This window comes from Pan troglodytes, chromosome 12, assembly GCF_028858775.2.
Source record: "Pan troglodytes isolate AG18354 chromosome 12, NHGRI_mPanTro3-v2.0_pri, whole genome shotgun sequence".
Classification (NCBI taxonomy): domain Eukaryota; kingdom Metazoa; phylum Chordata; class Mammalia; order Primates; family Hominidae; genus Pan; species Pan troglodytes.
In genome coordinates this window covers 69,625,421-69,697,509 of record NC_072410.2, presented here as the reverse complement: position 1 = coordinate 69,697,509, position 72,089 = coordinate 69,625,421, and the positions used below count along the sequence as shown (strand labels likewise).

General features: G+C 36.6%; 1 long non-coding RNA gene across 1 annotated transcript; it reads right to left on the bottom strand.

Moving 5' to 3' along the window:
- Positions 1 to 22,891: 22,891 nt before the first annotated feature.
- Positions 22,892 to 65,661, bottom strand: LOC107973463 (uncharacterized). Its single transcript, XR_001715769.2, has 3 exons — positions 65,581 to 65,661; positions 62,856 to 62,990; positions 22,892 to 23,274 (listed from the first exon to the last, which is right to left on the bottom strand). It is a non-coding gene; the product is annotated as an uncharacterized LOC107973463 (long non-coding RNA).
- Positions 65,662 to 72,089: the final 6,428 nt, after the last annotated feature.

Below are 72,089 nucleotides of genomic sequence, written 5' to 3'. Positions count from 1 at the left end.
TCTCAATTAGCCTTTAAAATGGACTTGAAGGGATACTAGTATTATGTATGTTTCAGATGAGAAAATCAAGCCTGAGGGAAATTAACGTGACCTTCCTGAAGTCACACTGTCAGAAGGGAGTGAGGGAGGCCAAGCATTGTACCCAGATTGGTTTGATTCCAAAGCACGTGTTATTAACCACTTATCTACTGCATTTGGACATCTAAAAAGGATATACTATATTATATGAAGATGATGATTAGTATTGGGATTATTAATTTGAAAAAGTATTCGTGTTACCAATTGAGGTACTCTTTTAAGGCAGGAGTCAGTCTACTGTGCTCCATGGAACAAATCAGCTCCCTTGTCTGCTTATAGTACAGCCTATAAGCTAAGAATTATTTTTATACATGAACATTTATAATTGATTTGATGATGAGCAGCACTAATTTTGAACCCCAATTAAGTGAAACCCTATCTCCCAAAGAAGAAATTTCATTATTTTAATTAGTAGATGTGTATAGTAAAAATAATACTTAATTATTAATATATTTTTAATTTATCAGCCAAAAAAATGTGGACATTCCGTTCCTGTTATTTAACTGCCTTTGTAATATCCTTGATTTTGGTGTTGGCCCCCAAAGCCTAAAATATTTACTACCTAAGTGACCCTTTACAGAAAAATTTTGCTCACCCCTCCTTTTAGGCAATTCAACCGGGAATAAGCATTGCCAGGCAGACTTACGTGTCTGCAAAGTCTTTCAAAATATGAAAGCAGCACAATGAAAATATCCCCTATCATAATGAAGACTGCTGTATAATTCTAGGACCTACATGTTACGATCTGCATTCGTGGCATAGGACACACCATCCCTTTCCAGACTACTCAAATTGGACTCAATTATTTTGGAGTAATTATCATAAACCCAAAACCAAGAAGTGGCCTTTTGATTCATTTTCTCAAGCACCAGAGTCACCTTTCTCTAGGCAAACAGCATTGTTGCATAATCACTGAAACAGACACACAAAAGGCAACAGAGGTCGGCCCATTCATATTCACTAGTGAGAATTTCCTCTACATTGAGAATGTACCAACCTTTCCCTGTGACCTCGGCAGATTCCTGAAACATAACACCTTTATCCTGACATTTACTGCATCATGTTGTCCCTCAGGACGTCAAAGCACAACAACGGGGTCAGCTTCCAGTGTCAGAGTAAATAGCTGCCATAAATGGAGCTTGAAGGGTGACATCTAGCACTCTCATCCCACTCAAACTCTAGTCACCCAAACACTTCATCCAGCTGATGGAGCCCACAATCTCTCATGTAACAATCATTTCTTTGTGCTAAAGTATTTTCTCTTCTTAAGTAGCAAATGTATCTGTGAGGTAGTTGTCAACATCTTATGATTTCTTGACTGAGAGCTTTGTTCACACCATTCTCACAGGAAGTTTTATGCATACTTCAAGACTCAGCTGAAAGACAAACTTCTCCATGAAATTATCCCTAATTTCCTAAGGAAAAAAATAATTGTCCAGCTTTTATATTGTACATTTTGGATGGATAGCCACATATTATGTGTCGACTATAATTATTTATGTACATCATATTGCATATCACTAAAAAAAACCTTCTATTGGTTTGCCATAGCAACTGGGTTAAAATCTAAATTTCTTACCAGAACTCACAGGCCGCCCATGAAATGGCCCTGCACACCTCTTTGACCCCATCTGTCTAAGTCCACTTCATGTTGCTATAACAGAATATCACAGGGTGGGTAACATATAAAGATAAAAAATGTATGTCTTACAATTCTGGAGGCTGGGAAGCACAAGGTGAAGGGGCCCACATCTGAAAAAGGCAGGCTCTGAAGGCAGAGCTCCAGCACACAGTTCTACTTTAATACTTCTTGAATACCCTATGTTTGCTCCTGCTTCCTGATGGTCACATTTGCTGCTTGTCCCTATGAGAACGCACTGCCACAGATGTTTTACATATCTGGCAAAAATTCACCTCTGCTGAGATACCTTCTCTGATATGTTTTATTTTCTTTATAGTGTCTCTCATTATCTGAAATAACCTGGTTTATTTATTGATTTAGGTATTTACTGTCTGACTCCCCAAAGAGAATGGAATCTTCATGAGAGAAGGCATTCTATTCATCCTGTGCACCATCATATACCCAAGGTCTAGTTTTGTGCCTAGCCTATGGTTAATTTTTAAACAATCAACCAATATCTTATTTTCAATGTTTTTATTGATTTTAAGCTCCTTCAAAGACAGAAACTTTATATTTTCTTTCTTATTTTTTGCATTCTCCACAGAGTAAAGGAGCAAACTGTATTATACCTAGTACATAATCTATAATTATGCCTTGATTGTTGACTATTAAAGTAATTAATTAGTCATAAACACTTTAGATTGAAGTGCTTCACTAACATCTTTCTAACTTAGGTCATTCAAGAGTGAAAGCGTCATTTACTATTGGTTTGTCTAAAAACACAAGCCTGTGAGATCTTACATTATTTCCCATAGAAGCAAGGCTTTCTTCTCTGAAAAATACATAGAACTTGTTATGCTCTTTTTATCTGATCTTTGCAAAAATAAACCAGTCCTTATTAAAGATATGCAGCTAAATACTTTCAGAGTGATGAAAAAAATCATACAATTTTAGCAATACTTTGTATGTAGATAATTAGGCTCCATCTACGAAAACAAAACATTCTGAAGCAAAATCAAATTTGTGATTTAAAAAAAAATTTAAATACCCCTTCTACAAAATGCAGCATAGCATCCATTATTGAACTTATCAACACAGATCTGCAAACCAGACTAGTCCAGTTTTTCTTCTTTTGGAATACTTTCATACCCAAAGCTGATGAGGCAGTTGCCATAATTAATTTTCTCTCCAAAGCCATCCTTGGTACTCAGTGAAGCCTGCAATCCTGTCTAAACGTGCTACCAGAAGTGGTGTAGAGATTGACTCTAACCACAACTTTATTCAAGAAATTCTAACAATGAACTTGCTTGAAATTGTCGAAGTTATCTGTTCTTTACTGATAGAATTTTCTAATTGTTATACTCTGTGTATTTTTTTTTTTAGGGGAGGTCTCTTATACAGGTTTATATATTCTGTAAGAATAAAGAACGAGCGGCCGGACGCGGTGGCTCACGCCTGTAATCCCAGCACTTTGGGAGGCAGAGGTGGGCGGATCACGAGGTCAAGAAATTGAGACCATCCTGGCTAACACGGTGAAACCCCGTCTCTACTAAAAACACAAAAAACTAGCCGGGCATGGTAGCGGGCGCCTGTAGTCCCAGCTACTCCGGAGGCTGAGGCAGGAGAATGGCGCGAACCCGGGAGGCGGAGCTTGCAGTGAGCCGGAGTTGGCAGTGAGCCGAGATCGCGCCACTGCACTCCAGCCTGGGCGACAGAGCGAGACTCCGTCTCAATAAAAAATAAAATAAAATAAAAAATATAAAGAATGTGCAATATATATGTTTGCAAGCTCCACAAGGCCTAGGTGCTAATGAAAAGGAAAGAGGCAGCATGGTGGAAAGAGGTTGGTCCCGGACTTTGGACAATTCTGGATCCAAACCTGTGCTATGACCCTGACTGACACGTGATCTGAGGAAAGTTAATCAACTGCTCTTAATCTCTATTGGTCCAATTATGAAAACCAAAGTTAATTATACTATACAGTTATAGTGAAACGTTAATGCAATAATAAATGATGAGAAACATTCCTTAACATAACCCAACTGATTTAATTACATTCCCCTCCATGACAATGTTTTATAGTGAATGAAGAGTTCTAATGGCCACACTGCTGTGTACTGAGTTGCTACTGAGATCCCAGCACTGTTCTAACTATGCCAGAAGCTTCTGATACTGCAGTTACTTTATTACACCTTATGTACCCATGTATGTGCTTGTTCTCCATTAAACTTGGACTCTCAAAGGACAAAAACCTTTATAAAGGCTTATAAAGGTTTATATAATAAAGAATTATATGATATATAATAAATTATTATATAATGAGCATAAACTATTTATTTATATAATAAAAATTCATTTATTCTTCTCTGTTTCTAGCACAGTGAGTGGAGTGAATCAATCACTATAATCACTGCCCTCTAGTCTCCTCAATGAATACATTTAGATTAATAATTGAAACTGTGTCTAGATCAGTGGATGTCTACCATACTCCTTACTTGCAATAAGATTCTGTACTTTCATTTTCAGTGAGAAACAAGTTGTCATTTTTGTGGCTTCTCGGTCAACCAATTTCAAGTATTTTTAGACCATGTGTAACATTAGTAGAGAGGAGATAAATGGTAGAAAAAATGTGCTTTTCTAATGAGTCACTGGACTGGTGATCTGCTCTATGATGGTAAAAGGCACGTTAGTGATTTACATTAAGTAGATACTTGCTGTTGTCCTTGGATTTTAGGTTCAGAAATTGTTAGCAAATGATGTAAAAATGACCAGGGGAAGCCAAGAGAAGTATTAGTCATTTTACCTAAGTCAGACAAAATGTATTTGAAGAAATTATGAATCCAAAAATGCCCACTCCATTACTGAGGATCCTAAACATTCACAACCCTTAAGAAGATGGGTAGTCTGACGTCACACAGATCTTCAAAATACCGGTAATCTGAGCTGAGCAGTATTGGGCAGAAACATGGACTGAAAGTTCTGCTTCAAGTAAATTACTTCATGATGAATATGCTCTTGAAGAGGTAGGTGAAAACTGAGTATATTCCTAATAGTGAGGAAAATTATTAAAATAAGACAGGAATAATTTGATAAATGGGAGCTTATACAGTCTGAGAAAATAAAAAGAAACAAAGACCTTGGCAGAAACTGCAGAAGAGGAGGGCAGGGGCCATCTCCAGCATCAGTACAGGTCTGTTGCACCTATGAAGGCATGTTTAGGGTCCATCCTGCTTTCTTTTAAGAACACAACTATTAAAATTAATATAGGAGCAAATAAGTTTTTTTGAACTTGTCCAATATAGTGTCTGATTAAGCTAAATGAATGTTGCTTAAAAAGCATGGGGAATTTATCTTAAGAGTTTTAAAGTGAGCAAGTAGAAAAGGAAAGTACAAGAGACAAGGAGTTTCCCTGGCCCCATTGCCTATAAACTCGTCTTCTCATCGGTTTCTCTCTTTTTGATTTATACCCACTTTTTGGAATAACGATCTCTAGTCTAGGATGACGACGTTTGAGAAAGCTTTAACCCCAATTCTTTCTCAAAAAAACATTGAAGAGACATGGACTAACACACTGTTTTCTGTGTTCTTATATTTCTTCTCTTACTGCTTTTATATCTTCCCCTCTTTTTCTTCAAAAATATAATTAAACTCCAATCTGCTTTGGAATTACTCTCTATTCCCTCACAATTCAGTTATATACATAGTATTCATCTCTCTACCTTACTAATTATTGGGCCTTAATTCTTCCTTCAAGGAACATCTGAAGTATTTTCCTCCTTCATGGAATTTCTAGTTTATTGCAGCTCAGAGTTCTGCCTCTTCTATAATTTACACTATTTAATCACTTAGCAATAAGATTATATATTGTTATTTTTATAATATATACTATACATAGTATACCTTTTACATATTATATTATACAATAAATAAGATTATATATTTCACAATATGAAGTATTTGAATTTTTGTATTAAATTTTATGTTTTAATATAGTTACCATTTCATGTTTCTTATATTTATATTTTCCAGCAAACAAAGGCTGTGGATTCAATTCTTTGTGTTTCCCACAGTAGTCTGACCCATAGCTGTATTCAAAAACAGACACTAGGCCAGGCGTGGTGGCTCACACCTACAATCCCAGCACTTTGGGAGGCCGAGGCAAGCAGATCACGAGGTCAGGAGATGGAGACCATTCTGGCTAACACAGTGAAACCCCATCTCCACTAAAAATACAAAATATTAGTCGGGCGTGGTGGCGGGTGCCTGTCGGCCCAGCTACTCGGGAGGCTGAGGCAGGACAATGGCATGAACCCGGGAGGAGGAGCTTGCAGTGAGCAGAGCTTGCGCCACTGCACTGCAGCCTGGGCGACAGAGCAAGAGTCCGTCTCAAAAAAAACCACAACGACAAAAACACACACACACAAACAAACAAACAAAAAACAGGCGCTAATTTAGTGATTTTTAATTGGTTCATTTGTATTTAATCAGTTCCTATGTTCCCATGTTATTCTATATTGTATCTAAATTGTTATCCAGGAAGATAAAGACTGAGCATATTATTTATGATTCTATCACTCAGAGCTCCTAAATCTCCATAAGCAGTATTGACTTACTGGTCATAGAGAACTAATATGGAAAATAGCAGTGGGGGAAATAAAAGAAATTTAAAGCATGATACAGGAGCCCATTGAAAAAGCGTTTTATTTTGCTTAGTGGTGATAAAGCTGTTTTGAAAGTAGAACATCAGTCTGACCTCGGAAAATCATTTAAATTCTAGTATCCACTTATTGATGATGAGAAAAAATACTGCCCATGTTTAGAGGCCCTAGAAAATTAAATTATGCAGATTAAGTTTACCCCCTTTAGACAACACTGGAGACCTTTCCCCCTGAGAACTGTTCTGCTAGCTTAAATAAATGTTTCTAGAATAAAGAAGTGTTCGCTATCAATAGTCTCTTAGATCTTAGGTTTCCTCGGCCTTCAGAAGCACTTTCTAATACCTTTCTGAACATATGTTCCTCACTTAAATGAGTCTAAATACATTAATTTTGAAAAATGTGTATCTAAATATGGAACAGATGGACACTTTGATGGTGTTTTATGAGCAGGGACTTTGCAGCAGTTGCCTTTCTAGTGACCCATGCTTTATCTTCTTCATCTAATTACATGCCAGCATGTGCAAAGTGGAAAGGTTGGTCAGTTTCAGAGAAAATACCAACATATTTACATTATTCTTCCCTGTTTTTCTAGTTTCCCTACCCACCTACAGACAGGTGCTATTAGGCTAGCAGTGGTATAAGGGAACACTGTTAGCACCATGACCTTGAACAAGTAATTAAATCTTATTTCATTCAAAAAATGAGTCCCTCTTTGTGTCAGATATTGTGTTAGACTCTAAGGATGGGAAAATGAGCAAAGCATTGACCACATTTTCATTTGTATTTTTCTGTTTATGGAGGAACATAACTGAGTAACAGGCAACTAAAATTTCTAACTCTATTTCATTGCTGTTTTCAGTAAACATAAAAGGATCTCAGTAAACTGTAAAACATTATACAACCATTCATATCATTGTAGCTCATCCATAAACACACATAATTTTCCATATTCAGAATATTTTGGACACAAAGGCCTAAATTGTCAAAGAAAAGTTTCTGGTTAACAAATAAACTTTTGCCTGACATTGAAAAGATAAAGATCAAATAGAAGCTCATCTAAATTATCACACTCACTAATAAGTTCTCCATTCCCAGTGTAATTTTAGCATGAATAATGCACTTTTAGATAAGATTCTCTGCCTTGTTTACGAATGTCATAATATAAAAATCTGTGCAATGGATTGTATAATTCCAAATATTATCTGCCTCTCCTTCTGGGATAATTATACTTCCCTGCTTCATGGATATCAGGCTTGGTTCTTAACTTGTTTTGGCCAATAAAATGTGAGCAGAAGCGACGTATGCCTCTTCTAAGCAGGAATTTAAGAGTCACTGTGCGTTCTATCACCTTATTTTTCCCTCTATCAAAACACCGTATCATCCAGGTCAACAAATAAAATACAGATAAATTAGTAGAATTAGTAAGTGAATTGAAGAAAGCTGCTTTATAATCAACCAATATAAAAATTCATTACATTTCTAGATACCAGCAACACAATGTGAGAAAACTAAATTTATTTTTAAAAAGATGTCTCCAAACTCAATGAGAAAGCTTTCAATACTAAGAATATATAAGATTTTAAAAAATGTTTTACAAATGCCCTTTTTACAAGTTAAAGATGTTCTCTTCCCTTCTATTTCTAGTTTAAGAATTTTTGTTATTTTTTAATTTATCAAGTGCTTTTTCTGCATAGATTAAGATAAATTATATAATTTTCTCCTTCATTCTGTTAATGCAATAGTTACATTGATTTTAAGATGTTAAACCAATCAGCTGAAACCCATATGGAGAAGAGACTATTGTTATCCCTGTTTCATAGAGGAAGAAACTGTGACACAGAGATGACAATATCTTGTCCAAGGTCACAGAGCTGGCAAGTAGTGAAGCCAGAATTTGAACCCAAACGCCCTGGTTCTAGAGAAGCTACACTTATCCATGGAGTTTACTTCCAGTTATCACCCTGGCACCTCATCAACTGTTATTAGATTAAAAGAAGAATGATAAAACTATTATGTCTGCAATAGCTTTTATGTACATAAAGCAATCACAGAAACCTGTGGATAAACCTGAAAGAATCATCAACTGTAGCAAAGCATTCACCACATTTTCATTTGTTTATTGGGGAGCACAACTGAGTAACAGGAAAACTGATTAATATAGATCTGAGATCTATAATCCTGAGATCTATAAATTTGGAGACTTTATTTCTTATAAAAGATTACAGACAACAAGGCGGCTTTCCTGACAGGCTGAGAAGCATAACTTTTGGTAGAGCCCAGAAACAGGCACTTTGGAGGAGGATGGGTTGCTGCAGAAGCTTTACAATGAACGGGTTGGCTAAACATACATATTCAACAGGTTATTGGAAGAGCTATGAATGTTCATAAAGTAGGGTGGGGGGGTCATGCACATGCACGGTAAGCAAACATGAACGTTACGTGTGTCCCATGTTCACTTTGGGGTGGAGACTTAACATTTAAATGCATTACAATTAGGTTCTACATGTAAAAAGGCAAAGCAGGGACATGAAAACACTGCACAGCCTCTGTAAATTGGCCAGAAGCAGTCCATGGTCTCCATGGTCATGGTCAGTTGTCAGGAAAAAGTTACAGAAATCAGTCTCTTGTCCAAACAAAGCTACAGTTATGGCTTGTGGACCAGGGAAGCTCTTAGTCAGTGTTTGATGGTGGATGAGCTACAGTGCCTCAACATTACTTATCTCAAGGGCAGTGCTTGTCTAGCTGCTAGAGAAAAACAACAAAAAAACCCTGTGGCAATTAAAACATAGTTTATTCTTTAAGTGTAGGGGTGCATGACTTAACCCTTGCCTGGCATGGCATTAGGTCTTATTTATCATTTAATATCTTATTGCCAATAAAGAGTCAATTCTGTCAGTCTTATGGTCTCTATTTTAACATTAATGCTGGTTGGGAACTCAGTTTTTAAGGTTTCTCTGGGGTCCCTTTGGCCAAAACGGTGTTTGTTTAATTGTTTGAGGGGCTTAGAATTTTAATTTTAATTCTCATAACACATAGTAAGAGTGCTACATCAATTGAAAAACTGGAAGATCTCTAAACAGAAAAACTAATCATATTATAGTCTTACTTCTTGATATGATTTGGATCCGTGTCCCCACCAAATCTCATGTTGAATTGTAATCCCCCGTGTTGAAGGTGGGCCCTGGTGGGAGGTGACTGGATCATGGGGGTAGAGTTCTCATGAAAAGTTTAGCACCATCACCCTTGGTCACAATAGTGAGTGAGTTCTCATGAGATCCGTTTATTCAGAAGTGTGTGGCACCTCCTCTCTCTCTCTCTTCCTCCTTCTCCAGCCATGTAAGAATATCTGCTTCCCCTTAGCCTTCTGCTATAATTGAAAGTCTCCTGTGGTGAGGCCTTCCCAGAAGCCACTATGCTCCCTATACAGCCTGCAGAACTGTGAGCCAATTAAACCTCTTTTCTTTATAAATTATCCACTTCAGGTCTTTCTCTGTCCCAGGTATTTCTTTATAGCAATGAGAGAACAGACTAATACACCTCAATAGATATCTTAGTTGAGATGTTAAGAAGCTATTGAATTATTTGAATTTGCAATATGTTGGAATGGAAAATGCTCTAAATATAAATGACTATGAAGGGGACAACATTGATGTGTGAGTTATTTATTGCTGTGTAAAAAAAATTACTTTAAAATTGGTGTCTTAAAACAACAAGCACTTATTATCTAATGGCTTTTAATGGGTCAGGAATTTGGGAGAGGACTGGTCCAATAGTCTGGTTCAGGGTCTCTCATGAGTTTGGGGTCCGATCTCAGCTAGAATGGCAATCATCTAAAGACTTGCCTGGGGCTGAATGATTTGCTTCTAAGATGACTGGTTGATAGGAGGCCTCAGTTCCTGACTATATGAACTTCATAGGGCTGCTTGAGTAATCTCACTGCCAGGCAGTTGGCTTTCCCCAAAGTGATCCAACATAAAGAGCAATCAAGATAGAAACCACTATGCTTCTTTTCTGTCTATCACAAATTCTGCTTTGTATTTTTCTGCAGTGCAGTTTTTTCTGCACATCCATCTCTGTACTTCATAACTTTTGCTTTATTCTATTTATTAGAAGCATCATTAACTCCAGCCTATACTCAAGAGACACTCCATCTCTTGAAGGGACAATTAACAAAGAACTTGTAGACATACTTTTAAAACCCCATAGTTGGCAAATGTTTTTTAATTGGAAGGGAACTCATTTGTTTTTGCCTTCTCCAATTATTCCCATTATTATCATTGAGAAATCTGTACCTTGATCATTCATAAGAAAATACTCAGCTGTTAGAAGCTTACTATCACTTCGTTTCTTATAGTTGGTATTTTTAAAAGAATTATGGAAGAAAGGAAACTTGGACAGATTTAGGACTTAGCATAGAATGTAGCCCATTGTTTAAATCAAGAATTGGGGATATTGGTTCTCTGTTTCCTTCTTAGTCTAAACTTATCTTTTTCTCAAGGATAAATGATTTATTTATTCATTTTATTATTCATTTATTTTTATCATTTGTAAGTTTAATTATTTAAACTGGTTTTACACATTAGCTATGTGACTTTTTGTTTGTTTTTAAGACAGGTTTTCACTCTGTCACCCAGGCTGGAGTGCAGTGGCACAATCACGGCTCACCGCAGCCTCAAACTCCTGGGGTCATGCAATCCTCCCACCTCAGCCTCAAGAGTAATTGAGACCACAGGTGCACACTACCACACCCAGCTATTTTTAAAAAAACATTTTTTTTTGTAGAGACAGGGTCTTGGCCTGTTGCCTAGGCTGGTCTCAAACTCCTGGGCTCAAGCAGTCCTCCCACCTCAACCTCCCAAAGTGCTGAGATTACTGGAGTGAGCCACCACACCTGGCCATTTTTTTAAAAATTTATTTTAAAAAAGAAAGACCCACTTTTTATTAACCACTGCAAATGTACACTTTTCCCAAATTCAACCTCATCTTGAGGTAAGTTGCTTGTATCAGTTGGGAAGTCTTATTCTTACTGCAGAAAAATATCCATTTTTCAAACTAAAACCTATTTTTCAGAGAGATATTATATTGGAAAAAAAGGAGAATGACAATTTTCCACCTGTGAAAATGACCTGTCAGTGGCATGAAGAGATATGATATTTGAGCAGAAAACATTTATTTCAACATTTTCCCCAGGTTGAGAAAATTTTCTTCTATCTTATCCTTTAAACACTTAATCCGCAACAAGGACTTTAGGCAGCTAGGATAAAATCTCTAGTCTATATGTCCTTGACTTGTTTTCAGATATTCAGACTACTTCTCATTGTTGAAATTAGTTTTCTTACTGTTTACAGTGCCTTTTCTCACTACAGATGTGAAGTTGAAATTCTCAAAGAAAAGTTAAAACACACAGCCATGCACAATGTAAAAGAATGTTTCTTGACACATCCTAAATTGAAAATTTTGAGACTTGATAAATTAAATATTTTAATATTAAATAAATCTAGTCATAAGAAAATGTGAATGGTATATCATGATCAAAAAATATGACAAGGATGAATACCCAGCTTGCTTATTTTCAGAATTTTAATTCAGATTGAACCTACTTGGTGGTCAATGTTTAGGACAGAATTTAAAAAGACCCAAAATCTAAGTAATTGAAGAAAAATACCTGTCATTCTCTCCCTTTGCATTGTGGCTTAAGGAAAAAAAAAAAAAAAAAGCCTAATTTCATTGTGGTAAGCATAGGGTAAAGAAAAGATCATTGGTATGAATTTTTGAAGTGTCACAAAAGCAACTTAGACAGAAAGACAAACATTTTTCTATTCTAGAGAATCTTTATTGGTCACTGCATTCTAATCTCGAAAGTAATGGAATGAAATCAGCATCACATTTCTTCCATCATTCACCTTTGCCTCTGAGCAACTAACCTCTATGAGATGCTACTTTAAATACAGAAAGCTTTAGAGAAGATGCTCCTTGGCTAAGCACATAATAACATAACTGGACTTCTAGCTAACCACCCTATCAGATGCCCAAAAGATAAAAACACAAGATTCACATATAGATAACATTAGTCTTAGATGAGACCTTTAGGCAGTCTAAACAGTGCATTGCAACGGCCTCAACAATGGCCCTGCTGCCCCCTTGAGTGCACTTGCTGAATTCCTTGGAGAATGCTTTTCTTCACAAAGTTTTTAGGGTGAGATGGGATTCTAAAGGCATTTAATTGGCAAGAGCTAGAGAAACTTACCTTTCTGAAATTCACCATAAAATCTCATACAAGGAAGAACAGTAAATCACCCCATATGGTTTTTGAATGCCCGAAACAGTCATAAGTGAAAAACCTGCTTATAATTATCAAAGTCCAGGATCTAACGCTATCTTGCATAGGCATAAAACATCTTTTGCAAAGTTTCAATACACACTGCATTTTACAGGACTGTAACTCATAGTAAATCAAGAGAAAAATTCTACCTTGCTATCTTCAGGAATGTATCAAGAGTTTCTCCTTTGGAAAAACTGTGTCTTTGAGTGTGATGTGGCTCATGGTATTCTAGTTGTCTGTACAAGGAATCTGTCAGCATGCATGTGCCGCTGTGGCATTCAGTGATTCTAAGGTTAATTACAGGTACAAGCAGCTGGCTGTTTCAAGATATCTTCTAATGTGATCCACCTGAATATTTAAATATCAAAGAAATAAATAATGTGCTGGTTATTATTTTTAGTTTAAGTTACTTTCCTTTCATTTTTAATTTTATTACATTTAGGGATATGTTTTTATTTTTGTTGAAATTTGTTATATTATGAAGAGAATTTATTTCAGAATAGCATAGAGGCTGTTTCAAAATAGTTGTTATTAAAAAATAAAGTCCAATCAGGGAATGAAAACCACTGGTGAAGAAATTAGAATTTCAGACTGTACTGCTGTTTATTCTGATGTATTGGCATATTTATTAACTGTAATTTGATCTCAACATAATCAGTTTCTCTCTCTCACTGTGTCACTTCTCTCTCTCTCTCTCCTAAAACTCCTAAGGCAATTCCCTCTTTTACTTTTATCTTTGCTAACTTAAAATCATCTATGTTTTAAAAACTGTATTTCTATAATATGGAGATATATAGAGATATTTATATATTTATATATATCTATATATATTTATATACCTATATATTTATATATTATATATATTTATATATCTCTATATATATTTTATATATATCTATATATAGATATATATAAAACAATGACAATTCATATATATATATATATATCTTTTTTTTTGAGATGGAATCAAACTGTGTCGCCCAGGCTGGAGTGCAATGGCATGATCTCGGCTCACTGCAGCCTCTGCCACCAGAGTTCAAGTGATTCTCAACCTCCTGAGTAGCTGGGATTACAAGCACCTGCCACCACGCCTGGCTACTTTTTGTATTTTTAAGAGAGACAGGGTTTCGCCATGTTGGCCAGGCTGATCTTGAACTTCCGACCTCAGGTGATCCACCCATGTCGGCCTCCCAAAGTGCTTGGATTACAGGCGTGAGCCACCATGCCCAGCCTATTTCTATAATATGTGTTTTTACAATATAGAAATATAGGGATGTAGGAATACATACATACATACATATATACATATCTGTGTATATGTGTGTGTCTACATATGTGTGTGTGTGTGTGTATACATATTTCTACAAATACTCTTACCCAGCAAGGGCTAATGGTCAATATTTTATTCCAAAATCCTTCCACTCAAGGTACTTTAAAGAACAAATATAAAAAACGTCTTCAGTTTGTGGCCAGGTTGTTGCTGGAGCCCATTTTTCCCAGTCATCAGTTAAATAATAAACTCTGTCTGGTACTCAGGAAACCAACAATGAGAAGCTAAATTTGTGCCTCCTAACAGATGTTTTCAGCCGGGAAAGCACTGATGCACTTCATGCAATCTTTTTCAGAACAAATCACATACTTTTTTCAAACTCTGATCCATAATCACAGGCTCAGTTACTAAAATGTGAAGGAAAACAAAGGCAAAAAGAAAGCTCATTCTACAGGTAATGCTTCATGACACAGGCTATAAGCAGTGAGGAAAACAGAATATCAGCTGTCTGTTTTCCATTCATCAGTGAGTTGTGATTTGTTTTTAATCCAGGCAGATTTGTTGAGTACATACTATAAAAGAAATAGACATAGTCTATAGAAATGGCTCAGGACAGCATTGTCACTATTAAAACTCTTTAAGAATTCAAAGCAGAGTCAATAGCATATGCAGCACTTTAAGTCTCAAAAATGAAGAAAGACAAAAAGATAAGATTTTATGAGTATTGCTAGAGTCCAGACTCTTTTTTTAAGTGAGGAGAAGTTGGCCATGTTGTCTGGTAACATCTAACAGGTCCAGTGGTGCAGATCCCCAAAGTCTAATTCCAGCAATGAAATCATTTCTTTCATAGTCTGTATTTCCCCATGGAGTTCAACCAAAGTGTTCTATCAATAAAATGGCATGCAAGAAACACTATTCCACCTCTCAAGCACTGAACTAGAACAAATATTTATGTGGCAATATGCCCTGCAAATTTCAGCTGGTAAAATAAATGACAGAAAAATACCTACAATGAGTTTATTGCAAGCATCTGGGGATTTAAAAGCATTTTTTAGAAACTACTTCATCAATCTTCAAAAAATCCTTAAAGAATGCCCATTTTGTAGAAAGGTAAAGTAAAACATACAGAAACAGAAGCTGGACTGCAACGGGTATAGAAAAAGTTTGCATAATTTTCTCAGTTTTGAATCATGAATCTTTACAATCCTTGAGAATCTGACTAGAGGGACTTGGGTCTGTCTTCATCGGTCATATTTTCTGGTACATCTGATATGACTACATTTATATTAGCAACTCATGGAGACTTAAAAGAGGATTCTAATAAAGTCTCTTAAGATATGATTTAATGCTACCTGTCAAGTAAAAATCGTTTTACATCACATCTTTCTAAATAGGTCATGAAGGTCTGTGCCTCTTGAGCAGTTTGGGGTATCCATTTTATGTGTCCTGTTGGAATGTGGTAGAATATGAAAACAAAGGGGGTAACCATATATTAATTTACGCAAACTACCAATGTGTCAATTGTATCTTTTCTTTCCAAGTACTTTGTGCCCATTATGTAGATACAGAGAAAAGGTCAAGAGAGGTAACGGTGCAAAGCAGTAGGAAGGTGGACTTTGAAAGCACATTTGGTTACAAGATACATTTTCAGTGTCATCTCATGGCCCTGAGAAGTACCAAGGAAAGTTTCTGTGCTAATTTACCAAGATCTCCAGCCCTACAATGAGAGTCAATTTGAGCCATGTTTACACCAGTCACTGACAAAATAGGTGGGAAAAGTGTTTTTGTTGAAAATTGCAAACAAAGAAGAAAATGAAAACACTTCCCCATTTCCCCATCCATCCTCACACCCATGGTCTTGGCCAGGTTGGATGTCCTCCCAACCCACTCAGAGGATGAGTTCACTATGTGGCTCCTCCCTCTACTATCGTAAGACAGACAGCGTAATAGGGTTGTGTGGCAGGGTCTCAAATATCAAGAGCGGGGTTAACTTATTTCTCGTGTAGTTTCTCCAAAGTTGCTATATCCTACAGTTATATCTCCTTGGCTTATTTTCTCTAAGGTTTAATCAGAAGATTGAGAGTGGAGTGAAAGACTAATCACTTTTGGCTTACCTTCTTAATTTTATCTAGTGAGACCATATTTGGCAAAGTTTGACATCAAAAAAATTCTTGTTAGATCTAGCTAGCTAAAGTTATCTCTACTTTATTACATATTTCAAATCAAAATACACACCTAACTACAAATAGATCAGCATTCTTTAATTTTTTTCCAAAAGAAATAATCATAATATTCTGTGGAAAATTCTTCCTGTATTGACTGACATTATTTTCCTCTTTCCTTATGGGCTGTCTGTTCCCAAGGAGAAGGATAAACACAAATACATCTTTAAGATATGTACTATACTCTATTGCAAGTAATCTCTGAGTTTCGGTTTCTTCACTTGTGAAATGGGGAGAATGATACTTCACAGGGTTGCTGTGAGGACTGAGTCAATGAATGTAAAGTGCTAAGTACAGGGATGGACAAGACAGAGAACACTCAGTGTTTTTACCATCACCATGAGCTCTCATCAGATCACTCTGCTGAACACATTCATTTTCACATCCAGATGTATTTCCGCCTTTCTATATCCTGCCTTTGCCCTTGGAGGTTCACCTTGTCTCCTGGCTTCAGGTTTGGGTCCACTAACAAAGACCTCCATAAAGGGGCTGGGGGAAGGCTACCCTGTATCCTCCTCACACCATTGAAAATAAACCCTTCTGAATAATTCTAATTTGAGTGTACCACCTGTTTTCTAATGAAATCCTAAGTTATAAATTCATTTTTATAAGCATTATCTTCATCAAAAAGTTTAACATTATAAAATAAAAATTGTATACATAATTACCTAAGTTTATAAGGTTATATCCACACAGGTCATTTGAAGGAAGACTCAAACTGGATAAAATTTGCTTCTATTCCGTCTCAATTATCACGTAAGTCTAAATTACAGTTTCAGCCAAGCAAGAAATAAACGTACTTTAGCTGACGTTCAAGAAGGGTATGGTTTTCATAAATGTTGAAGATGAGATTTAATATAAGCCTTTACTCTGATAAGCATTCTTTCTTAATGGCTTCCTTTAAAATGACTAATTTGGCTATTTCCATTGTTCATTTTTGATGTTTAAAACAATGACAATTCATTCCTTTTGCATCCCATTCAAAATATTGATACCACACAACTTCTAAACGTTCCAGGGTTTTCTGTTCTTTTAGTTTCAGAATATTTTATTTGGTATACTACTTTTCTAACATTTATCTATTGATACTATTATCTGTCTCTTGTCTGACAAGAATAATATTCCTGGATGAGAAATCAAAAGACTTAATTTCCGGCTCCGACTCTTCCAGTTTGTTATCTGTTGTTACATAGATGTGGTTCCTAATGTGGCTTTCCTACCACCCTGTGCCTAAATGTCCTCATTTGCTAAAGAAGAATATTTTATGACATGCTGACCTCCTTGGATTGTTTTAAAAATCAATACAAGAGAATACAGGTAAAAGTACTTTGTAATACTTAAAATTATATACAAATGTGAGGACCTTTAACATATATACCATCAAATAAAGATACTCTACTATATTTGTGTGAGAAAAATAACTGAAATATCCTGTGTTTCAAAGCACATTGATACAATTTCAGGTATCTGAATTAACAGAAAAAATAATTCAAGCACATGTAACTGACAGAATTTTTGTGGGAATTGCTCGGTTCATCTCTACAAAGAGTTTTGTTGGGAGTTATCTATTACTCTGAGTAAATTTTCTCAGTGCCTCTTTCCATGTTCTCATTGCTTCCAAGACAAAACACAAGACGGTATAGACAGGTTGGTCTGAAAGATTAGAAAAGATTGTTAAAACATGGTAGTTCAATGGACAAGAGCTAAGAATATTTTACTGTACCATTTTTCTACCTGAATCTATAACCGGGTGTATAGTGTATTCCAATAGAGAATCAGAGAAAAGTGAGTAAAATACTGTCTAATCTGTTTGAAAGGAATACCTAAGGTTGAATAATTTATAAAGAAAAGAGGCTCACAGTTCTGCAGATTATAGAAGCACGGTATCAGCATCTGCTTCTGGTGAGGGCTTCAGGAAGCTTCCCCTCACAGCAGAAGGGGAAGAGGAATTGATATTACATGGCAAGAAAGGAAGAAAGAGAGAGAGAAGGGAGGTACCAGACTCTTTAACAATCAGCTGTCACTGCATGAAGGGTCTGCCCACATGACCCAAACTCCTCCCAGTAGGTCCCACCCCCAATATTGGGATCAAATTTTAACATGAGATTTGGAAGGGACAAATATCCAAACTACATCAAATACCAAGAGAAGAATGCCCCCAATTTTGTCCTTGAATGGAACATAAGACCCTGTTCGTATATAAAATGAATATTTACAAGTTCAGAAATGCATGAACATATATATTTAGCTTGATATCATCAGAAATATATATGCTATTAACTTCTTTAAGCCTCCATTTCCTCATTCATTCAAAATAAAAGCATTCACCGCAGACCTACCTACTAGCTCTGCCCTAAGAGCTACAAATTCTGTGATAAATTTTTATTTTATAAAGTCCTTAGACATGTGAAGATTGCATTCTAGTAGTGGAAAACAGAAAATAAACTAATGAATGGAAAAGGTAATTTTAGATAATGCTTAGGCTTATGAAGAAACATTGAGGTGATGTGATCAACAGTGCCTGGCTAAAGGGATTAATTAAAATTGGATGGCAGTCTAGGAAAACCTCTCTAAGGAAGTAACATTTGACTTGAGATGTGCATGAAAGATAGAGCAAACCAAGGAAGGATCTAGAGGCAGAAGATTCCAGGATGAGGAAAAAACAAACAAAAAGGGCAAGAAGCCTGGAGGTAGGGCTATCCGCATGCCTGCGGATAGAAGGCTACTATGAATAAAGGAGAACGTGCTACAGGAGATAAGAAAAGCAGTCATGGGAAAGTCCATGGAAGGCCCTGTGAGCCATGGTAAGGGCTTTGCATATTAAGTAAAAAGATAAGCCAGTAAAATATTTTCAGGAAATAAGTGACACCCATTCCATCATGCAATATTCATTTAGAACCATCAGTATACCAGGAATTCATCTAAGCTGAAGATTTTGCAACTATAGGCAAAAATTCCTGTCCTGATCTATGGGGATGTCCTTCTAGCTGCTGTGGAAAGGATTTACATGGGAACACTATTGGAAGCTGTCGAAGCTCACAGTAGTAATTCAGGCAAGAGACGGTGATGGTTCGTCTAGGATAGCAACAGGGTAACAATTTTATTTAATCATAGGTTTACTGGGAGCATGACATCCTTTAACATTATGCTGCCATATAGTAAATGTCCCCAAAATTAAAACTTTTATTATTACAGAACAGCAAAGAGGATAACTCCAAATTTCACTGATTGTAGGGGTAAAAAACTACCACCATTCATTGGTTCCAGAAGAGAGGAATAGAAGCTGCAAATAACTGGCTATTTATTAGCAGTAACTGGCACAGCTAAGATAAGGGTAGGAACTGACAACAGGAAGTCTTCACATTTGAACAGTGATGTCTCAGCACCATTTATCTTTCTCTGGATGAGAGAAAAACATAGAGTGGAGGAATGGAAAAGGATACACAGGTTGGAGTGGTGTCATTAATAATAGCAACCCAAAGGCTGATTCGTTCATTTATTGAGGACATTGAGGAAATTACATAATAAATTCCAAATTGTTGTTTAAGAAAATACAATACTAGTTAGGATTTTTTTATCTCTTCAATGGAAAGATACAGATATAGACACAAATATGAGTACATACACACACATGAAAATATGTGTGTTTATTATTTTGCCGAAACATTCCAAGTAAACAGCAGATAACACCACTGCCCCCAAATGCTTCAGCATAGATATCCTAAGACTAGAGACACGTGCCAACAATATTATTATCAAACAAAATTGACTAACATAATTAATGCATAGTCCATATTAAATTTCACCATTATTCCAAAAGGGATTTTAAGGAGTTTTTTTAAATCCAAGATCCAATTAAAATTCCACATGATATTTACTGGTTAAATTTCTTTTAGCTTAAGCTGACAATTCTCTTTGAATAAATTATGACATTGAAGGTTGCAAAATGCTGATTTTTAAGTATGTCATTTCTTCTATACTTATTTGCTGGTTTTTAAATGACGTTTTGTTACAAAAACATTGCAAATACATTTTAAATATCAAGAAAATCAAAAGAAATTCATATGACTAATTTTTCTATTAAACAGGGAAGATTCCTGTGCTGATTATTTGTTAGTTTTGCCGGCCCAATATGTTCTCTCTCTCTCTCTCTCCTGCTTTCTGTGTGTGTGTGTGTATTGTTTTTGTGTATGTGTATGTGTGTGTGTGTATGTGTGTTTTGTTTTTGTTTTTGTTTGCACCATTTCAGATAGAAAAACCTTAATTTTCTTTTCTTTTATGGGATCCTTACCATCCTACTCATCTGTTCATGTGGTTTGGAGAGGAGGGGAATTTCCCTCCTTTCTTTTTCCTTTTTTGAGACAGGGTCACGTTCTATTGCCCCAGCTGGAGTGCAGTGGCACAATCTTCGCTCACTTCAACCTTCGCCTCCCATGTTCATGTGATTCTCCTGCCTCAGCCTCCCAAGTAGCTGGGATTACAGATGTACACCACCACATCTGGCTAATTTTTGTATTTTAGTAGAGATGGGGTTTTGCCACCTTGGCCAGGGTGGTCTCTAACTCCTGATCTCAAATGATCTGCCCGCTTCAGCCTCCCAAAGTGCTGGGATTATAGGCTTCAGTTACTGCACCAGCCCCTCCTTTCAACTTTTAAGGATAGAGACATAACCCATGACTGACGACCAATTAGAGAATTCTGCATCCATGTCCACAGAACAGGGATAGGCACATGACCCAAGTGAGGTAAAGGGTTTTGCTGGAATTATTAGAAAGGAGATGTTATCTTTCTCTAGCACTGTTAAATGCAGAATAAGTAAGTCTGGAATTATAAATAAATAATTCATAATTACTGAATGAGACCAGCTGATCTGAAAAAGAAGAAAAGGAAAGCATTATCAAGGCAAGAGATGGACAAAGTTGAGGATTGAGGTCATCAGTCAAACCCTTGGACCCAACCACTCCTGGAGCTGGTCTACCTCCAGATCTTCAGCCAAGTTAAGCAGTAAATTCCCTTTACAGAAAACACACACACACACACACACACACACACACACATTGAGTTGGGTTTCTGTCTTTTGCACCTAAATTACCCAGCTAATAATACACGTATTAATCTTTATAAAGTTTAGACTGAGTAAGGCCTTTGATCCAGTCTCCCCGATTCATAGGTTAAAAACTTCAGCTTCAGAGAAATTCTGAAAATACGGAGACTACACAGCTAGTTAGTTGCAGAACCACAAGCAAAAATCAAGTTTTTAGACTCTCTGTTTAGTGTTCTCTTCTACCCTTTGTTATTTGGCTTCAAGTTATATTTTGCGTGTGAATCATAAGAGTTATGCACTGATGAATTAGATTTTGCCAACATTTGTGTAGGCAAATCAAATAAACCAGAAAAAAAATTTTCTTCTGAAAATAGTAGACCTAGCATTTTCTTTGAGCTTAATAACTCCTATCATTATTGAAGTCTTTAATATCTTAGCAACAGCCAAGTTCAAAATCCTCCAACCAAGGAAAACATAAACTTTGCTACAATGTAATTCTTGCCATTAAATTTCTATAGAAAGGAAATCACCTTATAATACATTGACTATTATACTTTCTATTATTGCTGTCTGCAAATATATTCTATTCTACAGGGAATTGTAATGTAATGAAATGTCATGTTATTAGCTATTAACAATATAACTGATTCAGATATTTGCTATTTTAAAAAGAAGAAAATTGAGAACATTTGAAAGTTCTATGTGATACTACTTTTTAAAAATCTGTGATTATTAACAACTTTAATTTCCCCAATATATTGTATATCTCCTTTTTTAACCTAAGTCACTTATTTGAAACATTGATTTTGTACATGTTATAGTAATTTTCCTTTAATTTCCCTAAAATCATTGGAATAAAAACATAATATCTGAAATAATCACACATACTCCAGCAATCGGGAAATCCAGTATTTATGTCAGACTCAAGAAATAACACCATTCCTTTCTGCCTGTACTAGGGAGCAATATGAAAATGGCCATTTATTTTGTTTTGTCATTTTCCTGAGCAGGGTACCCACAGGGTACTTAAATAGTTGCTTTCCTTTTTTGCCATCTCTCCAGGTTAACAACAAAAATATATTCAGCTACCAAGAAACTAAACAGGTTATTTATGTTTCACTTGTCAAATCTATATTTCCAAATATCCCCTGAGCCAGATTTGTGGAGGAGTAAAGGTAGGGTGGAAGATATTTTATACATATTTAATTTGTTATTCTAAAGAGGTACAGTTCTTTTCTGTTAGTTTTCTTGGGCCTCTACGGTGTCAGCAATAATGGCATAATCATGCTTTGAATGCTTTCTATGGAATTCCACAGGTTCAAATGTCCGAGTTGAGTGCCTTTAATTTTCCAGTAGGAGATTGTGGCATACTGGTTCATCTATACAATAAAAATTCTCTACAGTTCTTCCCACGGCTCCCCATCCCAAATCACGCTACACATGTAACATCTACACAGATGACAGATTGCTAGAACAAGACCTGACCAACTCTCCTTTATTTTAGGGTTTTTTTAATTTTAATCTTTGATTAAAGCTGACCACTGGGAACATTTTTATCTAGCAGAAAAGTAGTATTAGAATATCTGAAGGATAATAACTTCGCTTAATTAGATACTTTTTTCTTACATAAATACTCAATCATCAATAGCTCCATGTCAGTTTTATTTCTTGCCCACTTTCAGTATAAGGTAACTTCTGTACCTGTTGTAATGCTGCTTCTCTTGCTTATTTCTAGTCTCAGTTTGGTATTTCTTTTTTCTTTTTCTTTTTTTTTTTTTTCTTTTTGAGATGGAGTCTCGTTCTGTCACCCAGGCTAGAGAGCAGTGGCGCAATTTCAGCTCACTGCAACCTCCGCCTCCTGGGTTCAATCAACTCTCTTGTCTCAGCCTCCCGAGTAGCTGGGACTACAGGTGCATGCCACCATGCCCGGGTAATTTTTGTATTTGTTTAGTAGAGACGAGGTTTCACCATATTCATCAGGCTGGTCTTGAACTCCTGAGCTCAGATGATCCATCCACCTCGGCCTCCCAAATCAGTTTGATATTTCAATAGTCAGCAACTACATGGAAGGGAAAGGAGGTAGCTGTTATATTCTTTCTGATGAATAACATCTTAATCATATGTTAATGCATGAAAGAAAATGGGAACTCTGACAATGCCAACTTTATCAAACCAAAAAAATTCCATCAGCTACCTACAATTTAAAAGGTATGTTCCACTAATGGATATACTTATGGCTAGACATTCTGACAATGTTCACCCTGAGAACTTCAAATGTCTTACATAAAATATCTTTTTTTTTCTATTTTTTATTTTATTATTATTATACTTAAAGTTTTAGGGTACATGTGCACAAGGTGCAGGTTCATTACACACGTATACATGTGCCATGCTGGTGCGCTGCACCCATTAACTTGTCATTTAGCATTAGGTATATCTCCTAATGCTATCCCACCCCCGTCACCCCACCCCACAACAGTCCCCAGAGTGTGAAGTTCCCCTTCCTGTGTCCATGTGTTCTCATTGTTCAATTCCCACCTATGAGTGAGAACATGTGGTGTTTGGTTTTTTGTCCTTGCGATAGTTTACTGAGAATGATGATTTCCAATTTCATCCATGTCCCTACAAAGGCCATGAACTCATCATTTTTATGGCTGCATAGTATTCCATGGTGTATATGTGCCACATTTTCTTAATCCAGTCTATCATTGTTGGACATTTGGGTTGGTTCCAAGTCTTTGCTATTGTGAATAGTGCCACAATAAACATACGTGTGCATGTGTCTTTATAGCAGCATGATTTATAGTCCTTTGGGTATATACCCAGTAATGGGACGGCTGGGTCAAATGGTATTTCTAGTTCTAGATCCCTGAGGAATCGCCACACTGACTTCCACAAGGGTTGAACTAGTTTCCAGTCCCACCAACAGTGTAAAAGTGTTCCTATTTCTCCACATCCTCTCCAGCACCTGTTGTTTCCTGACTTTTTAATGATCGCCATTCTAACTGGTGTGAGATGGTATCTCATTGTGGTTTCGATTTGCATTTCTCTGATGGCCAGTGATGGTGAGCATTTCTTCATGTGTTTTTTGGCTACATAAATGTCTTCTTTTGAGAAGTGTCTGTTCATGTCCTTTGCCCACTTTTTGATGGGGTTGTTTGTTTTTTTCTTGTAAATTTGTTTGAGTTCATTGTAGATTCTGGATATTAGCCCTTTGTCAGATGAGTAGGTTGTGAAAATTTTCTCCCATTTTGTAGGTTGCCTGTTCACTCTGATGGTAGTCTGTTTTGCTGTGCAGAAGCTCTTTAGTTTAATTAGATCCCATTTGTCAATTTTGGCTTTTGTTGCCATTGCTTTTGGTGTTTTAGACATGAAGTCCTTGCCCATGCCTATGTCCCGAATGGTAATGCCTAGGTTTTCTTCTAGGGTTTTTATGGTTTTAGGTCTAACGTTTAAGTCTTTAATCCATCTTGAATTGATTTTTGTATAAGGTGTAAGGAAGGGATCCAGTTTCAGCTTTCTACATATGGCTAGCCAGTTTTCCCAGCACCATTTATTAAATAGGGAATCCTTTCCCCATTGCTTGTCTTTCTCAGGTTTGTCAAAGATCAGATAGTTGTAGATATGCGGCATTATTTCTGAGGGCTCTGTTCAGTTCCATTGCTCTATATCTCTGTTTTGGTACCAGTACCATGCTGTTTTGGTTACTGTAGCCTTGTAGTATAGTTTGAAGTCAGGTAGTGTGATGCCTCCAGCTTTGTTCTTTTGGCTTAGGATTGACTTGGCGATGCGGGCTTTTTTTTGGTTCCATATGAACTTTAAAGTAGTTTTTTCCAATTCTGTGAAGAAAGTCATTGGTAGCTTGATGGGGATGGCATCGAATCTGTAAATTACCTTGGGCAGTATGGCCATTTTCACGATATTGATTCTTCCTACCCATGAGCATGGAATGTTCTTCCATTTCTTTGTATCCTCTTTTGTTTCATTGAGCAGTGGTTTGTAGTTCTCCTTGAAGAGGTCCTTCACATCCCTTGTAAGTTGGATTCCTAGGTATTTTATTGTCTTTGAAGCAATTGTGAATGGGAGTTCACTCATGATTTGGCTCTCTGTTTGTCTGTTATTGGTGTATAAGAATGCTTGTGATTTTTGTACAATGATTTTGTATCCTGAGACTTTGCTGAAGTTGCTTATCAGCTTAAGGAGATTTTGGGCTGAGACAATGGGGTTTTCTAGATATACAATCATGTCATCTGCAAACAGGGACAATTTGACTTGACTAAGCATTCTTTAAAGTACATTTATTGCTCAACATGGATAAAAAGACTGTCTGAGGCCAAAATCTTAGTGAAAACAGAATCCAAATAAGTAAACACAGCACTGACGCTTACTTCTGCCTTAGAGCCTTTAGCCAATTTTTGTTGATTTTGAGCTTTTATTTTCAATGGATGGGGTTGGAAAGATGGTAGCGGAAAAGGAGACATATCTTAGGAATTTGCCAAAATAGTCTAAACAGAAGATCCCCACATTCAATTGGTATCCCAAATACTCCTTAGTGTAAAGATGATCAGAAATAAACCTGCATCCCCCTTTCAAGGGGGAAGCATGGAAAATTGCCTGTATAAAATCTTAGCACTGGGTTACAAAATATATTTCCCCTGAAAATGCATGTCTACAGCTAACTCTCATTACAGCAGGTAGCAAAAACCTTCAATTCCATAATTTAGCTCAAACTAATCCTAGGTGCTTAATACCCTCAGGTGCTTGTTGAAAGCAGTAGAAAATACATTCTAGAGGACCAACTTTTGACCCACATATCAAAGGATTTCAAATGATAAATTTTCCAGTAATATAAACACAGTGAATATTCACAAAAGTCAAAAGTAAATAAGACACCATGAGGAAAAAAAAGCCAGCATAAACAAATAAAACTATAAAGACTCAGATATTAGATATTTTACAAAATAATTAGTATGTTTAATATGTTCCAAGAAATAAAATAGGGACCAGAAAATAAGAGTGAGCAGTAAGAGTACGTAAGATTGCCAAAAGGTTTGAAAAGAAGCAAAAAGAATATCTCAAAATAAAAGTTGTAATTGAAAATATATGTCAATGAACATAGAGACATAAGAATGAAGAAAAATTCAGAGAATGTTAAAAAACTGGAAGACTTATTTAAAGAAATTATCCAGTATTCAGAAAAGAAAAACAAGAAGATGAAAAATATGGGAGATTAAAAGACATGGAGGATGGAGTAAAAAGATATAACAAACATCTAATCAAAGTTTTTGAATGAGATGAGATGATATTTCTAAAACTTGTTTGTTTAAAAAACAAAATTTAAACTTGTGTGATAGGAGGAATAAATTTTAAAACTACTCACAGATAGATACAATGTAATGAGGTTTCAAAGCAACAACTCCCCCACCAAAAAAAAAAAATCAAGAATACATCTAATCAATAAATGAACTTAAGAAGAAATTATAATAGAAATTTAAAAATTTTTAATGGAATGAAACATGAAAATATTGCATAGAATATAGTTGAAGTAGGTTTTAGGACAGTTTTCACAATTATAGACTAAAATATTTATATAATAGAACACTAAAAAGTTGAAAGTTAATAGCTAAGCATCCATCTAAAGAACTAAGAAAACAGTAAACGTAAAAACTGAAGAAATCAGTTCATTTTTAAAATTTCTAATCTAAGTGAGATTGTGTGGTATTTGTCTTTCACTATCTAGCCTGTTTCACTCAGCATGCCCTCTAGGTTCATTCATGTTGTTCTGAAGGAGAATTTTATCAATTTTTAAGATGGAATATTATTCCATTGAGGAATGGAAGAATAAAGAGCAAAAATTAATGAAATAGAAAAGTCTACAATAGAGAGGAACAACGAAATGAAAGACTAATGAAACTGGTAACTATCTGGCAAGATTAATTATGAAAAAGTATAAAAGAAAGCATAATAGCAACACTACAATGAAAAAGAGAATACAACTTCAGTGAATAAAAAGGCTATTATCAATAACTTTATGTCAACAAATATAAACAGTTGAAGTAGAAACATTGCAAGAAAAAAATGTTAACAATATTAACTAAAAAAGTAGAAATTTTAAATGATCAATGATTTAAAAATATATAACATATCATGACCAAAAGCCCAAAGCAAAAGAATGGCTCTGAAAGAGAAAGCTGTCCTTTTTGTTTCTTAATTCTTCTTTTCTTCCACAAATATTCCATAATTTGGAGATGAGTCCACTGTGTTTTTTGTAATCTGACTCAGTCCCATCTTTTTGCACCCAGTACACCCAGAATTAGAGTTAGACTGTGCTCTAGTTGAGTTGAAGTACTTACTGTCTGCAAATCCCAAGGTATCCTTTGATCCTGGTCTTTGCCTGAGGTATTGTTTCTGCCTGACTCCCCCTTTCTATCTTCATTACCTTCCTTCGTCCTTCAGAGACTTCTGTTTATGGTTCATGGTTCATGATGTAACTCAGATGTTGCCTACTGTAGGAGCCCTCATAATTTCCCCCATTTAACCCCCATCTTGAATGAAATCTCTCCAAAGTATATCCAAAATTGAACAATTTCATGCCTCATTGAGAGCATTTATCAAATGTATCATAGCTGTCTGTTTTCTGTCCACATTTCCCAGTTGACTGTAAGCTTCTGAGACAGTGACTTTGACTTTTGACCTTTTGATTCCATGCTGCTCTTCAAGATGTAGCAAAGCATTTAACACATGTTAGTTCACACCAAGGTGTACAATAATTGTTAATGAATGAATGCTATATTATCTTAATACTATTAAGATGTTACATTTATTAGTCATGTAATTAATTCAGTGACAACTTTCATCAACAAGAAACTTTTATTTTCCTATAACTTTTTGATGAGAAAAATGTATGTCCACATCAGAAGACAATGCATAGTTTAATTAGTAAACTTAAAATTTGGCATTTGGATTGTTACACTGATGTCTTATCAGTTTATGAAGAGTAAATTAGTTTTCTTAATCAAATTCCTAAAAGCCAGAAACAGGACCATGGTAGACTGGTTGAGATAATGTCACTGGTTAAGAGCGTGGGCAGATAGCCAGATGATCTTTCTTTACATAAATCTCTGCAACTGGAATTCCCTTCCTTCTAGAAAGATTATCAGAGCATTTTTCAAACTAAAGAAAAGGGAACATAAGAAATATTATTTTTCATTATATTGCAGTTTCTTAGGGCTTCATACAGATTTTTTAAATTGTGGGATCACACGAATGTTCATTACAGAATAAAAGAATATTACACTAACTATGGGAAATCACCAACCATCCATATGTAGTGGGGGTTTGAGTGAAATACATTAAATACCTGTGACCTATCAATAAAAGGATTCTTTAGACCTCTTTCACATACTTTTCCAATTGCTTCTCCCAGGATGAATCTATCTCAGGAAGCTCTTTGGTCCCACATGCCCTGAATACTCAGACATACCTTAGTCTTGAGATGACTGTAGTTTAGGCAACCAGGAAAATACCCTCAACTAGGCAGAAATACTAAGAGATTTAGAGATACTCTTGCCTCTCAATGTCAGAGGCAATATCTTGCAGCAATATTGGAACCTATGTTTCAGGACATCTTTAAAGCTAAAATGGAAACTGTTCCTACTCTTTGTTGAGATGTTTTAATTCTTGCAACAACTGCTCAGGTTTGTGGTCACAATCCATTTTCTTTACATTTTTCACTGGCTGTGAGCTGCAACAAGTATCTCTTTCCATTAAAAAAAGAAAGAAAGAAAGAAAGAAAGAAAGAAAGAAAAATTCCACAAGGAATGTCCACTGAGGCTGGTATAATTAAGCACTCTGCCAGGAACTCTGGAACATATAAAAGAATATGAAACGTAGTCCCTTCCCTCAGAGACTTTGGAGTCTAGATAGAGAGACAGAATATAGATATACATAGTGGGTACAACTTTCAACTTATAAAGTCAAACATGCAAGAAATGTAACACTTCTTTATTTTATAACAAGTTACTTCTGTTTTAAGTTTCTGTTCTACAGGGCAGAAGAAACTAAATCTGAGTTAATTGAGGAAAATCTCACTTTTTAACTGGGCTGTTTTTCTCTTGTAAATTTGTTTAAGTTCCTTATAGATACTGGACATTAGACCTTTGTTAGTTTCATAGTTTGGAAATATTTTCTCCCATTCTGTAGGTTGTCTGTTTACTCTGTTGATAGTTTCTCTTGCTGTTTAGAAGCTGTTTAGTTTATAGTTTCTCTTGCTGTTGAGAAGCTCTTTATTTTAATTAGATCCTACTTGTCAATTTTTGCTTTTGTTGCAATTGCTGTTGGTGTTTTGTCATGAAATCTTTGCCCTTTCCAGGATGGTATTGCCTAGGTTGTCTTCCAGGGTTTTCATAGTTTTGGGTTTTACATTTAAGTTTTTAATCCATCTTGAGTTGATTTTTGTGTATGGTGTAAGGAAGGGGTCCAATTTCAGTCTTCTGTATATCACTAGCCAGTTATCCAGCACAAGTTTTTGAATAGGGAGTCTTTTCCCCATTGCTTCTTTTTGTCAGCTTTGTCAAAGATCAGATGATCATAGATGTGCATCCTTATTTCTGGGTTCTCTATTCTGTTCCATTTGTCTATGTGCCTCTTTTTGTACCAGTACCACGCTGTTTTGGTTACTGTAGCTTTGCAGTATAGTTTGAAAAGTGAGCAAGGACATGAACACACACTTCTCAAAAGACATACATGCAGTCCGTACGCATATTAAAAAAAGCTCAATATCACTGACCATTAGCTAAATGCAAATAACAATCAGATACTATCTCACATTAGAATGGCCATTATTAAAAAGTCAAAAAATAACAGGTGCTGGTGAGGTTACAGAGAAAAGGAAACATGTATACACTGCTAATGGGAGTGTAAATTAGTTCAACCATGGTGAAAAGCAGTATGGAGATTCTTCAAAGAGCTAAAGGTAGAACGACCATTTGATCTAGCAATCTCATTACTGCGTATATACCCAGAGGAATATAAATCATTCTACCATAAAGACACATGCATTGATATGTTCATTGTAGCACTATTTACAATAGCAAAGACATGGAATCAACCTAAATGTCCATCAATGACAGGTTAAATAAAGAAAACATGATACATATACACCATGGAATACTATGCAGCCATAAAAAAGAATGAGATCCTATCTTTTGCAGGAACATGGGTGGAAGTGGAGGCTATTATCCTTAGCAAACTAATACAGAAAAAGAAAACCAAATACCACATGTTCTTACTTATAAGTGAGAGCTAAGTGATAAGAACTTAGGAACACAAAGAAGAGAACAACGACGCTGGGGTCTACTTGAGGGGGAAGGCTAGGAGAAGGGAAAGGAGCAGAAAAGATAACTATCGGATACTGGGTTTAATACCTGATTGATGAAATAATATGTACAGCAAACCCTCATGACACCTTTACCCCTTCACGTGTACCCCCAAACCTAAAAGTTAAAAAAATTCAGAGAAATCCCATTCACTTTATCTAGAATCAGATGTCAATATCAAGATCTATATAATTCTTCCATTTCCCCAGGAAGGGAGCTCTTACGGGGCCTGGCACCACTGAGTTGGCCAGCAATCAACTCAGGTCACTTCTGCATCATCTCTTACCCCCAACTGCAGGCCTCTCCAGGTTTGACACTGTTTGCTGCTTTCATGCTAATATCTTTACCCATTGCTATATTAATTGATGTAATTTTCATTTGTAGTAACTTTTTTTACTTGTGAAACTCATTGAAGCTAGACCTTGAGATATCTGTTGCCTCATGGAAGATGTGCTTGGGAAGGAGACGCTAGAGGTAGCACAGGTCAGTCTGGACACCTAGAATGTGGGCAGCTGCTGCAGGCATTAGGAAAGGAAGACATCACTCCTGGCTGAGCAGGGAAAGAAGCTTTTAGGGATGTGATGGGAGTGGTGATAAATAATGAAGAGTGGAAATATGGTGAGGGGTGATCAAAAGCGCTGAGGACCGAGATGCTTTGAGAACTTTGTATTATTCCTTGGAAGCCAAATGTTTATATTCTGCTTGATTTAAAGCAGCCCACATTTGCATACGAAGGCAGGTTTCAGTGTCAGGTAGACCTGAGCTGATTTTGGCTCTGACACTTGTTAACTGCATTTCCTTGAGAAAGTTTCATAGCCTTTTGAGCATGTTTTTCATTTCCAAAATGGACAAAAATCTCTACTTAGCCGGAGAATTCCATGTAAATATTTGGCACATTGCCTTGTATAGCCTCTTACTTGGCTCATTCTCCTTCCCTGCTGAGGCACAGCATGCTACAGTCTCCTACAATAATTGAAGTACATGTCTTTCTTCCTTGATACACTAAAAGCTTCTTGGGGCAAGCAGTTCATCACATTAATTTCACATGGTATGCTACTTTGCACATAAAGACTAAATAAATTTCAGTGAATTTGGCTAATTCCCATATTTACAGCTTCTTTTCTAAGAAGGCATGTCTAGGAAGCTGCTTTTTGACAACTTGGAGTCGGTTTCTAACTAACGCAACGTCTAAGAAGCACTTGCTGGTTCAGAGCTGTGCTTCAGAATTAAGTTCACCTCACAGCTTCCACACAATTGGTGTTGCTTCTTGGCCTTCTGGCCATACATCCAGATCCCAATCCATGAGTTCTACATATACTCACGTAGTGCAAAACTTCAAACTTCTCTTGCCTTCCTGGATAACTACTGGTTAGCCTCATCTTCTTCTCCACCCTTCCCTCTACTCATCTCTACTTTATTTTCTTCTCATAAAGGAAGTTTTCAATATTATTTAAACAAAATATTTTCTTCCATGACTTGCTTTTGGGTATGCTGTTTCCTCAAGCAGGAAAGCCATTTCTCCACTTTTTTACTATTATCCTTTTGGGGCCTGGATAATCTACCTCCCTCTTAAAGCCCCAGCTAAAATGTTCCCTTTTCCATGGAGCACTTTCTGATTCTTCTTAAATTTCTCACATTTCCCTCTGTGCCCCATGGTACTCTATACTTCCTCATTGGTTAGGATCCTATTTGAATGTAATTTTCAGTTTCTACATGTATAACTTCATAACCTTGCAGATAATGCCATGACCTATTCTTCTCAGCAGCCTCTAGATCTAACACAACACTTGACACATAGCACTTGTTCAACCAACATGGAAAAAATAATAATAGCTCTGCCAGGTATGAAGGCCGCCACTGAAGGACCTTTGCATCTGCACAGCTCAAGGCCTTCCCAGATGCAAAATTCTTATTCCACTTTGTTTCTATATGTGTGCAGAGCCAATGTCTCCTCTTTTACGCTAATCATCTCCCCACAGCTCCTGTTCTGCACTTCATCAGTATTTGTCTACCATATCCCTATCCCTGTATTCTATACTTTAGGATAGGATTGTCCCTAGCCACCTAGAGTCCCATCACACATTCAGGTATGCCATTTTACTTTGTTGTACAGCAAAACTTCATGATCTTTAGCCTTATGGAAGAAGAAGTAGTAGAAGGAAGAGAAGGAAGGGAGGAGAAGGAAGAGAGGAAGAAAAGCAATTTGTAATCAGAGCAGATAAAACCTCCAAAGTTCATTACTCTGAGTATGTACAAAATAATTTTCTGGGTGCTAGAAGCCTCACATGCTAAGTGTTTTAGGGCACAGTCTTTCTTAAACACTAAGTGTCTTGCCAAGCTCCTGCTTATCCACGTCTAAAAAACAAAAGGCTCTGTGTGAGAGGAGCTCTTTAAGCTTTTGTCCCAGGCTGAGCATTTAATTGTACCAAGGGCTGCAGTACAGCTTCTCACACAGAGGGGCTTTCCACATTGGGACAAGAAGAACATAAAAACAAAAAAGTAATTTAGCCTGCTTATAATTTACTGTATTCCTCCAGTGATTGCTAATCATCAGAATTCGTGTGTGTGTGTGTGTGTGTGTGTATGTATGTGTGTGTGTGGACAAACCGTCTCTAGCAGCCTCACTTTCTCCTGTTTCTCCATCCTGAAGTCAATGCATAGCACATTTCAACTGTGGCACAAGTTCAGGTCAGAGCAAATTCAAGGATTCAAGTTCCATGCCAGGTTTCTCTTGCCCACGAAAGCAGGAAGCTGTGGCAGGGAAAATTCACGTTCAAATCCAATGCTGTTGATGCATAATGGATAGGAAAAGGACAAAAAATTGTGGAAACTAGGACTGAAAATGGTTTCAAGCTGGAAGGCTGTTTGTTTACACGTACCTTACTTGGTTTTTTCTTTCAATTCATGATTTTCCATACTGATTATTAAGAGAAGCCACTTTCTTTTCTCCAGGGAAAAAGACCTGGGATGTATAGTTTTTCTTAGGGAGGGGTTTGTTTTAAAGAAAGTGGCATGAAAGGAAGAGAATGGTAAATTTTAGGAGCACTAGAAAAGCCTTCTAGCTACTAGAATGACTTTATCTTCTTCATTTAATGTTTCATTGTGGAAAACGTTTTATTCCACAATGGAAAATTTTCCAACCTGAAGATTTCTGAAAGAAACAAAGCGATGTTATAAATTTATACTCTCAAATGTAAATAGTTCCTGACAGAGCTATCCTTCAGCATAGATGTTAAAGAGAATAGAAGTTATTAGTCACAAGGATAAGAGGATCAAGGAAAAGAATACATTTCTCTGACTGAGGGTCCTCCAAAAGTAAACCAAATCACTTTGCTGAGTCAGTGGACCACCAAGAGCCTGATTTAGGACACCATTTTTCTTGTGCCACAAATCACAGGATCTAAAAAAAAAAAAAAAAAAAAAAAAAGCTGACTTTTTAAAATATAATTTTTCCCTTGAAAAACTAAATGTAAAAAAGAACAGTTTTTCTCTTTTTCCTGTGACTACAACTACTCTACCACAATGCCAGTGGCTAGAGCAAGAAAAAATAATTTTCAGTTGTAGTAAGCACGCCAAAACGATCTACAAAGAAAGATTGCAAAACATAATCACTGTACATTCTGACGGATAAGTGAAAAAAGTTCTGGAATTTTCTTCAATAGAAAATGTTAAGAGGACAATATATTGTCAATTGGTAAGGTTCTTTTTGGGGAAAACTGAATACAGGCAGCGACATAAATCCAATGATTAAAGATTTCTATCTCAACACATTTTGAAAATCTCCACCTCTATGCTTTTATCATTTTAAAAATTAAAATTCTTCTATTTTTCAAAATGTATCTTTTTCGTAAGTTTATTCTTATTCTATTCTTTTTATAAAGATTTAATTGCTTACTATAGAGCAGTAGTACTCAGATTTTAGTGTGTAAAAGAAAGAAGTGAGGGGCTTATTTAAGAGAGACATTCTGAGGCCTGATGCCTAGAGAGTTTAATTTTAAACTTTCTGGAATGGTCCAGAAATCTATATTTTATTAGTTATCCAAGTGATTCTGAAGGAAGCAGTAAGATCTACTTTGAAAGGTCCACTTTGAAAGCATAACTGATTCCTCTGAACTCCTTAAAAGAATGGAGAGGAATATCTTAGAGGCATAACCTACTTAAGACTAAAACTTTTAAGAAGGCAAATGCTCAAGACCCACTTGCCCGATTTTCCAAGTAACAATTTCCAAAAGGTAGCGGATACAGGTCAATGTGACTCGGCTATCTGTATTTATTGATCGATAATTACCAAAGTTAGGCCCCTATCCTCACACAGACTGGGAAAGAGGGGCTCTGTCTGTCTTGATGATGGCCTGTTAAGGGGATGGCTCCCAGACTTTTTTCTTTTTCTTTTTCTTTTTTTTTTTTTTTTTTTTTTTTGAGATGGAGTCTCGCTCTGTAACCCAGGCTGGAGTGCAGTGGCATAATCTTGGCTCATGGGACCTCTGCCTCTGGGGTTCGAGTGATTCTCTCATCTTAGCCTCCTGAGTAGCTGGGATCCACCACGCCTGGCTAATTTTTTGTATTTTTAGTAGAGACGGGGTTTCATCATGTTGGCCAGGCTGGTCTCAAACTCCTAACCTCAAGTTATCTGCCTGCATCAGCCTATGAAAATGCTGGGATTACAGGCATGAGCCACCATGTCCGGCTGGCTCGAGGCTTTCGAGAAAGACATTCCTGAGTTGTAGAAAATGTACAAAAGGGTAGAATTTACAGTTGTAAATTTTCTCAGGTAAATGTTCTAAGAAAAGGGAGATCAGGTATTTAAAGTGAGGAAGAACCCTGTCTAGAGTTTAGTCAAGCTGAGAGGCCGTAAGACTGCCTTTGTCACCTCTGCCTTCCTTATGGCCTGTGCCCTTTGCCTCCCTACTCTGACAAGAAACCAACTCTGCCTACGTGACTGTGGTGCTTAGGTTCCTCTCCATTTCTAAAAATTTAATTTTTAAAATTTATTGATGCACAATAATTGTACATATTTATGGATGCAATCCAATGTTTCAAGACATGTATATATATATTATAATGTCAGATGGTAGAACATGAGAGTAGAATAATGATTACCAGAGGATAAAGAGGGCAACAGGAAATGGGTTACTGGGAGAGGTTAGTCAATGGGTACAAAGTTACCACGAGAAAGGAAGAATAAGTTTTGGTATTCCATTGTGCAGTAGGGTGACTACAGCCAATAACAATGCAGTGTGTAATCTTTCTCCATTTTTAGGAAGCCTTAGAGTTGTGGCCCAGAGCTTCCTACCCTGCTTCCTCAGCTCCCATTAATTCTTCTTAGCAGAGAAAATCTCCAAAAGTGGAATTTGCCTACTCAAGAGTGACAATGAATAATCGCTGTTAATGATGAGTGCTTTACCAGCAGATCTTTAACCTCCATACAGTTGAGTAAATTAAACTTGGAGAGTTTCTAATGAAGAAAATTTGAAAGCTAATGTACTATATGCTGCCTAAAACTGCTGATTCTGTGACAACAGCAGATGATCATTCTCTGCTGGTGCTATTCAGTGTCTGCAGTAAGATATAGACCACACTCTTCATATAATCACCATAATGTCTAGAATAAATGGAGGATATTTTAATGATGACAGACGTAACTTTTCTTGCAGCTCCTTCAAAGAAGATAAAAAGGTTTTGGATTATTACAAAATAATATTTAAACAATATTATTTTTTTATATATAATATGAACAGTTATATAACAGTCTTGGTAGAATGGCAGGTTGAAGGCAGCAGGAACAAAAAACAAAAAACAAATTATTATAAACCACTAGGAAACCACGACTGTCAAAGGCAACCTCAGTCAGCTGAGAAAAGTCCAATTTCTAGAAATGTCTTTGTGCTTCTTCTCCTTTTACTGGAGGTTTCTTTCTTGCAGAAAATAATAAAATGATTATGATTTGAGATTGAGATGAATTATCAATTCATCAGGGTGTATGTTTAATGTGATATACTTGCACTAATGGTATGTGCTTTTAATTAGAGAGCTAGTCTCAAGGCAAGAGAAAATTCATTTTCCCAATAAAAACATTTTATACCCAGGATATGGCACCTTAAAAACCTTAATGAACTCTGAGGCTGACATTACAGCAATTAAAATATGAGTGAAAAAATAAGTCTGTCTTGTTGGAAAATCTGGATGATCAGAGCTATCTTCCTTATCACATGGAACATAAGTCACATTTTACATTGTTTGCAAGAATCTGCAATTTACCACAAGGAAAAACAAAGCTAATTTTCTCTTTTTTTCTGAGACGGAGTCTAGCTCTGTCACCCAGGATGGAGTGCAGTGGCATGATCTTGGCTCACTGCGAGCTTCACCTCCCGGGTTCATGCCATTCTCCTGCCTCAGCCTCCCGAGTAGCTGGGACTACAGGCACCCACCACCATGCGCAGCTAATTTTTTGTATTTTTAGTAGAGATGGGTTTTCACTGTGTTAGCCAGCATGGTCTCAATCTCCTGACCTCGTGATGCGCCCGCCTCGGCCTCCCAAAGTGCTGGGATTACAGGCATGAGCCACAACACCCGGCCTGAAAGCTAATTTTCATAAAGTGACAATGGGCCTCTCCAGCTCTGGCTGATACACAAATATTGTTTTCACTTAGGAACTGAGTATTTCTTGAAGCGGGTTAATAAGGGTTTTACAGAAGGCTGGTGAATTATCTGGAGGCAATTTTACAATTTAGAGAACAAGTGATTATGTCTATTTAGTGATGAATGGGGCAGAATTGACATTCTCAAAAGACAGGGCAATAGGATTCTAGTCAGTAAGCTTTGCTCAGTGGATGCTTTTACCTGGAGTTTTAGAGAAACTAGCTAAGTACAGTGACTTTTCTACATGTCAATATGATAAATATTTGTTAAATGTTACTGTGTAAACAGCACCCAATTAGTCACTGGTACACAATTTGCTTCTCTGGTTCACCCGTCTGTGTCTCAGTAAATATCACATTCATTCACCTGGCCACTCAACCCGAAGCTTCAAAGTTGTCCTGTGTTTTTCTTTTTTAAATTTGTAAAAAATACGTGTGGGTGCATAGTAGGTGTATACATTTATATGGGCTATATGAGATATTTTGATACAGTCATGCCATGTGTAATTATCACGTTGGGGTAAAAATGGAATATCCGTCTCCTCAAGCATTTAACTTTTGTGTTTCAAACAATTAATTATACTCTTTTAGTTATTTTTAAATGTACTAAATTATTTTTTACTAGAGTCACCTGTTATGCTAGTGAATACCAGTTCTTATTCATTCTAATTAATTTTTTGTACCTATTAACCATCTCCGCTTACCTCCCAACCGCCCCCACCACACCCCACTACCCTTCCCAGCCTTTCCATAACCACCCTTCTACTCTCTGTCTCCATGAGTTCAAATGTTTTAATTTTTAGTTCCCACAGAGAAGTCGAATGTGTGATGTTTGTTGTTCTGTACCTGGTTATTTCACTTAGCATAATGACCTGCAGAGTTGCCCTTAACCATAGTTGTCCTTAATCCTCCCTCCCTTCACACTTCCATATCCAGTATATCAGTGAGCCCTATTGACAGTGCCCTCAAAATGTAACCTGAATCTGTCCAGTTCTCCCTAGTGTCACTGCCACCAGCCCAATCCAAGCTACCAGTATTTCTAATCCAGGCCACACTAATAATTTGCTTACAGATCTCCCTGTTCCCATTCTTGTCCTTTCTTTATAATCCATTCTCTACAGTCAGTGGAATTGTTTTAATGTCATAAATCAGATCATGCCACTACTCTGCTTAATACCTTCTAAAATTTCCTTTTTGCCTTTAGGATAAAATCTAATCTTTGTATCAGGTCTGCATTATCCCACATGATCTGACCCTTGTTCACTTCTTCAATTTTATCTTGTGCCATTTTTTCATTTCTCCTTTGCCTCATTCATGCTGACCTTTCAATTCCTAAAACACGCTAAGTAAGTTCCTCTCTCAGAACTTTTGCTAGATAATGTCCTAGCCTAATTCATGATGGGGTGCCCCTTTCCCATCATTCAAGTCGTAGAGCAAATATTTCCCTCATAGGTAGTTATTCCCTAATCACCTTACCTTCTTATATATATACTTAAAGACACCTTCCATCACTGGGTTTTTTCCCTTCAGAACATGAATAACTACCTATAATAATGTTATTTGTTTGTTTGCTTTGTCTTTTTTAGTGAAAGACTTTTGTCTTTCACTAAATTTTAGGAGCCGAGTTCTAATCTGTTTAATTCACAGATATTTCAAGTGCCTCAAATGCTGCATGGCACATATGAAGTCTTCAATAAATTTTACTGACTCAATTAATGAAGTTGGCCTATAATAAATAGAAAGCCTAAAAGAATTATTCAGAAGGCAAGCATCATGTTAAGGTCAATCTGACAGCCTAACTCCCTAAATACCTGGTGTTGAGAGGCAATAGAGAGGTTAAGAAACTCAGGCTTGTTTGTTTTCATTTCAGTGAAAACGGGACAAATAAATAGGATAAATGGCATGCATCATGTATTAAATGTCCCTCTATATAGCTCTTTAGTTCCTTGTGCTAATGTATCTATACATACAATTACTGTGTCAAAATGCACATGAATAGTAAATTTGTCACAGATATGATCAAATTGTCCTCAAAAGAAAAGGCATTCTCACAAATGTATGGACTATTTCTGGATGGATACACAAAATGTACTAAGATTACTAGTCTGTGAGCTGTCAAACTAGGGATCTGGTAGGGGAAAGATGTTGATTCTTTCATTGTATGTTTTCATATTATTTCATATTCAAACCCAATATATTATATACTTTTTAAAACTTTTAAAACTGCCTGACTCTTTTGAGACCACTCCCTATAACCATATGGAATATTCTTTTGTGCATCTTTGGAAGCCCACCCTCAGCAAGCCTAGCATACAGGACTCTATAGAGGAACCGCACTGGTACTACAAAGTTCTTGCCTTGGGCTAGTCACCAGCTTCGTGTTATGAAATTAATATGTTGAGGACCTAAACCCTGATGTGATGGTATTTGGATATGGGGCCTTTGGTGGAGCCCCCATGAGGGGATTAATGCCTTTATAAAAAGAGGAAGAGTGAGATCACTCTCTCTACTGTGTAAGGACACAGTAAGAATGTGCCATCTGCGAGCTGAGGGCCCTCACCAGAGCCCGATTATGCTGGCACTCTGATCTTGGACTTCCAGCCTCCAGAATGGTAGAGCTGCCACGAAATAAATTTATTTTGCTCAAAAGAAAAATCAACTCCTCCAGGCTTTGGATCCAGAAAAGCTGAAGTCCTAGTTCTGACACATGCTAATCACTGCCCTTGGGACAAGTTGTGAAACTTTCCAGAGACTCAATTTTCTCATTTGCAATATAGAGATGATAATATCTGCTTCATTGGATTACTGATAATTGAAAGAACTGATAGTATATAAAGTGTATAGCACAAAGTTTTACATTAAGAGCTCTGAAATTATTATTATGTGACTATTATTCCATTTTTCTAATGTTTCCAACATTCTTTTCTACCCTAACCATCATTAAGTGATGTTAACTAATCCACAAGACTTTCCTGTGTACACATTGTTGTGATGATGGTGAAGATGGAATGAAGAGAAGAAAAGTAAAAGGAAGCTTTTAGAAAAGCTAGAACCAAGATTCTGCTTCAGAAACCACTGCCAGCTCTGTGGAGCCTGTCAAGGGCAGTGGATCTAATCTTTATTGAAAAGAACTTCAGGCAAACCTCCTGAAAGCGACTGTGTGTCCCCTCAGTCTCATCCCTACATTGAGAAAATTGTGCCATCAGTTCTTTCTCAGATGCTGACAGCTTATTGTATGGGGCTATTAAGAGAGTAACCAAGGCAGAGACAGACAGGAAAATGACAGGACACTCTTTATGATACAACCAGAACTAACTGCTTCCCAACACAGAGGCCCATGTGGAAAGGCAATGAATTAAGAATAACCTTTGCAAGATCTATTTTTAAAGAGCAGGAAAACTAAAACCAAAAGCTTCAGGGGTTTTTTTTTGTTTTGTTCTGTTTTTTCTTGAGATGGAGTCTCACTCTGTCACCCAGGCTGCAGTGCAGTGGTGGTGCAATCTCGGCTCACTGCAAGCTCTGCCTCCCGGGTTCACGCCATTCTCCTGCCTCAGGCTCCCGAGTATCTGGGACCACAGGCCCCCGCCACCACACCTGGCTAATTTTTTGTATTTTTAGTAGAGACAGGGTTTCACCCTGTTAGCCAAGATGGTCTCGATCTCCCGACATCATGATCTGCCTGCCTCGGCCTCCCAAAGTGCTGGGATTACAGGTGTGAGCCACCGCACCTGGCCTTTTTGAGATGGAGTCTAGCTCTGTCATCCAGGCTGGAGTGCAGTGGTGCAATCTTGGCTCGCTGCAACCTCTGCCTACCAGGTTCAAGCAATTCTCCTGGCTCAGCCTCCCTAGTATCTGGGATTACAGGTGTCCACCACCAAGCCCAGCTAATTTTTGTATTTTTAGTAGAGACACGGTTTCACTGTGTTGGCCAAGCTGGTCTCGAACTCCTGACCTCATGATCTGCCCGCCTCGGCCTCCCAAAGTGCTGGGATTACAAACGTGAGCCACCGCACCCAGCAAGCTTCAGGTTTTTTATCGGAAATAATTACAATTTGTAACCTTGTAGGAGATTACCTTAACAGTCATAACCATTAGTTCATTACACAAAATACAGGTTTGTTGGTGGGAAATGGTTCAGTTGGTGCTTTCCTGTTACTAAGTTGCCGACACCATCCCTCCAAATACGGAATCTATAACTTGACAGTGATGGAGGACAAGGGCACTCAAAGCTCAGCTCCCTCCACACTGGTTGCCATGACTACAACCTCACGGACCCTTCATTTCACAACTAGGCAACGTCCACAGCTTTTGAATCAAAACTAGCTTATTCCATTTTCATTTGAGTCAGATCTAACTGAATTCTTACATGCCTTGTCAAAAACAATAGTTTTGCTCTTAGTATAACATCATGTTTTGTTTAAAAAAACAAGCCCCTTTTTGTCCCCAAGAGTCTATTATAGTTCTGCCTCCCAGAGACTGAGAAAATACATCATTGTATGACCTGCAAAGTCTGAATTGCTTAAAATGAGCTACATTTTTCAGGCCATCTTAGACATAGGTTACCATACAAACTTTGTACAGATACTCAGAAAGTACAGATTTTGCATTTCTATTTATATTTAAAAACCACAACCATGACGCAAAGATTCTTTTAAAATCTCATCAAACAATACTTTTTAATACCAATCCCTTTTGTCTCTATCTGGACATGCAAGGCACTAACCAGAATAGAAAAATACGTTTCAATTCCATGAAAGTACAAATAAGTGAAATAAATCTAGTATAGCCAGTTCTTGGCCCTCACCAGTACCTGTGCCACCACACCAGCTATGAAGTGCCATAACTTTGTTAATCCCGTAGGCAAATAAAATAAATACACCACCAAGATACCTCCAAACTATTGCTCCTAGTACAGCAGAAAGAGGAGAGGTACTGAATTATTTTAAAACCAAAAATTTATACATCTCTTTACTCATTCATATACTTAACAATTGCTTGTTGATTATCTACTATGTGCCAGGCACTGAACTGAGTCTGGGGCATGGTTCTTTATCGAAAGAGGCATACAGTCTATTCTAAAATTTGACCAGTAAGCAAACTTAAAACTGCCCATGATAATAGCTAAAATGAGGCTTGAGGAAGAAAAATACTGTGATAGCCCAAACATACAACCACAAGAAAAACCAGGAATTTGCACAATGGGTGTTTGGGCTGATTTCTGAATAGAAAATTGGGGTTTGGCCAGTGGAAAAGGAGTGAAGGGCTACTTCAGATGAGAAGCATATGCACGGCCAAGAGGTGTGAAGCAGCAGAGTGTACTCACTTCCAGGGGCACTGAGTGATACAGGTGAAGATTCAGCAGGATAAGTAGAGATGCCAGGTCACAGAGGTCCTGTGTGCACACAAATACAAGTGCTGAGGACCAGACAGTGGAGAAACTTGGGAAGTAATGGGATCTGATTTGTGTTTTAGAATCACGATCCTTTGTGTAGAGGGTAAGACATTATAAGGATACACTGGAGTGGAGGAAGGCTCGAGCCAAGGAGTTATTACAATAGTCCATGTGAGAGGTGATAGGGGCCAGTTCAGATGGGGATGAAGAGGAGGTGACACATGCAAGAAATATTCAAGAAATACAACTAATAAGAATTAAATAAATAAGCTAGAGGGAGCAAAGGAAAAGGAAGCAATGATGACACCTTGGCTGTTGAGTTTCAGTGTTCCTGTGAATGATGGTACAATTAGTTGTAATTAAAGGTGCAATTATGACTCATCTAGCACAAGTTGAACTTCGAGATGTTGAGGATTAAAGATAAAATACTGGATCTCAGTAGAAAACTTTGATCTAGGGACACAGATGTAGGTGTTATCAAATGTAACTGATACTGAACTTCAAAATGAAGAGAAGGAAAAAATAAGGACTAAAGTCTGCAATATTAGGTTCACTGTTATTAAGGAAGTCAAAAGAGAGAGAAGATGCAGCAAAGGTTACACAAGGCAGTTAAGAGAAAAAAATAAGATTAAATAGTGAGAAAGAAAAGCAGTTAGTACTCACATTCAGGATATCTCAAACCTGCTATGCCACTGTCATTAATTGTGATGCATATCCTGTGTTACCACACTTAATGCAATCCAAAGAAGTATATGTATTTGCCATCCTAAGAGGCAAACAAGTTTGTGTCTCAGTTTCACACCATGGATCTGAAATCTTTCAACAAAAATAGCAACTCTGAGGTTTACAACTGCTGAGCCAGGGTACTTTATTAGGTCCAGCAGTAGGATATTACTGTGGGCACCTGCATTCTAGTCCTATTTATGATACAAAATGCTTTATACTAACACATAGCTTCTCTGTCACCTGCATTCTCTGTGGCCATCATTCCATTCTTTAGACGCCCCTGGAAAATGCACAGCTCGTATGTCAAAAAAAGTTATTAGGATTCTACTGGTAAAACTCTAGTTTAGGGGTCTTACAAGTTTTATGATTGATATAATTGGAACAGAAATAGAATGGGACCACTGATAATTTAGCATGCTCTGCTCCATCCCATTTCTTTTCCCATATAAATAATTTCTATTTTATTAAATAATTTATATTTATTTAAATAATTTAGATAATGATAATTAGTAAAGATAATAAATTTGTATTAGGAAAGTACAGAAATAATCTCTTAATGTTTAAGAGAGGGGCACATAAAATATCAATTTACCGTGAATTATTTTTATAGCATACTTGACAAGTATATTTTAAAGGAAAAACCAGAATACAATTGAGCAAAATGACACATACTAATGTGACTGAGAGAACTGGAGAAATAGATATGACCGGGAGTAGAAAGTGAGTTTATATCAGGAAAGAGAAATTATACTTGAGTCCAGGAATATTTAGATTATGGAAATGTGATAATTAGAACATGATAGGATAAAGCAAGCCTCTAGCAGTAACTACTGGAATGTTTGAGCAAGTGTACTGTGTAAATCCAAGTTAATATCCTGAGACGGGAGGCCAGTTCAGGTCCATTCCTGAAATAGAAGACATATCTTAACAACTTTATTACCATCACTTTTAATGGATTACATTTAAGAAATAGATGAATATGGCCAGGCACGGGGGCTCATGCCTGTAATCCCAGCACTTTAGGAGCTGAGGCAGGTGGATTACTTGAGCTCAGGCGTTCGAGACCAGCCTGGCCAACATGGAAAAACCCTGTCTGTACTAAAAATACAAACATTGGCCAGGTGTGGTGGCATATGCCTACAGTTCCAGCTACTTGGTAGACTGTGGGAGAATCACTTGAACCCAGAAAGTGGAGGTTTCAGTAAGCAAAGATCCTGCTACCACATTCCAGCCTGGGCTACAGAGTGGGACCCTGTCAGAAAAAAAAAAAAAAAAAAAAAAGTAGATGATATGAATAACATCCATCTCATTGCACTTCTTCTTGATAAGAATTAAATAAATAAGCTAGAGGGAGCATAATTTAGCCAGAATAAGCTTTCTGCTAAATCATTTGTACAATTGCTTATTGCAGGCTCACAATTACTTATCACAGAGCTTTCCAACACAGGTCCCTTCAATGAGTTACAGGTATGCCAAGGCATGGATCCTCTCTGCTCAGCAACAGTCTGGCCGGCCCAGTTAGGTAATGTCTCAGTATGAACAGCCTCCTCTATTTACCCGTAACTGCTGTATAAGTATTATCTTTATGTATACCATGATGTGAATGAATGGATGAAAAAATAAATAAGTAGAAAGACCAATACATCAGATCAGAAATAGTGAACTCCAAAATGTTTGTTTTTCTTGTTGTTATTGACTTGGAATCAATATAAATCTTGAGAATAAAAGGGGAAGAAGGGTGGAGAAACCAAGAGAGTTTATAACACTTAAAAATTATATAACTAACATAAAACCAGAAAGCAGTAGTTTCCAAGCTGAAATACTGTCATTCAAGTCAAGTCCTCAACCCAATACAAACTTGTAATTGAGGCATTTGACAACTCTCTATTACCTATTTCCTCTTCACTGCATTTATTTCTCATCCCTTACTGCCTAAATCTTCCCACTCACAACCAGCTAATCTGTTAACATTTCTCTCCTACTAAACCTTCTCTTTCTTGTACACATTCTTTGACAGGTTATATTTTCTGTTTACAATCTTTGCTCTACCTGGTTGATCAATTCACCAACAAGAAGTCAGAAACATAAAGTAGGCCAGATGTATCAGTCAGGACATACTAGGGTATAACAAAGTAACAAATCGTACCATTGTTTCAGTGACTTATAACAACAAAGGTATTTGTCTCATCCAGGTTACCTTTGCAACACAGTTTGACTGTGGGTCTGCTGCATGAACTTTTCACTCTGGATCCAGGTGAACTAAACAGTCTCCATTTGTTATAGTCTCCATCATGGTAGCCAAAATAAAAAAAAAAAAATCTGACAAAGAATAAAGTAGTTTGTAAAACTTCTTTGGCCAAAGAAAATCACATGGCCAAACTGATTCCATTGCGGAGGAAAGTATTAATATATTTTACCCAGGAAGATGAAGTGTTTATAATAAAAAGAAATACAACTTATCACACATCTTATATTTGACATTTTCCTTGTTCTTTTCTGTTTTTATTTTCCCTTGTCTGACCTATCCTAAGTGCTCTTTCAAGTGGCCTAATCTTTACCTCTAACATCTTCTTCCATAACTTCTGAGGTTAAAAATCTTGCCATCTGCCTCTTTGTCCATCATATTTGTTATTTCACAAATTACCAGGATACATGCTTTGTCCATTTTCAAATTAGCATATACACATTTTCCCATATTTTTATACTGGGTTCATATATTAATTATATTTACACCTTGTCTATTATAAGCTTTTATGAGTTGTCGATTTCATTTTAAATTCATAAATACAATTTTATGGTATTTGGTTTTAGATTCACACAATTTAAAAGAGCCCAAATAAGTCATTTTCTTGATGCTTCTCTGTTATTATATTAGAAAATACTCAAACTCAAGATGATACGGATATCTACTTATATTTTTTTCTAGTAATGTGCTGGTTTTATTTTTACATTCAAATCTCTAACCTGTTTAGAATTTTTTCTTTTCAAATTTTATTTTAGATAATGGGGTACATGTGCAGATCTGTTACATGGGAATATTGCAGGATGCTGAGATTTGGGGTATAGATCCCATTACCCAAATAGTAAACATAGTATCTGATAGGTGTTTTTTTAACCCAGCCTCACCCCCTTCCACCCTCTTGTAGTCCACAGTGTCTACTGTTTCCATATTTATGTCAATGTGTGCTCAATGCTTAGCTCCCACTTTTAACTGATAACATGCAGTATTTGGTTTTCTGTTCCTGAATTAATTTGCTTAAGATTATGACTTTCAACTCAATCTATGGTGCTGCAAAGGACATGATTTCACTCTTTATTATGGCTGCATAGTGTTCCACGGTATACATGTACCACATTTTCTTTATCCAATCTATCATTGGTGGGCACCTGAGTTGATTCTATGTCTTTGCTATTTGAATAGCACAGCAATAAACATACAAGTGCACGTGTCTTTTTGGCAGAATGATTTATTTTCATTTGGGTAAAGGGATTGCTGGGTCAAATAGTAGCTCTGTTTTAAGTTCTTTGAGAAATCTCCAGACTGCTTTCCACAGTGGCTGGACTAATTTACATTCCCATCAAGAGTATAAAAGTATTGCTTTTTCTCCACAACCTCATCAGCATCTGCTGGTTTTTTACTTTTCAGTAGCCATTTTGACTGGTGTGAGATGGTATCTCATTGTGGTTTTGATTTGCGTTTCCTTGATAATTAGTGATAATGAACTTTTTTTATGTGTTTGCTGGCCACTTGTATGTCTTCTTTTGAGAACTGTCTGTTCACATCCTTCACCCATGTTTTTAATGGGGTTATTTGGATTTTTTTTGCTAGTCAATTTCTTTAAGTTCCCTATAGGTTCTTGATATTAGGCCTTTGTCAGATGCGTAGTTTACAAATATATTCTCCCAGTCTGTAGGTTGTCTGTTTGCTCTGTTGATAGTTTATTTTGCTGTACAGAAGCTCTTTAGTTTAATTAGATCCCACTCGTTTATTTTTGTTTTTGTTGCAATTGTTTTTGGAGACTTAGCCAAAAAGTTATTTGCCATGGCCTGTGTCAAGTAGTGTATTTCCTGGGTTGCCTTCCATGACTTTTATAGACTTTTATAGGTCTTATTTTAAATCTTTAATTCATTTTGGTTAATTTTTGTATATGGTGAAACATAGGAGTCTAGCTTCAATATTCTGCATATGGCTAGGCAGTTATCCCAGCACCACTCACTGAATAGAGAATCCTTTCCCCATTACTTGTTTTTATCGTCTTTGTCGAAGATCAGATGGTTGTAGGTGTGTGGCTTTGTTTCTCAGTTTTCTATTTTATTCCATTGGTCCATGTGTCTGTTTTTGTACCCGTATCAAGCTGTTTGGGTACTGTGGTTTTATAGCATGGTTTGAAATTGGGTAGTGTGATTCCTTCAGCTTTGTTCTTTTTGCTTAGGATTGCTTTGGCTGTTCAGGCTCTTTTTTGGCTCCATATAAATTTTAAAATAGTTTTTTCTAATTCTGTGAAGAATGATGTTGGTGACTTGATAAGAATAGCATTGAATCTGTATCCAAAGATGCCAAGAAATTTAGTAAAAATGATTCAAGAGCTGAAATTTATTTTAACATATGTTATGAAGTAGAGATCTAATTTTATTTTTTAAAAATTGCCACTTTTTTATTCAATACTATCATCTGTTATTTTCCCACCAATTTGGTCCATATTCATCATAAAATAAATCCCAATATACACTTAAATATGGCCATGATTTTTACTTTATTTCACTAATATATCTATTCCTTCTGGTGCTGGCATTATTATGACTTTATAATACTTATCAATATTTGATAGAACAAGTATTCTTAGCATTTAAAAAAATGTATTGTTCATATTGCGCTCTCATTCATTCAAAATAAGCTTTAGGATCATTTTATCTAGTCACCAAATTGATCTACTTGATTTTTTATTATGAATTAATTCAATCTAGATTTGCTGATCATGGACAAATTTAAAATATTAAACCTCATATTCCAAAGTATATCTAATTATTAATTTTTCCTTCAAGTCCTTTATAGTTTGTCCTCTCATTGACTCTTTACATTCCTTATTAGCTTGCTTCTTACCCCAGGTGTTTTAGGTGTTTGTTGTATTTTGATCAAGCATTTTTGTAATTGTCTTTGTTGCTGCTGATGATGTTTATTATTAAATATTCTAACAGGTTATTTCTTGCTTCTGATGTTGTTTACCATTGTATATTCTAACAGGTTATTTCTTGTATATAGGAAAGCTATTATATTTACACACTTACATTAACTCACTTAATAAGTTTTGTGATTTTTTTGGTGGATTCTGGGCTAGGTTTTCCAAATGGACAATCTTACAATCTGTAAATTATAATAATGCTTTTGAATATACTTTCTCAGTATTCACTCTTTTATTCTTATTTCATTGGCTGTGATGTTTAAGAGGCATGTTAGCATGTTACACTCAATTCCCCATCCATTCAATGAGTTGCTAAATCTTGCCAACTGTGGCTCTACAATATCTCTCTCCTATTTTGTATGTCTGCTCTAATTCTGTCACTCATCAAAACTAACTGATCTTTATGATTCATAAAGATTTCCCTGTCTGGGGAGAATTCATTGACAGCAGGCCACACTCCAGGAAATGTTAAAGGAAATTCTTTGGGCAGAAAAGAAAAAAATGACACCTGAAGGAAATTTTTGTATCTTCCCAGAGAAACAAAGATTACTCAAAATGGTAAATGTGTAGGATACTGTAAAATAATATTTAAAGATAAAACATTCTACATATATAGAAATAAAATGTATAATAATAATAATGGCACAAAAAATGGAGGGAAAAAATGAAAGTGTACTGTTTCAAGGCTCTTATAGTATACGCAATGAGGAATAATGTTATTTGCAGGTAGACTGAGTGGTAATCCTAAAGGTGCCCATGATAAAACTTACAGCAGTGGTATTCCAGTAGAAAGCCTTTAGTCTAAAATTGAGGATTCTAAAGAGCTTGTTTACATGGGTTCTATCTGTTAGTATTTATCATATTATAAACTAATTTTTAAATACGTTTTTAAAAGTGTTAATATATTCTTAGTTTGTTTGGGATACCATAACAAAATACTGTAAACTGAGTAGCTTATAAGCAATATAAATTTATTTTTCACAGCTCTGGAAGCTGGGAAGTCTAAAACCAAGGCATTGGTAGTTTCAGTGTCTGATGAGGAACTGCTTTCTTGTTCATAGACAGCGCCTTCTAGCTGTGTCCTTAGAAGGCAGAAAGGGTGAGGGGTTTCCTTTGGGACTCTTTTAAAAGGGCACTAAGCCTATTCATGAGGGCTCTGCTCTCATGACCTATCACCCCCCAAGGGCCCCAACTCCTAATACCATCAGTTTTAGAATTGGGATTTCAACATATAAATTTTGGAGGAACACAAACATTCAGACTATAGCAAAATTCAATATATGACGACACACAAATATCATATAATGAGAAATTACTATATGTAGCAGAAATGGTTTAAACTGTCATTATTTTATATCTTGCAAATTTCCTTAATGTTGGCCTAAGAAAAGACAGCTAAATTCCCATATCTGCATTCATCTGTAATCTGTTTTAACATAACATGACATAATGGCGTGTTGAAACCCTCATTGTACGTTTGTGACAACAAGAGATGTAAAACTGCAAATAACTCGTAGTACTACTGTGAAAATAGCTTTGACCTCACAGATTCCTTAACATGGGTCAAAGAACCACAAGATTCTCTGCCCAAGAGCCAAAGCAAAAGAAATAAAACAAAGAGGTATAGCAATAAGAAACAAGTGAGAATAAAATGTAATACTAAAAATCACTTACTGCAAAGAAAAGGAAAACAGCAAAAAAGGAATGAATAAAGTACAGATTCAACAAATAGGAAACAAGTAGCCACATGGTAGACTTACACTATAATGGTACTTACATTAAACATAAATGGATAAAACATTAATGGGATACAGTTATCACACTTTATCAAAAATTAAGACCCAACTGTATGCTATCTAAAAGCAACTTCTTACAAACATACAGACAGATAAATTACGTGTGAAAAGATGGAAAAAGATGAACCATGCAAACATGTTAATCATAAGTAAAGTGGCTATTTTAATACCAGTAAAATGGACTTCAGAACAAAAAATATAACTTACCAGGAATAAGGAAGTATCGTTGATCCTCACTATTTGTGAATTCTATATTTTTAAATTCGCCTACTCATAAAATTTATTTGTAATCCCAATATCAATATTTCTAATACTTTATTTTTTTGAGACAGAGTTTCACTCTTGTTGCCCAGGCTGGAGTGCAGTGGTGCGATCTCAGCTCACCGCAACCTCCGCCTCCCGAGTTCCAGCAATTCTCCTGCCCCAGCCTCCTGAGTAGCTGGAATTACAGACGCCTACCACCATGCCTGGCTAATTTTTTGTGTTTTTAGTACAGATAGGGTTTCTCCACGTTGGGCAGGCTGGTCTCAAACTCCTGATCTCAGGTGATCTGCCGGCCTCGGCTTCCCAAAGTGCTGGGATTACAGGCGTGAGCCACCGCACCCGGCCCCCAAACTTTCAGACTTATCCATGGACCTGCACACGGCAGCAAAAAATTTTAGTCTTCCAACATTCATGTTCCTAACTGAAGTTGAGCAAGGCAATACTCTGCCTTCTTGCTTTAGCTCTCCTACAGAGATGACCAGAAGATGGAGACTGCGTGAGGCAGTGCAGTGTAGTGTTAAGAAGCTTTGGCTCTGAGGACAGTTCATATGTAAATCCCCACTCTGGTAACCTGTTAGTGGGACAGCCTCAGGCAAGCTACTTACTTAACACTTCTGAATCTAATTTTCTCTTTTGTAAATCAAATAAAATAGAATCTATGAAGATGCATTGTAGTAGAATTTAAGATAATAATCTATATAAGTATGTACATATTTTCCCTAGGATCGGTATTCACTAATTCAATGTTCTCAGTGACATTTTAGAACATAACTACCATGAAAAATGATAATAGCTATTATCATTAACTATTTAAAAGAGCCAACTCTTCAAGAAGAAATAAAAATACGTAAATGTTTATGTACCTAAAATTAGAGCTTTAAAATACAAGAAACAAAAACTAACAGACATATAGAGATATAACAAATCCAACAATTAGAGCTAGAAATTTCAAGACTCCGTCCTCAGTAATTCATAGAATGAGTTGGAACAAAATAAGTATGAATCTAATTAACATTTTAGTATACTCAACTCAGTTGGAGAATACACATTATTTTTCTAAGTGCACATCAAACACTCTCCAAGATAGGCCTGTGCTGGTGCATAAAACAATTCTCAATAAATTTAAAAGAATTATAACTTTAAAATAATAAAGACCTAAAATTGATCATCTGAAATTCCACCTTAAAAGCAAGAAAAAAGCAAAAAGTAAGTAGGAGGAATGAACAGAGCAAAAATCAGTGAAATAGAGAAGAGAAAAACAATGGAGAACAACAATAAAACCAAAAACTCATACATAACCTCAAGCTAGACTATTCAAGGAAAAAGAAAGGCAAAAACTACCTATGTTAAGAATTGAAGAGAGAAAATCACAAACAATCCTATATGCATTAAAATTATAATATTATGAAATTTTTATGGCAATAAAGTCAAAACTTAATGAAGTAGTCAACTTTTGAAAGGCACAAAAAATGACCAAAACTAACTGAAGAAGTAACAGTAGTACAATAGCTAAAGAAATCAAATTCATAATTAACTTCCCCAGACACCACCACCACCACCAAACCTTCAGGGACAGATGCTGCATTGGTGAATTCTATCATACACATAGCAACAAATAATTCCAATTCTATGCAATCTCTTTCAGCATACAAAGGAAAAACAAACCTTTTTTTCTTGTAATACAAAAATATACACATGCATAACTAACAAGCAATAGGGGAAAATGTAAACTATTTTAAATAATCTATACAATAAGAAACCATAGAAAAAGGAACACAGAACATGTTCTGTGTTCTGTGTTTATGTTTATGGAGAAACATAAATCAACTTGGAAGGTAGTAGATTTAAGTCCAGATACATAAGTAGCTTTATTAAATGTAAATGAATTAAATACTCTTATTAAATGACAAAACTTGTCAGACTGGATAAAAAAACGACAACAGTAGACACAACAGATACACCTTAAACATAAGGATGAAAATAGATTGAAAGTACAAGGAAGGGAAAAGTTTACGATGCGAATCCTAAATAAAAGGAAATTATTGTAAACATACAAATACAGTGTTTGAGGCAAGACACATCACTGAAGATGAAGGAACATATCAATTCACCAGGAATATAAGTCTAAATTTATCTGAAATGAATGATGTGTTCAAATTATATAAAGCAAAACTTGACAGAACTAAAAGAGATATAGAAAAATCTTCCGTAATAGTGATAGGTGTTTTTCAGTAACTGAAAGGTAAAACATAAAGCTTTTAGAAAATAACATAGGGGAATATCTCTAATGATCTTGGGTAGATAAATTTTTCAGAAACAGAATGCATAATGCACTAGCTATTAAAATGTTTAATTTCATTTCTACAAAATTAAGAACTTTGCATTGCTAAAAAAAAAAAAAAAAAAAAAAAAAAAAAAAAAAAAAAAAAAAACCTTTAAGAGAAAAAACCCAAAGTAATAAATAGAGAAAATATTTGCACTGGATATACCCCTCAAAGAACTTATATCCACAATACAAAAAGAACTCTTATAAATCATTAAAAATAGAAAGTTTAATTTTTTTCAATGCACAAAACAATTGCACAGAAGAAAATATCCAAAGGGCCAAAACTCATTTGAAAATAATCTAAAGCTAATGGGTCATCACACAAACCCTAAAATGGCCAAAATTTAATTCTCACAATACCTTCTTTTGTCAAGAATGTAGAAATAGAACTCCCATACACTGCTTTTGGGACTCTACACTTGTACCACCACTCAGGAAAACTATTTGGCAATTTCTACTAAAGCTGAACGTATGAACAGGCTGTGATGCCACAATTTCACTCATAGGTATACTCCTAACACAGTGCAACATTTGCACACCAGAAGTCATGTGATGCACCGTTAAAGAAAGATTACTGGTGGGAGCCTCAAATTAAAACCAATATCGCTCAGCAGTAGAATAAAGCACATAATGGTGAACTGAAACAACAAAATGCCCATACTAATGCTGTCTGCCACGTGCAAAAGCATAGATGGATCTTTTATAGAGCTAAGTGAAAGAAGTCAGACAAAAAAAGAATACTTACCCTAATGCAGTTGGATTTACTATGACGATAACAAAGTTCCCTTAACTTGCTCAGATTTCATCTAAAGCTCTGTACCTAATTTTGTATTTATAATTTTGTTTTTATTTATTTAAAGAGAGTTGCCAAAATTGCTTAAGTTTTCAGACCCCAATGAATCTTTTCTTTTCTCTTGCTGTATGATTCCAAAATAGAAAAATTAAACTGCAGTATTAGAAATCAAGTTAGTGGCTAACTTGAAGATGGAGTGATTAGTAATTGGAAATAGGCACAGGCTTGGCTTCAGGGAAGCTGGTGATGTTCTCTTTATTAATCTGCAGAGATAAATCTATGATAATAAATGTTTAGCAACTTGCTTCCTGGAAGCAAAGGACCCGATATTTGAATATTCCTGCCATGCTCAATTTCAAGCAGTTGAACAACCAGAATATTTAACAATAACTCTCAAAAATTAATGCAAGCCATCTCCAGCACACCACTCTAGGGTGTGGTTACATGGTCATGTTCATTTTGAGATATTTCACTGACATATAAACTTCTGATGTAGTTTATCTTCTGTTGTTGTTTTAATTTCAGTAAAAATAATACTTAAGGAATTCTAGAGGTTATACTCTTCCTTTTAGGAAGTATTAAAAAATAAAATCAAAAGCAAAACAAAATAAACAAATACTGAAGACCATTCAAACAAATTCAAGTTATTATGGAAATGGATACAGTGAATAAATTAAAAAGTAAATGTATTCTGAAATTTTACAAATTAGAAAGAAAAGGTATATACAAATACATCTGAGATTTAAAAACACTATGTACAAATCTCTGCTAATGCTATTTCACATTACACTGTAATTATGTATTTACTTTTATGCAATTCCTTAGAAGGCTATACTCCTTAAAGGCAGTCACTGGGTTTTGTTTAACTCTGTAATGTTAGGCACGTAATAAATGCCTGACATACAATGTGCATTAAATAAACATATTGAATAAATTACACATTATACAACAGGGCAATATTTAAGAGTTTTAAGACGATAGCAGACACATGATAATGATGCGGGAGGTCACAGTCAGAGTACGAAGAAGCCACTCCTAGCTGCTGTGATCAGAGAATATATATTCCTATGTACTTTGGGCCATATGGTTCTACTTGCAATAAAATGCTCCCCCTAGACTCCACAAGAGGTCAGAGTCTTCTTTCTTGATCTAATGAGGCTAGGGGATCTTATTTAACAAACCAGGCATATAACAGCTGAAAGAAAAGAGCTCATTTTTTCTTTGATAGTATTGCTGAGTGCAGAAATTATGCAAAGCAAGCAGAAAAAAATCCTGTGTGTATTTCAAAGTATTACACAGATGCTTAAAATAACTTTTTATTTTACATTTAGCTATCTTGAGTATAGCCAGGGGTGTCAATAGCTTTCTATAGGTTATAGTCCCTGAAAATATTTAACAAGAGTAAAATGAAAGTTCAGCAAAACAACAACCTGTTATAGCTACCTCACTTAAACGTTCAGATCTCATACTTGCCAGTGATCCCTCAATCAGATTCTCAGGGAATGTGAGCTCAAAGAGCATATTATGTCCAATGGCATAGTGGCAAATGATTATACGGATGTTGCTTGCTCTCCTGTGTTTTCCTTTTTTTTTTTTAATGATCCAAATATAACTCAAAATCAAGGTGCCAGTTGGTGGGTGGTGGTGGTGGTGGTGATGGTGATGGTGGTGGGGCGGGGTGGGGGGTGGCGGCACGTGTGTGTGTGTGTGTGTGTGTGTGTGTGTGTGTGTGTGTGTGTGTGTTTTCCTTTCTGGGCTAATCCAGAAAAAACTGTTATCCCAGAGATGAGCAGAGCTTCTCATCTAGGCATGTGATGGAGGGGAGACGTAGACAGAAAAAGAAGCTTAAACTTTCACAAATTTATGTTTGCTGGAATAACTTAATCTTTTTCTAAGGGTTGTCCAAAATGTATGTTTCCATATTGCTCAGAGTCTGATAATAAATGCATTTCAGGATCAAGAATAACACTGGACTCTACGTTCCCATTAACAAGTACTAAAAGGAGTGTAGGGGAGAAGGTAACCGAGTAGCAAGCTGACCACCAATGGCAAGGCCACCATTAGATTCCATAACAACACTGGTCATCTGGCTCAGAGCAAGGTGTCAAGCTGAAAGGAAATGCTGGCCATGGACAAGAAAAGTAGAGCCGTTTTCAACATGTCCTGAGACCCTCAAACAGGTTGAGCAATGGAGAGAGAATAATCATCTCCTAAAGTAAATAAACTGGAAATAAGATACAATTCAGTCCCATGTTATGTGATTGTGACTCATGAAAATTTTAGATAAAGTGATATAGAAATAATGGTAAAGTCTCAACATAGATAATTGAAATAGTGAAAAATACTCACAATTGTTTTTAATGTGTAGACAACCATATGTTTTTTGTTGTTGTTGTTGTTTTTTTTGAGACAGAGTCTCACTCTGTTGCCATGGTTGGAGTGCCATGGCACTGTGTCGGCTCACTGCAACCTCTATCTCCCAGGTTCAAGAAATTCTCCTGCCTCAGCTTCCCGAGTAGCTGGGATTACAGGCACCCACCACCATGCCCGGCTAGTTTTTATATTTTTAGTAGAGATGGGGTTTCACCATGTTGGCCAGGCTGGTCTTGAACTCCTGACCTCAGGTGATCCACCCGCGTCAGCCTCCCAAAGTGCTGGGATTATAGGTGTGAGAAACCACACCCGGCCGAGAACAATATGTTTTAAAGTTTCTGGAGCCAAGTGAATTCCGCAGCACGCTATCTCTGGTTGACAAACATTCTTTGTCGGAATCATCCTTTGTCGGAATCAGCCTTTATTGTAAATTTCTGTGCACACAGCTTCTTATTCAGCAAGTCTGGGAAGTACTCAAGAATATCTATTTTTGTATAAGTTTCTCGGCTAACTCTAATGCACCCAATCCATGGCCTACAATTTTAGAATTCTTTCCAGAGACTGTAAAACTCCCTAGGGTAGATATAACTGAGTAGGGGAAAAGTATAATGTACTGATTGAAAGTAGGAATTCTAGCATCTTATTTAGAATTCTGGCTTTACTACTCATTAGCTCTATGTTTTTAGTAAAGTAATTAACCTCTCCTCCCCGAGCCTCAGTTCCCTCATTTGTAAAACGAAGCTAATTGTAGAACTCAACTCATAATCTATTTGTGAGGCTAAACTACATCCAGACTAAGGATTGTTCAAAAAATGTTTGCTATTGTTATTATTATTAAACTTGTGTTCTAAACTCTCAGTAAAGTGCACCTGGTGCTCAAATAATAGTTTATGAATTGCCTTGAAGAGAATGTAAGTACAATGAACTTTACAGTGGATTCTAAATGTTCAATAGGAATATTTTATAGCTAAGCTCTAGTTTAACATGTATTCTTAGAAAGAAGATGTATGAGATGTGAAACTGCCATTAGCCTAGTGGTAGTAGTAATAGGATAGGCCAGGTGATGCAGACTCAGCAAATTAACCCTGAAACATAAGAAAAGTGTGTGTTTTTCATCACAGTATATGACTAATGCTAGTCAGGGAGGCACTTAAAGGGGAACTGTACTCTATGCAGGCTGACAATGTCTCTACCATCTGGAATGTTCCATTTTTGCCGGTCAGAGGAAAAGACAGCTGGAAAGTCACACGCTAGAGCTTTACAATTTTGTTCCAGAAGGAATTTACATCACTTTCCCTCACAGCCCATTGTCCAAAATGAGTCACGTGGACCCAGCTCCCTGCAAGGGGTATAAAAATGTCAGCAAGCTGATGGAATGGTAGGTGAGTACCACTGTCTCTAGTCTATTAGCATTTATAATGACAGTTACAGCCACCAAAAATTCAATCTTACTATGATCTATGTAGTTATATGTATGTATAGTTTCTAATGTTATTCTCACAACAGCCTTGTGTCTTACATATTATTATCTATTGTCAAAGGAGAAAACAGGGATAGAAGAGCTAGTTAACCAATTTGTCTCACAATGTCACCATTTCACTCATCTCTTTGTCATCATTTCTCACCGAGGTGGACCTATGGCTATTCTTTTCTGAAGCTGACCCCTCCACCTATGCTGTCTTTATCAGAACTTTGCACTTGACCATTTTCTTCTTCCTCATCCTCAGGAACTCCACCACTGGTACTTCTCCTTATGCCACTATCATCACCACTGGTACTTCTCCTTATGCCACTATCATCACCACTGGTACTTCTCCTTATGACACTGGCATCACCACTGGTACTTCTCCTTATGACACTGGCATCACCACTGGTACTTCTTATGACACTGTCATCACCACTGGTACTTCTCCTTATGACACTGGCATCACCACTGGTACTTCTCCTTATGACACTGGCATCACCACTGGTACTTCTCCTTATGACACTGGCATCGCCACTGGTACTTCTCCTTATGACACTGTCATCGCCACTGGTACTTCTCCTTATGACACTGTCATCGCCACTGGTACTTCTCCTTATGACACTGTCATCGCCACTGGTACTTCTCCTTATGACACTGTCATCGCCACTGGTACTTCTCCTTATGACACTGTCATCACCACTGGTACTTCTCCTTATGACACTGTCATCAACACTGGTACTTCTTATGACACTATCATCACAAGGTGGGAAGCCATAAAAAGTGCCACATCTCTACTGTGTTCCCAAGTTCGCTTTTCTTTTACTTTTAAGCTTCCCAAAACATGGTCTATAATGTGTAATTTATACTTTACCCCTCACCTAAGACCTTGAAATCAGCCCTGTACTCTCATTATAACTGTAGTTATCCACTGTAACTGTAGATATGCGAATATTGGAAATCTTGATGAAACCAAATGAGTACCAGAAATAAAGTTTTGGAACCTGACTCTGAATTCTTGTGCCATAATAACTGTGTAACCTCCAGCAAACCATTTAATTTCTGTGGCTCCAATTCCTCATTTCTGAAGAGTGGCTCAACGATATTTGGACGGCTGAACTTACACCTTGGTTTGGTGGATTTAACATCATCATGTAAACAAAAGTGAGAAACCAACAAGCAATTTGGAATAACCCTTTATGGTTTTAATTTTCAAATCAAATAACCTCTTCTCAGTCTTTAACCAACTGTTTCTGCCAAAATACACCCCCAAAAATTCCACTCAAATCCTTTTATAAATTCCCCCCATTATTTTTTTCTCTTCAGTTAACAAACATGCTCAATTTTCTCCCCTCTATTAAACCATTCCCCAGTTCTTTGCCTCCATGTCCAGTTGCCAGTGGTTTCTCTCCATGCCTCTCCTTCTCATGGATATATTCTGAATGGTATAGTCTATTTATCCATTGTCCATGTCCTACCATTTGCACATTGACCTAGGTATTTGTCTTCTCCACAGATTATCCACATACTTCTATGTAAAGTCTCTAGTCACTTCCTAATTATTAAATCCAATGAATACTTAACCAGCCTTATTTTATTTTAATTCTGGGACTGACATGTTGACTACTCTCTGCTCAAAATTCTCTTCTCATTTGTACTCTATGACACCATTGCCTTCCACCTCTGCAGCCATTCCTTTCAGGCTTTTCCTCAGGGTTCTCTTCCATTTCCTATACCTAAAGCATAGATGATCATCATTGTTTTATCATTAGTCCTCTTTCCTACACATTTTAAAAATATTTTCCTGAATAAGCTCATCTCTTCTCATGAGTTAGTTGAGAAAAGCTAGCTCTTTAATGCTGACAACTTCTAAAGCTACATCTACAAACATAAAAATAAACCAGAAATCCACCCCAATGGGCCCATGCATAAACCACATTTGATGATTTTCTCAAAACTCTACAACATGAACTCAACTCCAGGAAGACCCAACTGCCCATTACTCACTGAACATACCTGACTCATCTCCACCTTCATGCCATTTCTCTTGTTCTATCTATAACTATCGCTTGTCTCCATCTTCTTTCATCTATCCAGATGTTATGCATTGTTCATGCTCCACCAGTTTCCCACGGCTTTCCAACAACTTATCTTGGTTCACAACTTTTTTCTTCTTCTGAATGTCTTTACTAGTTTCTCCAATAAACACTGTTTCAAATATCCTGCTAGGATTGAGGGTTTGTTTTTTTTTATAACTTCCCCCTTCCTCTAGATATTTATAGCAGCACTTATTTTGTATATGTGGCTGTGCCACCCAGCCACAGATAACTGAATCAGATAGTAAAAATTTGTCCCGTGATGAACCAGTCAGGATCTCTGTCCTAATAACTGGAATCGGGACTCAGAGATAGCTAATCACTCTGGCTTGATTACTTAAATTTAAAATGTATAAAGTGGAGAATCATAGAAATGCCATTTTTAGATAAGTGCACGATGAAGCAATAAAATCCTGACCTATAGAAAAAGAAAAGAAGAAAGCAGGTGTGCAGAAGAGAGCAGACATGAGATTTCAAGGCAGCTGCTGACTAGTTTTCTAATAGTTTTTCAGTCTCTTACGATGTTTAGTGGCATATCCTGCCTTGGGCAAGGATACACTGATGTCCTTCTAATTCCCTTTTTGCTTCATAGTTTGAAGGGATTTTTAAAATACTTTTAGCAAAATGAAATGTAACCAAACTCACTCATTTTTACACCTATCACATATTATCCTATGCTGTTACTTAGCTATTTCAAATGTATACAGTGTGTTTCGCTACTTAGATGGCAACCTTCTGTAATGAGAGAATTTTGTCTGATGGTTTTACTTTTTTCCTGAATCCTCCCAGTAGTTCCCATATGTACCATGGGAACTCAATGAAATTCACTGATGCAAGCACTCCAGTAAACCTAACTCTGTTTCCCCTCTTTAGAGTCTACCACAATGCTGTGAACACATTGATACTCTCATATTTAGTTTAAATAAATTTATCACTACTAAAGAAAACATTAGGGAAACTCTCCAGGAAATTAGTTTGGGCAAAAATTTCTTCAGTAATACTCAAGCACAGGCAACCAAAGCAAAAAAGGGCAAATAGGATCACATCAAATTAAAAATTTCTACTCAGCTAAGGAAAGAGTCAACTAAGTAAGCCGACAACTGCAGAACTGTAGAACATATGTACAAACTAACTATCTGACAGGGGATTAATAACCAAAATATGTAAAAAATTCAAACAACTCTATAGGAAAAATCTAATAATTGAGTCAAAAAATGGGCAAATATTTGAATACACATTTCTCAAAAGGAAACATACAAATGGCAAACAGGCATTTTTATGAAAAAGTATTCAACATATTGATCATCAGAGAAATGCAAGTGACAACTACAATGAGATATCATCTCACCACAGGAAAATGGCTTTTATCCAAAAGACAGGCAATAGCAAATGCTGATGAGGATGTGACAAAAAGGGAATCCTCATGCACTATTGATGAGAATGCAAATTAGTACAACCACTATGGAGAACAGTTTGGAAGCTTCTTAAAAACTAAAAATACAGCTACCAGCGGGGTGCAGTGGCTCACGCCTGTAATCCCAGCACTTCGGGAGGCCGAAGCGGGCGGATCACTTGAGGTCAGGAGTTCAAGATCAGCCTCGCCAACATGGTGAAACCCCATTTCTACTAAAAATACAAAAATTAGCCAGGCGTGGTGGCAGGCATCTGTAATCCTAGCTACTTGGGAGGCTGAGGCAGAATGGTTTGGGCCTGGGAGGCAGAGGTTGCAGTGAGCCGAGATCGTACCACTGCACTCCAGCCTGGGCAATTGAGCAAGACTCTGTCTCAACCAAAAAAAAAAAAAAAAAAAAATTGAGCTACCATATGATACAGCACTCCCACTGCTGGGTATATACCAAAAAGAAGGGAAATCAGTATAACAAAGAGATATCTGCATTCCCATGTTTATTGCAGCACTGTTCACAATAGCCAAGATTCAGAAGCAACCTAAGTGCTTATCAACAGATAAATGGATAAGGAAAATATGGTACTTATACACAATGGAGTACCATTCAGCCATAAAAAATAAATACATCCTGTGATCTGCAACAATGTGGATGGAACTGGAGGTCATTAAGTTAAGTGAAATAAGCCAGTCACAGAAAGACAGACATCGCATATTCTCACTTATCTGTGGGATGTAAAACTCAACACAATTGAACACATGGAGGTAGAGAGTAGAAGGATGGTTATCGGAGGCTTGGAAAGATAGTGGAGGGTTTGGGGGAGATGGGTACGGTTAATGGGTATATAAAATAGTTAGAAAGAATGAATAGTACCTAGTACTTGATAGCATAAGAGGGTGACTGTAGTCAAAATAACTTAATTGCACATTTTAAGCTAACTAAAACAATATAATTGAATTGTTTATAACACAAAGGATAAATGCTTGAGGGGATGGACACCCCATTTTTCACGATATGATAATTACACATAGCATGTTGTATCAAAATATGTCATGTAATCCATAAATATATACACCTACTATGTACCCACAAAAATAAAAAATAAATAAATAAAATGTTTCTGAGATTTCCATGTCTATTATTTTCAATCTTCTCTCTTCACTTCTTAAAGCAAAGAAATAAATAGGAGTGGTGACAGGGAACTCGTGTGTAGGCAGAAAAAAAGAGAAAAATCAAGAAAAGATGCTGATAATAAAACTCTTCAATCAAATCTTTTCTTATTATATTATTTTCTTCACCTTTACTAATATTTGCTCACTCTTCAGAAAGGTGATTGGGAGTGATGCTTAAATAATCAAACTGCAGACATTATGGACTGATTCTTTGTTTTTATTCTTTGCAGAACTTAATGAATATATCCAAATATGCTTTGACCACCACTAAGTAAAAATAGGCTTGGATTAGAAAATAGAACTGGAGTCTTATCCTTGCCCTGTTGTTAATTATTTGACCTTTGGTAAGCTACTTGATATTCCTGCACCTCAGTTTCCTCAGGTGCCAAATGACAGTCATATATTCTACTATTAATCTCCAAGAAAATGTAAAAATGAAAAGAAGTAGTAAGTTAGAAAAGCTTTTAGAAGCCCACATTAAATATGGTCATAGGAAGATTAATAATCAAATACTACTTTGCATTTTTAACAGAATTTGTCTGAGTGTGAAAAGAAACCTCTAGATATTTAAAATATCTCTAAACTTATAATGAGATTCTTTATTCTCCACATCCCTTTCTTAGCCTGTGTTCGACCTACCTGCTGTTTATCCTCTCCAATCTTTTTCTGTTTCCTCTTGAGCCCAGACTGCCAGCTGTGTTAAACTGTGTGATAATTCTGTGCTGTGAACAATTCCCCGAGGAAGCAGAGCCAAATGCCATCTCTGTGACTTGTCTTGGGAAGAGAAAAGTTCCAAATTGAAAACTCATAATGTCAATCCCTTGTGGTTGCTCTTACCACTCTACTGTTCATAAAGACCTTGAAGCAAGAAGTAATGGCCCTATGATAAAGACCAAATCACCATTATCAGTTGGAGAGCTCTCTGCTGTGGCTCAGAGTTCAGTGTTAGACAGACTGGCGTTTGGTCTTCATCAACTAAGGATGACTCTAAAATAAGAGGTATCACTCAAGCCTTGGGAAATAACTTTCACAAGCCTTCATAAGGACACATTTTCATTTCAGACAACATTGAGCAAAGGGCCATGTAGGTTATTCTTAATGGGTTTTTCAGTGGGTTTTTGTTTTTTCTGTTTTTTGTTACTGTTGCTTTTCTTAAAAAAAAAAATCTGCACAGAATTATAATGTTGCTTTAGTGATAGAAAGTACATGTACCTGGAGATCTGTGGGGAAAAAGTGTTAGAAAACTACTTGTCAAATCTGAAAAGTAAGCATCATACATGCACAAACATGGCTGCTTTTTTCTTTCATTTTTATTTGTTTTAAATATGGCATTTCTAAGTCATAAAACAAAAGGTTGAAATCTCTCTTTTAAATTTGTTGGGTAAATGAAGAGATGGCTTGTCTGTGAAAATGCTTTCCAACGAATTTCAATACCTTAATGAATAATAGATAAATTTCATTTCCTCCCGATCCTTTCTCTATGTGGCAGCCAAAGTGATCTTTTGAAAACCCAAATCTAATCATGTCATTTCTTGATTAAAACTCTTCAGCAGGTCCCTAATGTCCTCAAGATAATGTCCAAATTATTATATTTTAAAAGAGCTTTATGACTGGTCCCTAATTATTTCTCAACTTTGGGTCTCTAAGCCATACCCTGTAATGTACCCCTTCATTGCACTGCTCCTCCTCCGCCACTTCCTGACACATACAACTAATTACTCTGGATTCTAGTTATATTGACTGTTTCACGAACCACTTAAAACCACCCTAAAACCATGTTCTGTCCCTCTGTCTCAGGTTTTACTGGCTCCTAATCTTGAGGTGTGCCCTTTTCCACATGCCTTTCAAGCACTCTGTACTCACCCCTCATGATTTTTATCACAGATATGAGTTCATTCCTCAAGGTCAGTGTCACCTTGTATCCCCATGACTTAAAGTCCAGCATCAAAGCATTGCTCAATAAATATTTGAAGTAGGTCTATGAGAGATGGCTGGAAGAGAGGGAGAAAGGAAAAAAGGGAAGGAGAGAGATAGCAGGGAGATCAAGACTCCTAATCAGGTTCATTTCTGCTGATATCCAGTTTAGGAATTTGGCCTCTGGAATCCTCAAATGCTCCAGGATTTCCTCATCTCTGCTCCTTCCCTTTTTCTGAGCTGGCTATGCCCCAAATTAGTATTTGCCCTTTGCTGCCACATTCCTCCCAGATCCTCCCAGAAATGTTTCTCACCAAAACAAATGTATTTGGCCTCAAAGCCCTTAGGCATTAAAAAGTATCCTTTTTTAAACTCAAGACTGGGGACCTCTGTTATTCAAGATAACAAAGGAGAAGCAGCCCAGAAAACCCAAAAAGGGCTGTGTAGCCAAAGATGAAACCAGAATTTAATTTTGGCCAAGTACCACATAATCTGAGAGCACTGGTCTCTTTAACTCAATCTGTCTTTTATCCCTTTATATCCATTTAATTAGACATATTCAATGTGATTAAATGGCAGTATTAAATGTAGCAGAGTACCCTATGAAGATAAAACTTGTTTTGTTATTGTGAGATGGAGCCTGTGGAGGGTAATTAAGTTCAGATGAGGTCATGAGGATGGAGTTACCCATGATGGGATTAACGCCCTTGTAAGAACATAAAGAGATGAGAGCTCTTTCTCTCCACCATGTGAAGATACATCAAGAAGGTGGCTGTCTATAAACCAGGAAGACGGCGCTCAACAGACTGAGTCTGCTGATGCATTGATCTTGGGCTTCCTAGTCTCCAAAACTGTGAGAAATAAATGTCTGTTGTTTAAGCCACCCATTCTATGGTAATTTGTCATTGAAACCCTAGTTAAGAAAGACAACTTGTTAGTGAGAGAAATTACTACTCATATCACCCTATAGGCAGAAACAGGAATTGACCACAGAATCATTAAAGATGGTATTTCTTGCAAGAATAAATGCTGACAGAAGAGACTTTAAATGGAAAGAGAAATTACCCTCTTAAAAAAAAATGAGGAAAATAGGTACGGACTTTCTGAAAGTGTAATGTACCATGTACTGATGGACACCAGAAGCATTCTTGCCCTTCTATTGTGTGCCTGTCTATAGCGATCCGGAAAAGTGAGCTAAATATGCCTGGCTAGATTCGCAGGCCCTGAGATTAAATAGAACCTGGCAAGTTTCTGATTATGCTACTGTCTTCTAAACCCAAAGCCGTTGGACATATTCTTAAAAGTGCTACAAATCTACTCTCTTAACTTTGCACACATTAACAGATTTTTAAAAAATTTAATTATAGATAAGACATGCAAAATTGGCGTTAATTACATCCTTAGGCTTTTCCTTCTCTTTACTTTTTTCATATTAGAGGGAGAAACTCACCTAGCGAAGATGTGCGTTGGTGTGTACGTGGATAAGTTATCTCATGTTGATGCTCTTTTTTATGGCTGCACTGTTGGTAAAGAGGCAGAATGTTACACTTCTTACTAAGTCAAAGTAGAATGATGGCAAAATGTGAAGTTTATTATTAGAGTAATTATTAATGAACGTGCTACAAAATGCTGAAATAGAAGAGATGCGCTCAGTTTTGTTAAATGAAAAATCAGCACAGAATCATCATAGAATAGCAACAAGAAATTTAATTTTGGATATCTGCTGGAAGTCTCACTTTTATGAAAGCAGAATAACTGATGAGAATTGAAAATAAATGATAAACTTAAGTTACAGAGGTGAGAAGAGAGCCATAGGTAGGAAGAATAAAAGTGGTTGCTGCTCAATATCACAGAAGCCCTGTAAAGTGAAGCCAACTACTGTTGAACTTAATCCAAATTGTACTATCACAACCTGGGGCTTCTACTTTCTATTCACGCATGGTTACTTCACCAATCTTTCATTGTCTCTGCTCTTGCCATCTGGTTTCAGCAACAGTTATCTCCAGAAAAAATTGTAAGTCAAGCATCTTGTCACTTTAATGAAGTTTACTAAAGACTCAGATATTACAGAAGAGGCATTGGGTCACAGGTCTCAAGGCACTCCATCATTGCTTTGGTTCTTTCCTCAGCCTTCCTACAAAGAACCCTAAAAGTATAATCTGGTCTCCTAAAACCACTGGTGGGAGAGAAGTCTAGCCAGAGCAGTTTCATAACCCCAGCCCTCTGGGAAAATAAGGAATACATTTTGCTCCACCTATGACATGAATTACTCACTAAGCTAAGTAGGCTAAGACATCTCCTAACTCTTTCAGCCATTTCAATTTTTGAATTAAATTGTTTTATAATTAAACCATGCTTCCACAGTCTGTTGAAAATTATTGAACCTATTACATGCGTGAAACATTTGCATGTAAAAAGCACTCAAAGTTAACTACATGCACACTAATGAACAATGGAATATCACAGAGCTATCTAAATAGTTTCAGCCTATTTTTGATCATGTCCAAACTCAAATGTTAATAATGTATAATACTTTGTAATGCTTCCTCTTTATATTAGTGGTTTTCTGAAAGAAATTCTAAAAGCACAAAAAGATACATAAACATCCTTAGATAATGAAATACTAGGGCGATTAAATATTAATGCCCTATGCATGCAATTAGCCCCATTTGCTTTAAAGTTATGTCTATGGAGGTAATGAGTGAGGATAATTTAATAAGAGGATGATAAATTTATTTCATGTAGACATGCAATCTGAATCATGCTGGTCAAATTTCTCTATAAAATGCATTTTTTTAGATAGCATTATCAAGATCATCTTTCAATATAACCCTGATTTTTAAAAATATATAATACTGTGACCATTCTCTAACAAATATTCCAGCACCTTTATAAGCATTTAAATGGTATTAAGTTTTAAAATATATTGTTACTTGTCCAAATAAAATAAAATGCAGCCAGCTGCCAGATGCTATGGGAGTTTAGATGCTGTAGTGCTTTTATGAAGGAGCCATAAATTGCCTACAGATTGTGTCTTTGTTTTCTTTGAAAGGAGTAGATTCTAGAGACAAAATTTCCAAAGGAACTTTTGCTTGATATTTGTTCCTAAAAGAATCAGGAGCCTATAGCTTAATGAATAAACCCCCACACAGGTTATCAATATGTAATATTTTCTGTCCCTTTCACAGTACAACTAATCAATAAATAGCACACAGTACAATTACACTTAGGTGGAAGAGAAAAGACATAAAATAGGCCACCCACAAAATAACCTCATTCACCAGAGAAATGATATAGTTCTTTGGAAATGAGAAATGCCCTGCCTTGCGAAGAGTCTTCATGTCAAAAAATATATATTGATAGAAAAGGAAACTGGCTTTGCAGAAAATTACTAAATTAGGAAACCTGGCACCCATGACACCCACCTAGAATCTCTAATGTGCTCCAATTTCTATAGCCTTTTTAAATATGATCATTGAGATACCGCCTCCTCCTCAGATCATCAATATTTCTCAACTCCCATATCCAGCACAATCCAATAAATTGCCTTTGTCAGTATTGTATATCATTCTCACTAGAATGTAAGCACCACCAGAAGGATTTGCTTCCATTCTGCTGATGTATCATGAGCTCCAAAACAGTGCATGAACATAGTGATGCTTACAAAGTATTTATTGATAAATATTCTGCATCTTCTTATTTTCTGATTAGGCATGAATTCATAGAGACTGAATTATGCTATGTGTGTCTGAAATTCTAATTTTTGTTTATTTCCAAGGATTCTTTTTACTATTTATGTGCCTTGGATTTCCTGTTTTCAAGGATTTGATTACCAAATGGCATATAGTAAATAACAGTGTTCTATTTGCGTATGTGTCTGCGTGTGTATAAACTGTTCATCAAAATTAAACGTGAGATAAAGAATGCCACCATATTGCGTTGATGCATAATTTTAGCCCAAACAAGAAATATGGTTCAATAGACACTGTTGCATTATTTTGAGTAAATATATCTATCCTATTTATTAGACTTTCTGAACTAATGAGAATATTTCATGAACTTTACTACTTTAATGGGCCTGTGAGTTTGGGAACTATTGCATTGGTCTATGTCAGTGGATCAGAGATACTATGTATATAAAAATTTCTGTCACAGTTTCATACATTTACAATGAAATGTCAACTTTGAACAACTGTGAATAGATGTAACTATTATTTTTCATACTGATATAGAGGGAACAGAAAAGTTATGTGCAGTATTTTTTTTTTTTTTTTGCCTTTGTGGAGAACAGGCCTTTCCTTGCCTATGTGGAGTTCATAAAATAGCAATAAAAATTAGTCATAAATTGGGTCTGGTATTAATGTCAATTAGCATCCCAATGACATAATGACTGTGGTAAAACATTTAAACTTTATTGACATCAATAGCTATTATCAAGTCAGTTTTATTGATATAATAAAGAGGGCTGGATTTCAAAAAGCCCCCAGTAATTGCTGACACCGTGTCAGGAACCCTCCAGAATACATTGGCAGAACACAGGCATACAAAACATCAGCAGGTCAGAATATTGCTTCTATGGTTTATTTGTCCCCACCAAAACTCATGTTGAAATTTGATCCCCAATTGTGGTGGTGTTGGGAGATGGAGCCCGGTGGGAGGTGTTTGGGTTATAGGGTGCATCCCTCATGCATGGCTTGGTGCTGTTTTCACAGTAGTGAGTTCTCACTTTTGTGAGACTGGATTCGTTTTCGAGACAGTGGGGTGTTATAAAGCCAGGACATCCCTCAGGTTTCCATCTCTTCCTGTACCTCCAATTCCCCTTTCACCTTCTCCATCATATGAGCAGCATGAAAGAGCTCACCAGAAGCTGGGGACGTGCCCTTGAGCTTCTCAGCCTTCAAATCATGGGCTACATAAGCCTCTTTCCTTTATAAATTACCTAGTCTCAGATATTCTTTTACGGCGACGCAAAATGGACTGTCTTATTTTGGTGTAATTGGTCAAAATAAATGAAAAATGTTTACTAAGCACTAACTATGAAGTCAGCATCTACTAGAAGTTAATAGAGGATAAAAAAGAAATAGACATCATGGCCCCCATCTCAAGTTGGGTATGATCTGGTTGAGGAGATGAGGAAATCAGACCTAAAGAATTTCAGAATGTCTTGCTTGCTTTTCCCCCATGGAGTCCCAGATATCCTCTTTCCAGCTGCTCACAGTTAGATCTCCTCATGATCCTCCCTCTCTACTGCCACAGACAAAATCTGTCTCCTCCCTTTGCTGTGACTGGTCTTGCCTTCTCAGAGGCATCCTCACCACCACCAGTACAGTTAGCCTAAAACTTGGATCTAGGTCACTGTCTTCACTAAAACATTTCAATGACTCCCAGCTTTTAGTTGTTTTAACAAATTCCTTAGCACTGACATAGGCCCCTATAAGACTGAGTTCCTCTCCTATTTCTACAAAATCATTTCCTAAGATTCCTTACATTCTTCTTTATAAATTTTACAGTTTTCATTTTAATTTTGTTGTTGCTTTTTATTTAGCACGGGAATACAGATCCTACCCCCAAACCAAGCTGCCTATTTCAACTTTGCTGTCATTTATTGGAGTTCTGATTTGGGCTGCTGAGCAAGAGGTACTTGATTTAGTCACTTTTTCTGTCCCCACATAATACTGTAGTTACTACGATGCTTTAAAGTATGATGACCATACCCTTCCCAGTGGAATACAAGTTCTTTGGGGCCGGTAACTGAGCAATTTTCTGTGTACTAATAATTGTCTATATCCAAGTATAACATATTAATGGGTGGTGGCTTTTGATACCTTAGAATCATAAATTCTCAGAATCATACATTTTAAGAGAATTTTTAGAAATTATTTGCTTCAACATAATTTTTTAGATAAGGAAATGAGATCCAGAAAGGTTAAATGACTTGCCCAAGGTGATAGTTACTTACCAGCAAGTTACAGAAGTGGAGATTGTCACCCTTTAATATTGTTCTCAGGTTATAATACAGAAAAAAATAAATTCAAGTAGAAATTTTAATTGCATAGAAATAGGTAAGTAGGTAGATAGGAGTACAGATTAACAGAACAAACAGAAATGCAATACTACTAAATAATAATTATAATTATGGTTTTAAACAATGTATGAGCTCAAAATCAGTTATTTCTACATTAAGCTTCAGCTCAGAGTGAACACTAGATTATAGCACAATTTTATAAAATCATAACATTATTGAACCAGGAAAAGATTAACATAAAAGATGAGTACTTCAGGTGTCACACTGTCAACTTCCACTTAATTTACCAGCAGGTGCTGCCAAATGCTACTGCCAGAGTACAAAAATAAATAAATAAATAAATAAATAAATAAATAAATAAACAAACTTAAAAAAATGTGACTAGTCATGTAAAGGTAAAACCTTTAGGAAAAAAACCTTGAGAGGCCTAATATGAGAAAAGTTTATCAACCAATTATGGGCTCTAATTCCATTCCTGCCTCCAGCAGGGGGTCTTACACAGCTTCCCTCACAGTATTTATCACATGCCAGACTTGCAAGGATCATTGAGCAAAGAACCATCAGATAATATTTCAGAGATGTGAGCATGAGCAAACTACATTAAAAGATCAGATGAGTCCAGCCGGGCGCAGTGGCTCACGCCTGAAATCCCAGCACTTTGGGAGGGCAAGGCGGGTGGATTGCCTGAGCTCAGGGGTTCGAGACCAGCCCAGGCAACATGGTGAAACCCCGCCGCTACTAATATACAAAAAATGAGCCGGGCACGGCAGTGTGCACCTGTAGTCTCAGCTACTCAGAAGGCTGAGGCAGAATTGCTTGAACCTGGGAGGTGGAGGTTGCAGTGAGCCGAGATCACGCCACTGCATTCCAGCCTCGGTGACAGAGCGAGACTCCATCTCCAAAAAAAAACAAAAAAACAAAAAACCACAAAAAAAGTTAGATGGCTGTCCTCTGCCATTCCCTAGCATTTAGAGACAGCCTTAGAGGGAAAGGGGTATAGAGTTAGAGTGGCTGAGATTTGTTTTGGTTTATTGTTTTGTTTTCATCCTGACTGAATGACAGGGTATTGTGCAGCTCTGGGAGACACTTTTCATAACAATGTCTATATGTGGGGTTTACCTGCTGGAGTCTTGCACTACACAGGAATTGGCAAAGGGCTCTGAGAAAGGGTGCTCAAAATAGTCATTCAACTTTAGAAAAGAAGTTTCCAGCAATCTCATTTCTAAGTATCCAGTGAAATTCAAATCAGAATCTCAAAGAGATATTAGCACTCCCACGGTCACTGAAGCACTATTCACAATAGCCAAGATGTAAAAACAATCTAAATGTCCTTTGACAGATGAATAAAGAAAATGTGGTATATACATGCAATGGAATATTATTCAGCCTTAAAAACAAGGAAATACTGCAGTATGTGATGACATGCATGAACCTTGAGGATATTATCCTAAATGAAATAAGCCAGTCATAGAAAGACAAAGGAGGTATCTAAAATATTCAAATTCAGAGAATCAAAGAGTGGCTGCTGGAGCAGAGGTGGAAGGGGAATGGGGACCTACTGATCAAGAAGCGTAAAGTTTAAGTCAAGCAAGAGATCTGCTGCACGAGATTATACTTAAACAATACTATATTGTACACTTAAAATTTGTAAAGAAGGTAGATTTCAGGTTGTGCTCTTACCAGAATAAAATAATTTGTTTTACAAAAGAAGCTTCTATTTCTTCAGTATGTAAACCTAAATCCCCAGCTACTACACTTCAGCTTTGAAATGAATTTTGAATTGTTCTGATTAAATTATTTCATCATAAAATCACCATGGACTCTGACCTACAGATGGGCTCCCTCACTGCTACTGAGAACTCCAAACTTCTGCCAGCTATACTGCTGCCTTCCAGACAGATACTTTGTCTGGATGAGATATCAGTATCAAAAGT